Source organism: Thermothielavioides terrestris, chromosome 1 (assembly GCF_000226115.1).
Source record: "Thermothielavioides terrestris NRRL 8126 chromosome 1, complete sequence".
Taxonomy (NCBI): Eukaryota; Fungi; Ascomycota; class Sordariomycetes; order Sordariales; family Chaetomiaceae; genus Thermothielavioides; species Thermothielavioides terrestris.
The window spans coordinates 4,340,445-4,404,698 of NC_016457.1; the positions used below are offsets into that span (position 1 = coordinate 4,340,445).

At 49.4% G+C, this 64,254-nt stretch overlaps 11 protein-coding genes across 11 annotated transcripts; 5 read left to right on the top strand and 6 right to left on the bottom strand.

Moving 5' to 3' along the window:
* Positions 1 to 236: 236 nt before the first annotated feature.
* On the bottom strand, positions 237 to 4,454 carry THITE_2108391 (uncharacterized protein). The gene is made up of 4 exons (XM_003649604.1): positions 4,250 to 4,454; positions 1,662 to 4,182; positions 634 to 1,570; positions 237 to 516 (listed from the first exon to the last, which is right to left on the bottom strand). The coding sequence occupies exons 2-4, from the start codon at positions 3,304 to 3,306 to the stop codon at positions 405 to 407; spliced, it is 2,694 nt and encodes an 897-aa protein (XP_003649652.1). The 5' UTR covers positions 3,307 to 4,182; positions 4,250 to 4,454; the 3' UTR covers positions 237 to 404.
* Positions 4,455 to 5,017: 563 nt separating this feature from the next.
* THITE_2108394 (uncharacterized protein) lies at positions 5,018 to 6,049 on the top strand. The gene is made up of 4 exons (XM_003649605.1): positions 5,018 to 5,232; positions 5,295 to 5,308; positions 5,382 to 5,407; positions 5,484 to 6,049. The coding sequence occupies exons 1-4, from the start codon at positions 5,224 to 5,226 to the stop codon at positions 5,774 to 5,776; spliced, it is 342 nt and encodes a 113-aa protein (XP_003649653.1). The 5' UTR covers positions 5,018 to 5,223; the 3' UTR covers positions 5,777 to 6,049.
* Positions 6,050 to 6,156: 107 nt separating this feature from the next.
* THITE_2108397 (uncharacterized protein) lies at positions 6,157 to 8,416 on the top strand. Its single transcript, XM_003649606.1, has 2 exons — positions 6,157 to 6,463; positions 6,540 to 8,416. Exons 1-2 carry the CDS (start codon positions 6,311 to 6,313, stop codon positions 8,241 to 8,243), a joined length of 1,857 nt encoding a protein of 618 aa, XP_003649654.1. The 5' UTR covers positions 6,157 to 6,310; the 3' UTR covers positions 8,244 to 8,416.
* Positions 8,417 to 9,594: 1,178 nt separating this feature from the next.
* On the bottom strand, positions 9,595 to 12,552 carry THITE_2108401 (uncharacterized protein). Its single transcript, XM_003649607.1, has 6 exons — positions 12,308 to 12,552; positions 11,879 to 12,238; positions 10,842 to 11,798; positions 10,488 to 10,786; positions 9,836 to 10,425; positions 9,595 to 9,770 (listed from the first exon to the last, which is right to left on the bottom strand). The coding sequence occupies exons 1-5, from the start codon at positions 12,329 to 12,331 to the stop codon at positions 10,044 to 10,046; spliced, it is 2,022 nt and encodes a 673-aa protein (XP_003649655.1). The 5' UTR covers positions 12,332 to 12,552; the 3' UTR covers positions 9,595 to 9,770; positions 9,836 to 10,043.
* A 1,508-nt stretch (positions 12,553 to 14,060) lies between these two features.
* On the top strand, positions 14,061 to 17,309 carry THITE_2108406 (uncharacterized protein). The gene is made up of 4 exons (XM_003649608.1): positions 14,061 to 14,215; positions 14,344 to 14,692; positions 14,759 to 15,101; positions 15,178 to 17,309. Exons 2-4 carry the CDS (start codon positions 14,534 to 14,536, stop codon positions 17,040 to 17,042), a joined length of 2,367 nt encoding a protein of 788 aa, XP_003649656.1. The 5' UTR covers positions 14,061 to 14,215; positions 14,344 to 14,533; the 3' UTR covers positions 17,043 to 17,309.
* THITE_2108409 (uncharacterized protein) lies at positions 17,309 to 20,751 on the bottom strand. Its single transcript, XM_003649609.1, has one exon. The coding sequence runs from the start codon at positions 19,772 to 19,774 to the stop codon at positions 17,576 to 17,578; it is 2,199 nt and encodes a 732-aa protein (XP_003649657.1). The 5' UTR covers positions 19,775 to 20,751; the 3' UTR covers positions 17,309 to 17,575.
* A 340-nt stretch (positions 20,752 to 21,091) lies between these two features.
* THITE_2010664 (uncharacterized protein) lies at positions 21,092 to 21,628 on the bottom strand (the record flags this gene model as incomplete). Its single annotated transcript, XM_003649610.1, has 1 exon — positions 21,092 to 21,628. A coding segment is annotated over one exon (537 nt), but the record flags the coding sequence as incomplete, so codon positions are not given.
* Positions 21,629 to 22,002: 374 nt separating this feature from the next.
* On the bottom strand, positions 22,003 to 23,422 carry THITE_2108411 (uncharacterized protein). Its single transcript, XM_003649611.1, has 2 exons — positions 22,748 to 23,422; positions 22,003 to 22,683 (listed from the first exon to the last, which is right to left on the bottom strand). Exons 1-2 carry the CDS (start codon positions 23,293 to 23,295, stop codon positions 22,212 to 22,214), a joined length of 1,020 nt encoding a protein of 339 aa, XP_003649659.1. The 5' UTR covers positions 23,296 to 23,422; the 3' UTR covers positions 22,003 to 22,211.
* Positions 23,423 to 25,905: 2,483 nt separating this feature from the next.
* Positions 25,906 to 27,691, bottom strand: THITE_2108414 (uncharacterized protein). The gene is made up of 3 exons (XM_003649612.1): positions 27,620 to 27,691; positions 27,318 to 27,561; positions 25,906 to 27,124 (listed from the first exon to the last, which is right to left on the bottom strand). Exons 2-3 carry the CDS (start codon positions 27,502 to 27,504, stop codon positions 25,974 to 25,976), a joined length of 1,338 nt encoding a protein of 445 aa, XP_003649660.1. The 5' UTR covers positions 27,505 to 27,561; positions 27,620 to 27,691; the 3' UTR covers positions 25,906 to 25,973.
* Positions 27,692 to 39,741: 12,050 nt separating this feature from the next.
* THITE_2041727 (uncharacterized protein) lies at positions 39,742 to 39,993 on the top strand (the record flags this gene model as incomplete). The annotated part of the gene is made up of 1 exon (XM_003649613.1): positions 39,742 to 39,993. A coding segment is annotated over one exon (252 nt), but the record flags the coding sequence as incomplete, so codon positions are not given.
* A 7,856-nt stretch (positions 39,994 to 47,849) lies between these two features.
* THITE_2108419 (uncharacterized protein) lies at positions 47,850 to 48,729 on the top strand. Its single transcript, XM_003649614.1, has 3 exons — positions 47,850 to 48,178; positions 48,226 to 48,301; positions 48,356 to 48,729. Exons 1-3 carry the CDS (start codon positions 48,087 to 48,089, stop codon positions 48,683 to 48,685), a joined length of 498 nt encoding a protein of 165 aa, XP_003649662.1. The 5' UTR covers positions 47,850 to 48,086; the 3' UTR covers positions 48,686 to 48,729.
* Positions 48,730 to 64,254: the final 15,525 nt, after the last annotated feature.

Below are 64,254 nucleotides of genomic sequence, written 5' to 3' on the forward strand. Positions count from 1 at the left end.
TAACCATGACATCATGCCATTGGATGAGCAGAAGAAACTCGGCAGTGCCCCATCCAAAACAGCTGCCATCCAAGAACACAGAGCAAGCAAGTCAGCCACTCAAGCACCCGCCCGCTCCGCTCTCCTAGGTCAATTCAAGCAAGCCGCTAGCTAGTGGCAAGCCAAGCTAAGCCAAGCCAAACCGAGTTCAACAGTCCTCTATGTTCCCTTCCCAGGACCCGCCCAACTCCTCGGGGTATGCATCTGTTCCGTCTCTACTGCTGCGATCATCGCTCGCGAGGACACCGAAAAACCACCCATTAGCGGTGTCCCAGATCTATCTGCCCTTCTCTACCCAACGCAATGCAGCAGCGGCTAGCATTGTTGTGCTGTTGCTCCGTTCCGTCTCGCTCGGCCAAAGCCATTCATTCCCTGTGCCGGCTGGGGCTCCTGTGATCTCGCCTGGCTGTCCGCTCGCTCAGCAGCCGTTGCGCCGTCGTCTTGTCATAGCCAATTACCCTGGTCAAGTAGAAGAGTCTGTGGAAAACGGAATGTGTCAGCAACCCAACCCACCCATATGTGTCTGTCTCATCCCACTCCCCCAGAATAGAGATGGTAGCGAGTACGGAGATGATGAGAAAGAGCAAAACTTACTTGGCCGCCTCGGCCTCTCTCGCCCGCACGTCCTCCCACCGCTGCTGGCACTTCATCCAGGCGACCGCCCTCTTCTTGGGGTCGATCCGCTTGACCTGGAAGCGGAACCGGCCGCTGACGGGCCGGTGGTCCGACACGCGCACCTCGTGCCGGCGGTAGTCGAGCTGCTCGATGCGGCCGCGCCCGCAGCCGCACCGGTACAGCAGCCGGTCGCACCAGGCCGGGCTGCGGCGCTTCTCGCTCGTGTCGTAGTTGTCCGTGCCGACGTCGTACTTGTACGTCGGCGCGAACGCGATCGGCAGCTCCTCGAACGCGCGCAGCCGGAAGGTCGGGTTGCGCCGCCGCGCCACCAGCAGCTGGTCGCGCTCGAGCAGCTTGGCGAGGTTGCCCGCCTTGACCGCCGCCACCACCGTGTCGCGGCTCATGGTGTCGATGCGGTAGTTGAGGTCGCCGTTGAGCAGGCAGAGCTCGTGGTCCAGCACCATGGAGCCGTCGCCGCCGCCGACGAAGCTGTCGATGCGCGCCGCCGCGTCGCGCTCCGCCGGCAGCAGCGACGCCTCAAGGATCGCCGCGATGTCGCTGTGCCGCTGGCTCGCCGCCGACTGGCCCGCCGCGAGGTGGCAGTTGACGAAGCACAGCGACGTGTCGTCCACCATGAAGCGCACCACGATGGCGCCCTTGTTGCCGTGCAGCCCGCCCATGCCGCGCTTGACCTCGGCGCTGCTGAGTTTGCTGATGCGCTCCCGGAGGTCCGCCTTGACGAAGATGCACGTGAAGAGCCCGACGAGCGGCGCCGTGTGGAGGATGTGATAGAGGCCGCCGCTCGACATGTAGTCGTCTAGGCTCTGCACGAGAAAGTTGCGCCAGTCGCGGTACTGGTGGCTCATCCTCTCCTGATCTGAGCCCTCCTTCTTCTTCTTCTGCTTGAGGAAGCGCTCTGCAACGGGCGTTAGGCTATGCTTAGAAAAGACTTACTTAAAAAGGGGCGAATAAGGAAAAGAAAAGGAAAACGCGAAAGGAACACTCACTTGCTGTCGCCGTCTTGTCTTCCAGGTCGACGAGCTCTTGGAACCCAAAGACGATGATGTCGGGCGAGCCACTACTCTGCAGCAGATCCTGAATAAAAACCGCGTCGGATTCCGAGTAGCGCAGGCTATGGGGCGTCGAGGCGCCCGCGTTCCACGTCAGGACCAGCGCCTTGATCTCCTCAAAGCTGCAGTACTCGCCGTCCTTGGCCTTCATCTCATTCTCGAGCCAATCCTCCTGCAAGAGCCCGTCCCAGGTGCGCAGCATGCTATCCGCGCCCAGCGACACCACTTGGCACCGGTCGAGCCTGTAAAAGCTGGACGGGTCGGCAATCAGCTTCACGACGGGGTTCTTATGGGCTTGCCAGTCCTTCTTGAGAATCCACGGCGTCTGCGACATGTCGAACACCGACATCTTGCCCGTGTTGAAACCAGCCCACATGTACCCACCCACCCCGGCCAGCGAGTTGATCTTGTATTGGCTGACGTTCATCACCCCAAGGCACGAGTAGTCCTTTCTGGAGTAGATGCTCACTTTCCCGTCGCTGTGCCCGAAAAAGACCCTGTCGGGTTCTGACGCGAGCGTGGTCCCCGACGTGACCTCGCCGGCGCAGTCCTGGATCAGCGGCCGTATCAGCACTTGAAACTGCGTCCGCCCGTCCAGCGTCGGCAGGAAGACGCGTATTTCCTTGCCCGTCGCGTGCCAGAGTTCGTCGCCCACAACCATCGAGAACACATGCCCCTTCGGCACCCGAAACGACTGCGTGGGACCCTGCGACAGGCTCGGGACGCCCTTCTCGTCGGGACCCCAAACGTGCAGGGTCCCACTCTCGTCCAGCGTCCACAGCTCGTTGAAGTGTCTGTAGATCTTGATTATCTCGTGCCGGCCATGGGCGTTTGGCTTGCTATCCGTGATGCTCTGCGACTGGATGTCGGCCTCTAATAGCTCGCCGTTGTTGTTCCCGATCCAGACCCGCTTGCCTTCTTCGTCGACGTTCTCCCCGGGCCGGAACATCACCGCGGTGCCTTTCATGCCCTCGCCCATGGCCAGGCTCATCAACAGCTCGCCATCCTGCACACTCCAGGCTCTTGTGTAGCTGCCCGTTGTGCAGACCAGCGCACCACAGACGTCGAAGACGCGGCTGTCGTAGCTTGTAGCAATCTCGTGCACCCCTTTGGCCAGGTATGGCTTGCTCCGGTTCGTCCTCGAGGCATCTGGGTAGGCTGTGGTGAGGGGCGCGGAGGCGTCGGCCTTGGCGGAACTCCCCGGCTGCTCGTCAGGGACCCGCGGCGGCTCGATGGGGGTAGCCGGCCCGGCCGGCGCACGAAAGTCGCTAGCAGCTCCTCTCGACAGCCGGTCCACGCGCACCGTCACGGATCTGCCATTGAGTCTTGGAATCGTCGGCGGCGCATGTGTCGTGGGCGTCGACGCGACCCGCTTCTGCGAGGCTGGCCCGGCGACGCCAATTTCGTGGGGATGGTTCGTGTTGAGTGGTGGTCGGGGAGGGCGTGGCGGCGGCGCTAGAGCCGCGTGCACGGCGCGAGACGATTCTATCATACTAGGCGGTCGCGCAGGCAGCGCTGGTGGCTGTTCCTCAGTGGGTTGCGGCGTGAGGGGTCCACCACCATTGACGCCCTCCCTCCCCATTCTTCTGGCCGCCACTGATGGGTGCAGAGGCGGGGGTTCAAAGGATTCGCCAGCTGTTTGAAGTTTGGGACGCTGTACCCTCTCCGGATGCGCCTTGGGTCGTGTGGGCAGAGCAGGTGGCGTGTCGTCCTCGGCAGTACCGCTACTACTCGGCGGACTGTGGAAGGGCGAAACCTTGTCGCCGGCGCGGTTCTGCGCATCGACGGATGGGCTTGGTTGCGCAAAGAGGGAAAAGCGCGCTGCGCCTATCAGAGGCTTTTCCGCACGATTCACAGGCGGGGGGACCGGCCTGCTAGGCTCCCTAGCGACCTCTCTGTCCCGCCTCAACTCTGCGGACCGCCTAGGCGGTGGAGGAGATGGGGGTTGCGAGGGCGCAAGGCGAGGAGACCTTCTGGGTTCGAGGACCGGTGTGCGAGGGCGGCTGGGAATCTTGAATTGCTTCGTTGCGGTGGCCGGTGACGACGGTTTGGGCAATGAATCTGTGTGTACGAAGGCGGGCCGGTCGCCGGTAGGCATGCCCAGGCCCCGCTTCGGCGGTGAATGAGGTGGCTCGACTGTAAGCGACGGGGGTTGTGAGAGACGTGGGCTGGTGGGCGGGGGGACGGGGCGTGTAGGTGAGGTAGAGAGCGAGGTATGAGCCGCGGGAGGGCCAACGTTGGAGACGTTCAACCTGTCCTTGGGTCGTGTGGGCGGGATCGGGGGTGGTTCGCGTGCCGCCGAGGGGCTCACATCTCGCTCGCGCAAGCGCCCGGGTTTCGGCGCCGGCACCGGGGCCGACACCGGGGATGCGGTCCGGGAAGAGGCGCCGGAGTGTGGATGCGCATCGGGGGACTTGTTCAAGTTCTCGAACTTCGCCAGCAGCGAGGACACCGGTCTCTGGGAACAGCAGCAAAGCGTTAGCATCGCCCATGCTTAGCAGGAGTCGCGCAGGGCAACAACGCACGATGGAGGAGCCGTCGGGGCCGTCGTCCACTGGTGGGTCCATGGCAGCGGCGTTGGCGTTTAGACGCTCGAGAAACACGGTTGTGGACTGGGAGACCACCCATCAACACGGCACGCCCGTTAACTAACCCTCGGCCAGGGGAGCTCCGTCGGTCATGAGAGGTCGCGCATCCGGAAGCAGGTCCAGACGGGGCGCTGCCTCTGCCACGGGGAAAGGGAAATGAGCGTTGGTGATACACGCGTCGCAGGGGTGCGCATTGGCGGCCAGCGGGGCAACGAGGCAGCGAGGAATGGAAGTTAAGTCCAGAGGAGGAATCCTCTGCAACACGACCCCATCGCTCGCTCTTGTGGAGTTTTCGGGTTGTCTGTTCTAAGACAGTTGGGCCCCTGTCTGCGGTGGGTGATTTCGGCGTTTGTTCTTGAGATGCACGTTGGCGGCCCGCGCACTGGAGACGTCTGATGTTGCCAGTTAACTAACGTAACGTACCTTACCGGGGGAGATTGGTAATACTTCTTTCGTAATGCGAGGTGCTGGAGGCCCACCAGCCAAGCCAGCAAAGTGGACGGGAATGATGGGCATGTACGGATGATTCCGTAATCCCTATGGAATTCTCCCGTGCGTATTGCGAATTCGTCCTGATTGTATGATGGAAGGTGTGTAAGGTAACTTCCATGCCCATGCATGTATGTACAGTATACTTCCGCACTACTTCCTGACCTAACTTCGGGTCCGCACACGTGCTGGGCAGCCTGCGATGACGGATCCGTCCGGCCCCTGGCTTGGCCTTGTCCATTCAGAGGCGCGGCTCTTATCGATTGCATCACACCACGCTAAGTTCGTGCTAGCGAGGAATATCGTTTGAAGAGAATGTCCTCGCCTTACCCGCTGCGAAGACGATTCTTCACTACAAGCTGAGCTCAAGCGAGAACGCATAAAGAAACCTACCGGGCCTGAGTTAGATCTGACAAGAAACCATGAATACTGTAAGTACTCGTGTTGTCACTTTGGCACCCGACCCTTCTTTTTACTGACTTCTGCTCTGTAGATCCGGTCTTTTTGGTGAGCAGCAAACGACGTCGATGCGATGCACGACCGATGGTCCGAGACTAATGGGGTGCACCGAATAACTTAGGCTGGGCTGGGGCTCCTTGTGTGTCGGTATGGCACCACTGCGCTTGTAGGTATTTTGATTTGGAGGGGATGGGCCGCTAACGGATGTCTCGCGCACCTCCAGCCGGCGGCGTGGCATACTACTTCGCGAAGCAGAGCATCACGGCCGATCGCCAGTCGCGGCTCGAAGAGCAGCGCAGGAAGAAGGCCATGATCGATTCGCTCGAGTACTCCCAGAACTTAGCGAACGGCGGGCCGCCGAGGACAGACACAGCAGGGTCACCGAGCCAGGAATCCAGCAGCGACCCGGCTCCAACGAGACACGCCCCCACTACGGAGGGGCAGAGGGTGCTGGAAAAGAGCAAGTACGAGAGCAGCACTCCGTTCCGCAGTCCGAAAGGAGACCGGTTTTCTTGAGGCTGCTGCTTCTGGGATTGTATGATAGTTACGGATGTGGGAAAGATGGCTGGGCTTTCAAGCTAGGATACTGGAACACGGAGCACCATGTTTGCAGACACTCTCACCTCGAGCAGTTTGGGAAAACGTTGCTTTTCTTGATGATCAGGTCCATGACAGCGCAATCTGTGCTATCAAACATGCAATCGCCAAGATAGGTAAGGTTAGACATTTCGTGAAGCTGGGAACGGCTCAAACTACCCCAGTAACTCAGTGCAATTCATGAACCAAAACACACCTGAAATTACGATATGTACGGAGTACGGATTAATACATACCTTACCTACATTGGGTACACTGCTAACCGCATACGCTATCCAGCCTGTGGGCCTAACGTTACACAGGGCGTGCAGGGCTGCTGTGTAACCAGCCCTCCAGCGTCGACAGTAACGTTATCGAGTTAGCGGTGTTCTCCGTCGTCAACGCAAGCTTGAAGCAGCTGCGCGTTCTCATCGCGACAACACCAGCCGCAGGGCTGTCACTTTCGACATCTCCATGGCGTTGCCGGCAGAGCTGATTGTCGCCAAGACGACGCTGTCGGGCGCTCTCTTCCGCGCAGACCCGCGGCCGTGCTCGCGCGACGACATCGAATCGCTCCTCGCCCTCCTCGACTTGACCATCGCCGAGTGCTCGCCCCCCAACGTCCAGGTTTGCTAACACGCTTCATCTGTGCCGCTTTGATTGTGCCCGTTGAGTGGAACCCATCGGCTAAGCCGCCCGCCAGAGATGCAAGCAATGGGCTCTCAGCAACCTGGTTTCCTCGTCCGCGCGCGTTGCCCCGTTCTGCAAGTACCTGGTCGCCCTCGCCGGCTCATTTGGAGGTGAGAAGGATGCGGCTGCTGCACCTGCCGCCCTCGGCTCAAAGCGGTCTCGCATCCCGTCGGCGAAGCGTCGGCGTCTTCATGTCCTCTACATCCTGAGCGACATCCTCTACCACGTCAAGCACCGCAACCGCGACGATGCCTTCGCCCAGAAGGTGGAACCGTTCCTTCCCCCTCTGGTCAGGAGTGCGGCATCTTTTCACAGCTGCCCGAAGCACATCCGGAAGCTCCACGATCTGGTCGGGCTCTGGGAAGAAAACGGGTATTTCTCGCCTAGCCTCACGCAGCAGCTGCATACCGCGATCGACGAGGGCCCGTCGTCCGGGGCGGAGGCCCGCAACGGCGACGAGGTTGATAACTCGACCAACTCGATCGCCCAAGCCGCAAAAAACGCCCCGTGGGTCATGCCAGCAATGCACGGCGACCCTTCGACGCCTTGGTACGATCTGCCCGCCGGCAACTGGCTCCCGGTGCTCGAGCCGAACTCAACCCGGCCGATGAACCCCTCGATGATCAAGCCTCTGGTGCTATCTCGTGGCCCGGCCGACAAGACACTGGTGGAGGCGGTCAAAAGCCTGCTCAGCGACGTTGACAGGCTCTATTCCAAAGAAGCGAACTTTGATGAGCCGTCTCCGAACATTGGCCGGCTGGGCGAACGCGTCGAGATCGACGAGATTACCGGCGAGATCATCGGCGGCGATACTTACTACGGCTGGTCCCGGGCATTTTGCGAAAAGATGAAACGTCGGAGACGAGAGCGCAGTGGCCGCAGTGATCGCAGCGGGGACGAAGGGAGTCGCGGCAGAGCTCGGTTGTCGCGATCTGACAGCCGGTCCGAGAGCCGATCGCGCAGTTGGCGGCGGGCTCGCAGCGGGACCTCGAGTCGGAGCCCGAGCCGCCCCTCTTACAAGCGCCGGCGACTCTCAGCCTCCCCACGGGATGACAGGCGTCGTCGAAGTCGGAGCCGGACCCCGATCAACCGTAGCAGGAGCCGAAGCTACCGGGCATCACGGAGCCGGTCACGTTCTCCGCCACGACGGCCGTCGAGGTCCAGGTCTCGTGGCCGAGGATATCGACGGTCAGGCGACGATCAAGGCGACAAGTACCAAACGAGGAGTCCAAGCTACTCTCCCGCCCGGTCCAGAAGCCGATCATGGGATCGATCTCGATCTCCACCTTCTCGCTCCGTCGGGGTTCCGCAGCCGCCAGGAAACGGATTCAGACCCCCTCCACCTGGAAACTGGAATCAACAACAGCCGCCCCAGCCACCACCTTCGATGCCGTATCCGGTACCCCCACCAGCAATCCCTCCCCAACCCGGGTTCGGCTTCGGCTTCCCGGTGCCCCCACCACCGCCCCCCAATTATCAGGGTCCGTGGCCCCCCGTCCCTCCGCCCTTGCCGCCGCCACCAGCAGCCGGCACGCACCCGCTGAACTTCATCGCCCCTGGAGGGCACGCGGTCCCGCCACCTCAATTTTCAGGCGCATGGCCCCCGCCTCCACCGCCGCCTGCACCGGCGGACCCCCGGAGCGAGTTCCATCAGCAGGGAGGACGCGGAGGTGGGGGGTATCAGGCTGGCGGCTACGGCCGAGGTGGCTGGCGGTAGCAGCATTGAAAGAACGCACCGCACGAGCGGAGGTTGCTCGCTGGGGACGGGAAGGACGGCGCATAACGCCAATTCTGCAGCTATCCCGTCAAAGCTGGGATGTTCTGCAGCGTTGTCTGTGTAGTTGATGTAACTGCGTGAGGTGCGCTAGCTAGCCAGCGCCTGGACACCTCAGCTTTGGGTTCCTCTCACAGAGAGGTTCTTCGCCGCAATCTAGAGCGCATTTGAACCGGCTAGGTGTGTTCCAAGTGGCCGCTATCATCGGGAATATGAAGGTTTGATTCCCGGAGCGTCAGGGTTTTGGAACCCACCTCACCTCACTTCCAAGAATCAAGAGCAGAACACTCAAGAAGCGCAAGCGGCATTGCAAGGAGTATTCCGTCGTCTATCATCATTCCAAGACGTAAACCCACACGTGTAAAACGGACGTCCACCAGCGACAAAGCAATCACAGGCACCCCTCCAATTCCCTAAAGCCATCCCCTCCCACTGTTTTGCCCCCTCATGGGTCCGCCCGGAGCCGCGCGACCAACCAACCGCCGCACCAACATCCCACGTCCTAAATCCCATATCTCCTCTCTCCAATGTAAAATAGCCACCCAAGTAAAGCGTGGACAACAAGGTGCCGGGAGGTTAGGTAGGTAGAGTAGGAAGGGCCAGCTAAAACGGACGACAGTAAGAGCCCACACACACCACAGACGACACACAGGGTTAAGTTACGTGTAAACGGGTTACGAGAAAACACAAGAGGTTAGTTAAACACCGTGTTCATTTGTTTTGCCTAGATCCCCGACTATCCCGCTATAGGTAGAGAAGACAGAGAGAGAGAGAGAGCCTGACATGATGGGTGGACAGGCTTTCATTGATTGATTCTTCGGGGCGGGGCGGGATCGAAGTCTGACAGAGTCTTGAGTCTGAGAGGCTGAACAACGACACAACATGGAAGATTTGTTGACGGGGCACGACATGACATGACAAAACACAAGGTAAGACCCAAGAACAAGAGAGATAAAGGGGTGCAGATGACGAAAAGAGACCAAAGGGAAAGAGGAGAAAAGAAAGGTCAAGTTTTGGTGAAGAGGCAATAGAAGCTAATAGCGTAAGGTAGAAGGAGTACCGGGCGTTGGTAGTGGTGGTGGAAGTAGAATAGAAGAAAAGGAAAAGAACTGCTAGAGAAAGGGAAGAAGAGAAGTCTAGCCAGGCGGTCGGGTGCTGCTTTGCTGCCTCCGCTCGACCGCTCGGCTTGGCGTCAGCGCCACCAATCCTTCATACCAGTGCCAGTCCGGTCCAGTCCAGGCCAGTCCAGTGTACCTTCATCGCCTTATTTTTGTTTTTCCACCGCCATGCCTTACTTTCCTCCGCTTCGACCGTCGACCGCTTGAATTCCACACAGTCCACCCAGTCCCTGCCCTGTACTATCTCCAACACCAAGCACACACAAGAAGGCAGATAACCATGCCCAGGCACCTGATTAACGGGCCGGTTACGGGCGCCGATGAGCTCGACCAAAGCGCGGTTAAGGAACCCCTGTTGGCGAGAGATGACCAGTAAGAATCTGTGTTGCCAAAAAGCTTTCCTTGGCTGGAGCGTACGCCGCTTGCCTCTTCCAACGCCCAATTCCGGGGAACCCCAACAGGTTTGACATGGGCGAGTAAACCAACAATGGCAGTGCAGCGAGGGTCAGTCTGTCGCGATCCCGGCGAATAAGACTGCAGGCTGCGACGGCTCTGAAGTGGGCCGCGCAGCATGACGATAAGGACTGAAGCAAGACAACCCACCAGGCTGGGCGCCGGGAAGGGATCACCGCTGACTCCGAGCCGATCCCACCGAGTTCTGTCTGTCGTGCATGCCGGGGCGGCGATCTCTCCTCTCGCCGTCTTGAAGCTTAAGCGAGTCCAACCTCTTTTGGCTGTCCTCGGTGCCATCCACCACCTCGTCAACGCGCGGGAGTGAGGGCGCAGCCATGCGTGGTGGGGGTGCCCCAGCATCGGCGGCATTCCCATTGGCAGCCTTCCTCCGGTTGGCTTGCTCCTGAATGGCAGCCCATTTCCTCTGGCGGAGGGCTTCCCGCGCGGGCGCGCTGTTCTGCTGCTCCGTGTACTCGTGTGAGCAGTCGTCGAAAAGCTGGGGGTTGATCTCCATGAACAGCTTCATTGCGTTGTACACCATGCCGTGGATTGTCCTGCAGAAATAGTAGTCAGCCATACGAGTTCACGTTCGGTCCAAGTGCAGTCGATCACCAACCTGTTCCAGTGGCCCTTGGAGTTCTCGTAGAGCGGTGCAAACATGATGGGAAGGATGATTTCGACATTGTCGCTAACCAGGTTGCAGAAATACTCGTTGTTCCAGAAGTAGAGGGCTCGTTCGGCGACCTGGAAGTGTGGGCTCGCAACTGACTTGGCGAGCTGGTGGAACAGAGGTTCTTGGACCTTAGCAAATTCAGCCGGGTCCATAACCTCGAAGATGTCTTCGACCTCATTGAGGAACATAACCTCCTTGGTGCTATTGACCTTGGGCCAATACCGCAGGAGACCCAGCACGACCTGCCTCGCATGTCAGACACGTCCGTCACAACAACAAGCCAAGGTTTTGACGTACCTCCTCCGTCAGCGAGGCATCCTTCTCGAGGAATTGCACAATGCAATAGGCCAGTTGAGGATGGTACATGCTCAGGCTCTTCACCTTGTGCAGAGGGAGTAGCACTCTTGTCAGGAAGAGCTTGTGCTCCTCCTTGAGCGGGAGAGCAAACCCGTTGATGATGGAACCCAGAATCTCCAACAGCTCGGCAATGCCGTTGAAGCGCTCGGTCTCGTAGGTGAACTGGAAGAAGACGTTGTTGATCGAGCGGCGGATGAAGGATCTGAGATTGAGGAACTTCCCATATATGCGATGCAGAGTAGTCTTGAGGAAATCCCGTTCCCGTGGATCCTCGGAATCGAACAGCTCGAGGAGCTGGAGCACAAAACTGTGATCGATGTAGGCTTTCGCGATGTTGGTGTTGAAGTCCTGGCTCTCGATGAACCGAAGGAAGAACTCATAGACAACCTGGATGTGCGGCCAGGCGACTTCCAAGACGGGCTCGTCTTCTTCCGGGTCGAAAGCCTCGCCTTGGGGGTTCACGGGGGGCGGGATTGGGCGGAACAGGTTCTTCGCAAACATTCCCACGACAACCGGGTACATGGGTTCGGTGATGACCTGCCGGTTGTTGGCGACGTAGTCCAGGAGCTCGTGCAGGGCCAGTCGCTTGATTTCCTTAGACTTCATATCGGCACTGGCGTCGTTGAAGTCGAATATGACGTTGCACTGTTCGATCTTCTTCATGAAGAGATCCTCCCGGCGTCCAGGGGGAACCTCGTGGAACCCGGGGAGCTTTTCCAGCTCGCGATGGGCAGAGATGTCGAACCGGGACGAATGCTGCCGTCGCGGCGTCTTGGGGCCCTCAAGGACATCCTTGGGAGTTTGATGCAACCGGTCGTACATCAGGGACTTCTGCCCGGCCTTTGGCGGGGCCAGATCGTGGGGCATGGTTTCGGCGGCGCCCGGCGGCGGTACATGCTGGTGTAAGCGCGCAGCGTCAGTCACAGTCCGCCTGCAAATATGGCTGACTCTATCTGGTAGCAAAGCCGGGCTCTTACCGGAGCACTCGGGCTGATTATGACAGTCGGAGGGAGAGGGCCGTGCCTCGCGGGCGTACTCCCACCGTTGGCACCCTGGGGTTGTCCAGCTATGCCAGCGCTGTATCTGTCTGGTACACCGGGATTCACACCCGCGTTTCCGTGCTGGCTTTGGGCAGCCAGCATGGAGTGATCACCATGGGCTGCGCTGTTTGGAGGCAGCGGCTTATTGCGAATGTCGTTCAGGGTCGAGGTAGAGGACGACGGGGTCAAGACGGGTGACTGGGTCGAATCCTTCGAGGGAGCATTCGGCGACGCTGTTCCGTCCTTCGAATCCTTATTCTTCTTGGAGGATTTGCTCGAGTCCTTGCCCCTCGAGAGCTGCGCAATGGACAAGGTGATGATTAGCGGTATGCTCCCAACCTGGCAGTGGGGCCCAGCGCGACTTACGACTCTGGCGCCGAAACGCTTCATCCTTGAAGACAACAGCTTCTCTTCTGTGGGGCGGCTAGAGGCGCCCAGCTCAACCCTTCTGTGAACCGAAGCACGCTGTGACGGGAGGTGAATTCGGTTGACTGGGAAAGGCAGGGGGTCAAAACAGAGGTTCAAGTAGGGCGCTCATGCGGTGCGATCCGGTTTCGCGAATCGGTTGTTGCTGACGGGCTGGGACTGGCACAGGTATCGACATGCGCCGGGCGAGGGAGTTGGCCGGTGTGGAACTACGCCGGGATGCGGACAGTGTCGGCGGAAATAGATGATCGCTGTGCAATGTATTCGAGGCGCGGGCTTGCCGATGTAGGCAGTGGTCAGGGCGGCGCAGCCGGGAGACCGAGTGACAAACGAATTGGCACCGTTGGGATACTCGAGCTGCCTAGGAGCAGGCTGGTCGTCGTCGTAATTCTTAGGTTCGATCGCTGCTACCGCTGGTGCCAGGCGAACGCGCGGTGAGTTGCTCTGTTGTTGCTGCAGCTCCAATGCCGGGCGGTTGCAAGATGGAGACGCTGCCCGTTCGAGCTGACGTTCGGGTCCACGGTGCTGTGGTCCGTGTTTTTGCGGGGTCCCGCTGCTTGGGTGCTGGGCCTTGGGTCCCAAACAGGGTTGGGGCAAATGCGAACAGGCCACGGGTGCTCGGGAATGGCGGGGGACAGTGTGAATGAAGGCGCGAAGTGCGGGTATTCCGTAGAGTCGAGAACACCTTTTGATTCCCGGATCTCAAAAGTGCAGACGCCTATACGTCTGTACACCGTTTTGCGAAACGACACTGACGCTGGGGTAACTCGTGGCGGGCTTGCAGGCGAGCGAAACTGACAGTAGCCCAGTAGGTAGCTCAGCTTGACAGCGGGAGGGAGAGTTGGGGAATGGGGCTCGGGGGAGCCAGCCGCGCTGGAGATTGGAGGGTGGTGCTTAACGCTCGGTGCTCGCACTGGGTGTGTGGGAACCTGGAAGCTCAACCAACGAGGGGCTGATGCTGCTGATTGTTTTGCGAACAGTACCACCACGAAGAACAGTGGAAAAATGGAGGGAAAAAAAGGGAAATGATCCTGTTGCCTCACGGGGTGTTCAGCGGGAACCGCGCATGTCCAGGTGTGGCTCGGAGCTCAACTTGGTAAGTTTACGCAGGTGCAGGTGCGAGATAGGGTTGTTAGCTACCTCGGTACCTAGGAGGCCAGTTAACGTGCACGTCAGTTATGGTATTGTTAGTTAGCAAGCCGAGCGACGGGGGAGTGTGGCATGCCGAGATCTCATGGTCAATGCTCCCGCACCGTTTCACAGTGCTGGCACCAATCCGAAACGGCGCACGCCCAATGTAAAAAAGGAAGCACAAAGATGCCTCCCAAACAGCGCAATTGTGCAAGTATTCCGTAGAACCCAGGTCATGGCCACTCAACTTACTTCGACTGTAAAATCAACCCTAGAGTGAGATTAAGTGAAACACAGACGGAATGGGATACTAGGCAGGTACGTTTCTGAAAGCCAAATCGACCCTTATTTCATTCAGAGGTACTGTGAGAGCGTGTTAATGGGAGGACCTACCAGGTATGAGACTGGAGCTATCAAATAGTATGCTGTTTCTAATATGGTATAATTGGCTCGCATTTTGTCGGTTGTCTCTCTTAGTCGCTGAGCTTACTTCATGACTCGGCGACGACAACTGACAACAACGACGACGAGTTCTGTTCCTGGTCGACAGGTTACAACCTGGAAGTGACGTAAAATACCGCCTCCCCTGGCACCCCGTGGTCATTTTTAAACTCCGGTTCAGACCCCCACTTTCCATCAACCCGATTCAAGACTGTCGATGCACTGACTCGCTCACCCGTGTCCCCTGTCAAAGAGGGATAGGTACCTACATACAGAGTACGTCTGCCGTCATTCATAGACCACCAAGGCGAAAAAGAAATTGGCTACGGCGTGCGGATTACATACCTAGCTTGCATTGCACAGAGACAGCTGGTTTCTTCCGCACCTGCTTACAGCGCTTGTAGAAATTTCTGCGACTCCATGGTGGAACTCGAAGTGATTGCTCCTTGACTCTCTGGTTCGCTTTTGGATTGCGCTGTGTACACAGTAAAACAGAGAGCTACAGCTACCTACATCAGCATGAGAACAGAGAGGGGTTGAGAACGACGGTCAAGCAACAAGTACATCGGCATCGGAGATTTTAAGCACTTCACCATGGCCTCTTCTTCCGGCCATCAACAGGATGACGACGGCGACGCCGCGCCGACATACACCATTCCTCGCCGGCGACTCGGCGCTCTGGAGCACCCCATGATCATCAAGAATCTCGACAAGGGAATCAAGACATTTGGGCAGAACAATGCATTCCAAGCCGTGCGTTGAATCTGCCTCGAGCAAGAAGAAAACTGAACAAAACATCGGGCCGCTGACTGCCATCAGATCCTCGACTCCGCCAGCCCCCAGATCTCAGTGCCCCTGTATTTGCGCTACGACAACCCAACAGCAAGGCCGCTGACATCACACAACGCGCTGACACACAACGTCGTCTTGAAAGTCACGGTTCCCAAGCGCACTGGGAGGAAGCGCAAGCGGGGCACCAATGGCCCTTGGGAAGGGGAGGTCGACGGGCCTGCGAGTGGGCAACAATCAGTGGCATGCCCCGAGGTCCTCTCGCGCGACCGGCTCGACACCCCTCGCGTCGTCAGGCGCAAGCTCCAGGACAATGTAGGGAAGTACACCATTGAGCCGGTTGGTGTCATCAACAACACACATCGCTACCGCAGTAAGCAACTCCTCCTTCCTTCCTATCTCTGCTCTCTCGCTCCATCCTCCACAGCGTTGCGCTAATCGCCGTTCAGGCTTTGCCGACTTCCAATACGCACTAGGAGAGTCCAAGTTTATGAAGAAATTCGTCGAGAATGTTCTTCTGGGCGATGTTGCCAAACTCAAACGCTTCTCCCTGGAGCCCGGCATCGAATCGGGGACCAACGTCGACCTCATCCCGCCGCCGTACTTCACGCCCATCAGCCTGCCGTTCGGCTACAACTATTCCCAAAACCCCCACACCAAGGAGGTCAGCCCTGGCCGGTCTGATGCTTCCGGCACTGTCTCCGAAGACCAGGAATACGAGCGCGTAGTCAACGTCACCTCGCGCAGCCCCGCCGCTGGCTACTTCATTGCCCACGACGAGTACCCAGTCCCGTCAGGGCCCAGCCGTCAACCCGACATGTCGGACCCGCAGGTGGCCGCCATCATCACCGAGATGCGCCTCGCCATGGAGGAGCGGCCCATCTGGACGCGCCGCAGCATGTGGAACCGGCTGAGCACCAAGTTCGCCGAGCTCCCCAAGAACGGCGGCCTGGTGCGCCACTGCCTGCAGTACGCCGGCTACCAGTTCAAGGGCGGGCCGTGGCGCGACGCGCTCGTCAAGTACGGCCTCGACCCCCGCACCGACCCCAAGTACCGCATCTACCAGACCTTGATCTTCAAGCTGCACAAGACCCGCATAGGGTCGGTCGGGCGCTCGTGGCAGGCCATGCGGCGCAAGGACACCGGCGTGGCGAACTTCGGCAAGGCCTGGAAGAACCCCGGCGGCGGTGAGGAAGAGGCCGTGCTGAACACACACGTCTTCAACGGCGAGTCGTTCAGCACCGACGGCAAGGTCTGGCAGGTGTGCGACATCACGGACCCGCTGCTGGCCAGGCTGTTCGCCGAGGCCGAGGTGCGGCCCGAGTGCGACGTCGAGGTCAGCGGCTTCTACCACCGCGTGCTGTGGTCGGTGGCCAAGGCCATCATGAAGTGCAAGATGGTGGCGATCCGCTTCGGCCGCACGCTGAGCGACGACGACTTCGGCGCCGCGCTCGAGCTGGTCAGGGGCGCGCCGCACGACGGCGGCGACGGCCCCGCCCCCGGCGCCGGGAACAGCATCGGCATCAGCCTGCCGGACCTGCAGCTGACGGCGGCCGAGTACGACGAGCTGCGCGGCGGCAAGAGCCGGCCCCGGCCGGGCGTCAAGTCGCGGCAGGATGCGGGCGACGGCACGGGGCGGCGCAGGCGCAGGCACTACCGCATCCGCGTCCCGCTCAAGGAGGCCGAGGAGCGCGAGGCCGTCAAGATGGTCAAGCTGCTTGCGCAGAATGCGCAGGACAAGAGAAGCGCGGAGGCGGAAACCGCCGCGGGAGAAGCAGCGTTGCGCAGGGATGTGGGGGGCACAGGGGAAAGGGTCACGTCTGCGACGGCAAGAGAGGAAGAAGGGGCAGTGGAGGAAGTGGAGGAGGAGGAAGAAGAAGAAGAAAATGAGCGTGAGCGCAGGGATGGCGGCGCGTTCCAAGAGATTCTGGAGGATATGGAAGAGGAGGGTAGCGAGGACGAGGAGGAAGAGGATGACGAGGGAGAGGAGGACGAGATGGAGGCGGTCGAAGCGGACGCCGCACGACCCGGCAGGAGGAGGCCGTCGTTCCAAGACCGGGAGTCTGCAGACGAGGCGCTCCGGGAAGAGGAGGAGTATGAGGAGGGCGGGTATTCGGATGAGTATGACGAGGAGGACACGGAGGATGAGGACGAAGACGAAGGTGAAGAAGGATATGGCCGTGGCGATGACGATGAAGAGGACTACGGCGAGGAGGAAGAGTACTATGACGAGGAAGGCGAGGGGTTTCAGCAGAGCTGGGAGGACGAGGATGGGTACGACGGGGGGCAGCGTATCAATAGGTATTATGGATAGATTTACGAGCGGTTTGTGGCATTTCGAAAGGAAGCAACCTGTTAGCGGAGAACGGGGCAAAGTCTAGCGCCGTTGGCCAAGGAGCATCAACGCCGTTGCGGGAGACCAATATAAGTTGGCATTCCACATTACGCTGTGTCGTCCATCTAGCATACATTTGCACTCATGATCGTACCCGAGCTAAGCTTTCCCTCCCCGTTGTGTTTCGCGCCCAGCCCAAAAGACACATCCATTTGGTATCATACCAGCTTACCTATCGCGCCCCGCCATCCAGGCAACTCCTACCGGTGGACCAGAGAAACAAGAGGAACAAAGAAACAAGAAAAATGCAACGCCCAATCTGCGCCCTTACCATCCTCGATTATCCCCCTTCCCTGCCCTTCCCAGCCCAGCCCAGCGCCCATCCCATACCTTCCCTCCCGAGCGAACCGAACCGAACACACTATTCCTCACTCTCCCCTGAAACCAACCAACCAAGCAACCCATCCATTCCCCCAACCAACCAACCCATCCATCCATTCCCTCACCTCACGTCACTGAACATCCAACACCCGCCCGCCCCGCGCCTTCTGCGCCAGCATCCCCGCCACCCACCCGTCGACCTCGGCGAGCGCCCGGCGCGGCGCCTTCTTGCGCTTCAGCAGGAAACCCTGCAGCTCGGCCGGCGAGAACTGGCCGGGGGGGATCTTGGCGGCGAACTGCGCCGCGATGCGGGCGAGGTCGTCATCCGCTGCTTCTGCTGCTGCTTCTGCGGCGGCGGCGGTTCTGGCGGGATCGGCGGTGTGGTTGTTGGTGCGGCCCGGTTTGTTGTGGTGGTCCTTGTTGTGGTTTTCGAGAGCCGGGCTGGCGAGGTTCAGTGGGGTGGGGAGTTTCTTGGGGGTGGAGTTTTGCGTTGAGGTGGTGGTTGAAGTGGTTGTGGTTGTGGTTGTGGTTGTGGTTGTGGTTGTGGTTGTGGTTGTTGGGGCGCAGGGCGGGGAGGGGGAAAACGAGTCCTCGCTGTCGTCGTCGACTTCGACTTCGGTGGCGCCCGACACGTCGGTCATGTTGCCGTCTTTGTCGGACGTGAAGGAGAACGGGGTGGAGGGCGGGTCTGAGAAGGGGGTGAGCGGGGAGAGGCCGTGATCGTCAGCGACCACGGTGGCGGACGGCCTGCTGCTGCTGCTGCTGCTGCTCTTGCTGCTGCTGCTGTTGCTGTCGGGCTCGTACATGCGCATGAAGAGCTCCCGGGCCTGCTCCTGCGTCGCGTTGGTGAAGGCCACCTGCAGGTCGACGCGGCCCGGGCGGATCAGCGCTTCGTCGAGCGTCTCGGGCTTGTTGGTCGTCATGATGAGCACGCGGCCCTCGTGCGAGGCGACGCCGTCGATGGCGTTGAGGAGGCCGGACAGCGAGATGCCCTTCTTTTCGGTCGAGTCGCCGCCGCCGTGACGCTTTAGTTCGCGAGCCAGGTCCGACACGTTCCAGTCGCGGTCCCTTTTGCTCTTCTTCTTGGTCTTCCCGTCCTTGTCGTCAGTCCTGTTCTCGCTGCGCTCCTCTGAGCCCTTGCCGTCTTCATAGGAGGTGGGTTCCTCGTTGCGCTTGAGCCCCGCGGTGTCGATGTCCTCGAGCAGCACCACGCAGCGCCGGGGCAGAGAAGTAAACAGGGCCAGCAGATCCTCCTCGGTCAGGGTGGGGTCCAGTAGCGAAATGACGTAGATGTCGAGGCCAAAGACTCCGGCGAGCGCAAACGACAGTGATGTTTTGCCCGTGCCTGGCGGGCCGTGAAAGAGATAGCCTCGCCGGAGAGGAATGCCTCGGTTCGCGTACCAGCGAGGCGTAGCCGGGTGGAGGTACTCGTTCATGTCGGAGAGGATGCGCATCTTCTGTTCATCGTCGAGAACCACGGTCTTCATGGGCCGAACAGGCCGGTCAGCGACCTGCTGCCACGAGTGCCGATGGCCGTAACGGCGCACTGCCTGGCTCGACGGGCGCCTGACGATCGTCTTGGCCTGGTGGTCGAGGTAGTACTGCTCCTTGGCGTGCTGCAGCAGCTGCTTGATGGGCTCGGGAGAGCGGCCGAAGCACGAGAGGACGAGGACCTCCTTGTCCTTGAACGGGAGCATGCCCTGGGACCCGCCGTCGGGGTCGAACAGCGACTCCTGCTTCCTCTGCAGCCTGAAGTAGCGCCCTCGGAACCAGAAGCTGTGCTTGCCCATGGCCGGAATGAAGCGAGGGGCGGCCTTGGCCTCCTGGTGGGAGAAGTTGAGGTAGATGCCGGCGCCGTCGGGCGAAACGCGGGTCGTCATGAGATCGGACTCGTCTTCCTCCTCCCAGGCGCCCTTGGATGCCGTCTCGGCGGTGAGAGAGCGCGAGTTGGCTATGCACGGCTGCGACGCGAGCCACTTCATCATGTGGTTGTAAATGTCGTCGGTGCCGCTCACTTCGACGTTGGCCATGAAGTACTGCCGAGCCAGGGCGTGAAAGCTCGCGTACAGCTGTCCCCAGAGCTTGCTCGCCGCCCAGACCAAGCCGACCAAGGTGAGGACGTAGGTCGGATCGAGGCCGAGGTGGCTGCCGACCAAGTTGTAGATGAGAACGAACAGCCTCATCAAAGGATTGAACTGGAACCCGAGAAGAGGCGAGATGGTATCCAAGATGCCGTCGGGAAGGCCGTTCTCGGCAGACCGGTTGCCGCCGTGGGTGGAATTGCCCATGAAGGTCGGCAGGGCACCGCGGATGATGTCGTTGAGATCCATGGCGGTGGGGGGAAAGCAGGAGGAGTGACCGGCAAGGAAGAAACGGATGGCGACTAGGGCGGAAAGGCAAGGCTTCATATAGGAAGGCCTTCACACCCAGCGGCCTTGCAAGTTATCGAGGGTCGGAAGGATGGTGTGGAAAACAAGGGATCCAAAAGCGGCTCATAGTACACCGTCACTCAAGCAAGGTCGAGAAACCACCACCGGAAAGATGCAGCGCAGACGGGTGAAACCTCTCTTTGAACAACCATATACTTTGTTCCTCCCTCTTCCTTCTTGGGTGCATACGAGACGCCGTTAGGCGCCCGGATTTCGGGCCTGCGCGTATATTAAGTGCCTCGATGGGCAGTGAATCATTGTTGATCGGGCAGGCGGAGCAGGTCCCGGCCCATCGCGCCAAAGCCGTGTGAGTCCTTCCCTGCGCGGCCAGCATCACTCGTCGCTGGCAAGATCCGCCAAGATTCCCCCAAGGCGGCCAAACAAACACCGACACGCTCCTCAACCTGCGCGTCAACAAGCGCGCGGCCTGAGAGGTGTACCCGACGTACTCTTCGCTGCCATACACGAGGACTCGGCGTTGGGACTGATGGGGGTGGCGACGGTCGGGGAGACGGGTCTGGAGTTCGACCTGGTTCTGGAAAAGCGACATGTGGCTTGCACCTATGCGATAATGCAGTGAGTAGTAGATGACTGGTTGGCCGGCCTTAAGGCCGCCATGTGGACATCAGAAGCGACGGGCGAGGTTTTCAGGGCCACTACGGTCTCGCACCGCTGCAGCAGCGTAGAATGACATCCAATGATTCAGTCCCGAGCGGCAAATAGGTAGTCTGTCGCTGTTCTGCAGTCTGCAAACATCTTGTAGTCTGCCGTTCCGTACTCTGTTGGCCAGCGGCTGCCACCGAGGTGGCGTGAGGTAGAAGTGGGCTGGGACGGGTTACAAACAAAAAGATTCGAGCCTTAGGGGCGGTGTTAGTTGAGTCAGAGAACTTGTTACCTACCTGGTACCGTAGGCAGCACTCCCCAAGTCATTCAGGTGCCGCACGGATCGGCAGCTGTGGGGGTTACTGTGGCTGGGCATTGGCGGGGGAGGAGATGCCATTGCTGTGATCACCTGCCGAGCGAGGCAGGGGTCCCTGAGGGGACAAGACAGACTCATTTTCAGCTTGCCAACCGCCAAAACCCGCCTGGATCCAGATATCCCTACATAAGCTTTGGCCTCCTCCCTCCGTGCGCCAGCCAGTACTGCTCAGCCGCAAACTTGGCGTCACTCCTGGCATTCGCCTCGGGATCATCCGTCTCCGCCATGATGTACGAGCTGTCAAAGTCAATCACCATGATCCTATCCTTTTCTCTAACCAACCGAAAGTTATCCAGCTTGCTGTCGTCGTGAGTGACGCCCAGGTTCGTCAACGCGCGCAGTGCCTCCAGCAGCATCGCCTCGACATGTTCCGTGTCCAGCCCGCCCGCGGCATCTTCATATAGGCCGATTCCTCCGATGTCGGAGAGAACAAGGGCGCGTGGTCCCGTGTCGTCGGTGGCGGGGCATGAGGCTTCGCCGTAGCAAACTGGAACGACTGTCCCTTGCACAGGGGCCAGCCGCTGGTAAATAGCCTTTTCATTTTCGAACTCGTCCTCCCAGCCTGCCTTTTGTCGCTTGAGAATTATATTTGTAGGAAGAAACCACTCAGGCCAGCGGGTTTGAAGAAGGTTCCGCAGCGGCGGGGGAAGGAGACGCAACGGCCAGAGGAGGGCGTCGAGCCAGCTTGGCACGACACGGAGATGGACCACGTTTGGATGGTGGCCGCATATTTCGCCCGTTGCTGTCACCCATCGCGTTCCGAGACGAAATCTCTGCCTCGGTTGTGAGCAACACACAGGATCGTGTGGAGTGTGAGTTGGGGACACGGACCATGGTAACCTCCCCGAGTTCCTCTGTGGGCGGGGACTCCAAATTGCTTTCATTGTCTAGCCCGTCTCGAGGGGAGCTGCGAGGTTCGTTTGCGCTTGTCTCATCCTCCATTTCGCATGATTTACACTCCGGTTTAAAGCTGTTTCGATGGCTGTCGATGCAAGGGAGGCTAAAGGGCCTGGGATGGATGGATGCAGCAGAAAAAAACAAAAAAACACAGCTCAGCACGAGGTCCGCGTAGGCGCGCGCCAAGAAGCCGTCCAATTAGAATTTTGCATGCCAGGCGACTAGACGCTGTCCGGGCACATCAGCTTCCTGGACAGCCGGCTGACATCAGAAGAGACCTGGCGACCCTCGTGGGCTCAATGTGAGAAACAATTAACACAAAATGCAGAGCGATGAGTGTGACATAGGTATCCAGCGACTTAAACCCGAATGCCCCCGCCCACGATGCCCAGAACCGCCCCCGACCCACCCCCTGTCCAACCACGCCACGACGCAAGCAAAGAAAGCCGCCGTAACCGCCCACTAAGCTTCAGGAAACCCCCACATTGGTTCCGTGTCCCGCACTAGCGCTCCGTTCAGGTCAAGCAAATAGTCTCCGTTGTAGCACCAGTAGAACGAACCATCCTCAACATTCAGCTCACGGTAGAAGGCGTGCTCATCGGTATTCTGCGGGTGAGTGTAGGTCAAGACGCCGTGCTCGTCCTGAAAGATTGGGATTCCGGAAAACCACTCTCGCGAATGAGGAGCAAATCCGTTGACGGGTGTTCTGCCCCCGCTCAGACCCTGGCATCTGCGAAAGCCCTGGGCGAGGAAGCGATAGAAGGCGTAGCGCAGCGTGCAACCCTCGGCGGTGTTGATGCGTGGGATCACCCAACAATCCACCTCGCAATCCTGCCTCTTGAGATCTTCCTTTGTGGCGGCCCGAAACTGGAGGAGGAGAAGGTATTGCCCGTCGAAGCAAAACACATGAGGACAGGAGTACTTGACTGCATAACTACCAAACTGTCAGCTTCAGCCTGAACGTCGCTGACTCTTTTGCAGGGTACCTCGGCACGAACCCACGAAGCTCCCGAGACAGGTTGACTTGGGTGCCAGCTGTGCCAATGTTCCCAGCTAGCCACGCTTTGGACCTGATGATGTTCCTCTTCCACTCGCCGATGACAAGAGGGCGCTTCTGCAGGTGCGAATCGGCGAGGGCGTAGATCATGTCGACGTTTTCCTTTATGCTCTTGGTTGTGCTGGCAGGCTTGGACTGGCATGTCTGCAGCACGGCGGGCCGGTCATTCCACGCCGGAAGGACAATGTTGGATACCTCGGTGTGGAACCAAACACCGCAATCCTCCTCGGTCTCAAGGCGCCAGCGCCGTTCGTTAGGCGGAAACGCATGTTTGGCCACGCGAAAATCGTCGTCGGCCAGTGGTGGAGCCATCGCATCAAAGTTGGCATATACCGTCTCACCATCAGCCCCGAGGGTAGTATGACCAATGAGTCTTGTGATTGGATGGAATTCCTTGGCCCATTTCTTGTCCGTGTTTGTGGTCAGCCCCGTGTACTGAACCGGGTTCGTCGAGTGTTGGCGGAGAAGCTGGCTGACGGGGACAGCCATGCTGGGGAGGTTGAGATCAATGGAGCCTAAGGAGGTGGTCAAGCCTGAGGTGGCCAGAAGTGAATAGAACAGGTCGAGAGGTGCCAGGGTGCCTGCTGGCTGAATTGTGACGGATGGTGTGAAGCTGAGGTGATCTCACGATCTTCGAGTAGCTTGAAGTGAAAGAGCAGCGGGGTCAGCTTATTTAGCAAAGAAGTTGAAGCGTGCCTTGCTGGAACCTTGAAATCAAAGAGGCGCGCGGATATTGATGCGGGTATGATCCAGACCTGGACTGTTGGTTGTCGACTCACCTTGGTCGAGGTTAGCCGCTCGGGTTGGGCCTGGAAGCTGCGGCCATGTGCATGCGCAGGAGGACTCGAAGAAGATTACCAACATGCATCTAGCCAGTAGCCATGGACAACACACGGCCTTCCATGGGGTGCAGTGTTTCAAGCCATTGCGCTTTTTGGGAATCACTTGACGTTAAACCGTTGGCTTGGTTCGAGGTGAAGCTCAGTCACAAACGAGCCCGGAAGTCAACTTCGAAACGAGACTCACATCAGGGCTATCCCGAATGGACACCACCGCAGATTACATAAATACCATATCCTACATTTAGATGCATTTCCTCCCAACCATGCTTCTCCCTCCTGGTTGTCGTCCTCGCCCGACCCTGCCACCCCACGCTCTCTGGGCCATGGGGCCGGCCGGCTGCCCTCGAACTGCCTCCTCACCACAGTAGGGGCAGTGAACACAACGTAACCAGAACAGTCGGCATACATAGTATCTTGTGTGTGCACACCTCACGCGTCAGGTATCTTCGGCAAGGAAAGGATATGCAAGCCGAGAAATAGAGGCTAGCCAATGTGGAGGAAGATCGAGGGCCAGGATGGGAGAGATAAGGAGGATAGAACCTATTGGCAATGAGAAAGGCCAGCGTTCAATGCAACTAGGTACCTACACCCCCCTACATGCATACTAGGTACCTTATAGCGCATGCTCTGCTTATGCCTTGCTCGTACTCCGTCACTTCAACGTATACACCGGGCCCTTCCTTCTAGGAGCCCCGCTCCTGACAATCAGCGCGCCGACGCCCTAGTCTGTTCCTTGATTTAAAAAAATCCCGGTGGAGGCGTAAGTAAGCGTGTTGGTCCAAGCAGGCGGCGACCTTTTCAGCCCCATCCCACCTTCCTGATGCCGTGCGAATGCTGAGTTACAGCATCTCAACAGGGCTATTCTCTCGCGGGGCCGACCTTAGCCGCCGTCCCCAGCGGTCAGAATATGGCCTGCCCAGAGAGCCCGGAATCAACACACTCTCATATGCATCCCGGTGGGCGTCAAGACATAAGACCCAGCCCATCAGCCGAGATAGATTAGGCGAGCTACACGCGGCTGCTTTCGCGGAGCGCATCCCTCCAAGGATGACGCAGTCCACACATGACAACACGCGAGTCACCACCACGATGACCACCAACAACCCAGCTGACCAACTACCTACCTGCCTACACGTGGAGGTACGTGAGTATGGAATAGTGCCACTGGCTTCGGCCTGCACTTGTGTACACACTACCAATTTGCGGAGTAATTATCGCAGCGCTACATGAGCCGCTTCCGGGCGCACCACAACATCTTCGTCATTCAGCCGAGAGGGGCGAACAAGAACACAACAACAGTGCGGAGCCTCAAAGCAACCATCCAAAGCCTCGTCGGCCACACAACAACATTCCCCGTAGACTCTCGCATCCTATTGGGCAGTTTTCTCTTCACGGGAATGGTTCTTTCACGATGCTCGACCCAACAGGAGTTGAGAGCGAGGTCACCCCTCACGGTGCACGCAAGGTTGACTGGGCCCAGAGCCAGAATGGGAGACAGTGCCCGCATCCGGATCCGGTATCTCGTTCCAAACGTAATGCAGCGGGATCCATGTAGATTCCGCACGTATATATGCATGAGCATGCACATCATATGCATATGCACAGAGATGCTTGCTTGCAGACAGGCAGATTGCAGTGTCGCGAACATCCCCGGAGGGGAAGGGGCAGATCAACCCACGATCTTCCCCGTGTCTCCGGTGAACAACCCCGTGGCCGGCGGCTCGGCCTGGGCCAGCTCGGCCAGCTCGGCTGCGCCATTAACACCTCCATCGCCCCCAACAACAACAACAACATCCCCCGCATTCCCGTCCCCATTTTCAAGCCCTTCTCTCACAGCGGCAGCCTTATTTTGGCCCCCAGTCGCCCCCGCCTTTTTCTCGTTTTTCTCGCCCGCCGGCAAAGGCGACGGCAAGGGCGACGTCGACGTCGCCGGCGAAACCGGCCTGCTGGCCCCGCGGCTGGGCACGCGGCTGCCCTCGCCGCGGAGGTCGTTGTCGAGCCACAGGTGGGCGCCGGCCTCCTTGAGCAGGCGGGCGGCCTCGGCGTTGCCCATCTTCTCGGCGAGGTACAGCGGCGTGTTGTTGGCGCGGTTGCGCGCGTGCACGCTGGCCCCGCGCGTGAGCAGCTCGCGCAGCACGAGCGGCTCCGGCCCCACCGCCGCCAGGTGCACCGCCGTGTTGCCCGCGTAGTCGGCCCGCTTGAGCAGCTGGTGGTTCACCTCGTCGCCCTCCAGGATCTCGCGCACCGTGCGCAGCTCGCCGTTGCGGATCGCGTAGCCGAGCGCCGTGAAGGCCGTTTCTGCCACGATTGCGCAACGCGGACGGGTTAGCGGAGGTGGAAGGATGGAAAGCGAGAAGGGGGAAGGGTGGGGAGCAAGAGAGAGAGAGTGAGAGGGTGTTTGGGAAGGGAGAAGCAAAAAGCTTGAGTCAGTAACATACCGGCCGCGGTGAGCCTGCCGACGGCGGAGTCGATGGTGCCCGCCGGGTGGGAGAAGGACGGCAGCGTCATCTCGGTCATCTCCCCGCGCAGCGAGTGCGCCATCCTGGCCGTGATGTCGGCGTACGTCAGCCCCGGCAGCGCCAGCAGGTAGGACAGCTTCGTCAGCGCCGCCTCGGTCGTCAGGTCGTGGCCAAACACGACGCCCGCCCGCCCGAGCGCCGTGCCGGACGCGTACAGCGGCGAGACGAAGCCGTTGGTGCACTGGCTGACGTTGACAATGACGATGCCGCGCTCGACGGCCTGGCGGAACACCTTGGTCAGGCTGCCGTCGACGCCGCCGGGCGCGTTGCCCATGCCGAACGTCTCGAGGATCAGCCCGCGCAGGTTCGGCACCCGCAGCACGGAATCCACCATCTCGGGCTTGATGCCCGGGAAGATGCGCAGGCAGGCCACGTGCGCCGTGTCGAGGTACTTGGTCACCTGGAACTCGGCGATGCGCGTGGGGCGGCGCACCAGCGACCAGTTGACGTCGACGCCGAGCGACGTCACCTTGGCCAGCGGCTCGCAGTTGGGGCTGTCGAACGCCTCGAACGCCGAGGCGGACACCTTGGTCGTCCGGTTGCCGCGGAAGAGCGTGTGGTGGAAGAAGAGGCACACTTCGGGGATGACGAAGGTGCCCGCGATGATGAGCGAGCCGAGCAGGTTGTCGACCGCGTCCGACTGCAGCGCGAAGATGGAGGCCTGCGAGCCGGTGAGCACGACCGGCTTGCCGAGGTCGGACATCATGAAGGAGAGCGCCGAGGCGGTGTAGGCGAGCGAGTCGGTGCCGTGGAGGACCACAAAGCCGTCAAAGTAGTGGTAGTTCTCCTTGATGGTCATGGCGATCTCGGTCCAGCCTAGGGACGAGATCGAGCTAGAGTCGAGGAGCGGTTGGAATTCGAGGATGCCATAGCGGATGTGCCGCGAGTAGGTGCTGGGAGGCGTCCGCAGGCTGTCGAGCGCCAGCTTGACGCCGTTCTTATACGCGTGGATTTTCACTGTGCACGGTTAGCAGGTGCAAGGTTTGGGTGCAGGTATTCTGCGACCAGCGTGCGGTTGTCCATCCAAGACGAGGCAGAGGCACGCCGTGCGTGGAACCATCATCTAATCTGGCCTGCAGACCAAAGCCCTTCTCCCTCCACATCTGCTTCTTCTACCTCGGTTTCCCATGAAAGCGGTCCTGGTGCGTACCTGGAGGGGAGTTGTCGTTGAACGACGGACGAGGGGCCATGGCATTCTCGAGGAAGCCCGCCATGGGGACCAGCCCATCAACCGAATCCCGCATGCAGATTGTGCCGCCCGTCATGATGATGAGTACCCGGGACTCCGGGTAGAGCGATCCGGGGCCTTTCCCCTCCGTGACCATCGGTCCCCTCATCTTGCTGGAACTCTGGGTTTCTCGACCGCCACAGCTGTTTCCAAAATGCGACGAAAACTGCGTCTGGTAAGGCTGAGCCTGGTATGTATAAGTGATAAGGGTGCTCCAGAGGTACCTAGGTACGCAATGAAATGGGTCGCTGGATACTGCTAAAATTCTTGGTCAATCTCGAACAATGATTTCCTCAGTCCCTGTCACCGATGAGGAAGGCCGGCAGGTCCCGGGATGTTCCTCTCTTCGTCCCAAGTTTCCCATAAACAACCAGAAAAAGCAGTCCAAGCCGGCCTTGCAGCACCGATGACAGCATGAAAACAAGCTAACAGGCCGAGGGCTTGCAGTCACGCGCTCCCAGACCTCCGAAGCTGTTAGCTAAGAAGAACGGGCAATTGCGGATCTTCCAACTCGGACGGCGCAGCGAGGAACAAGGATCCTGGAGACAAGCCGGTGGCAGCCGCAGGGTCCTCGAAAATTCCATTGCAGGCCCTACAGTGAGCCACCGATTTCGGGGGTTTCCCGCCTTCGGACCAGGCAATGCAACAGTGCATTTGCTCGAAGGGGTGCTTGAAGATGATACGAAGAGATAAGACGGCATCGTCGGCAGTTTGGGGCAACCAACGGCGGCGGCAAGCGCACGGGTGAGCAATTGATAAAACATCCGCTGTGCATGCCGAGGTCTCTGCAGCGGAGGGCCATTTGCGGGCCTGATAACGGAAGGGAACTGCCTTGTGGCGGAAATGGCGGTGGAGGATTGCGTCGCTGAACTTTCGGATCAATCAATGCTGAGTGCTTCCGACGAAGGTCAGCGGAGATTGACGCAGGAGTTCAGTAGGTAGCTAAGGTTCAAGACCAATTTGGATTTTCCGGGCTGAGCTGGGCAAAGGCTGGCTTTATATACCGAGCGTGTGCTGTTTATGTCGTGGGTTGCCGTGGGGGCTCACAGCGACTCACGCCGCTCCCTCCACGCCTGGATTCCTATCTGGGCATCGAAATTGAACAGGGTTTTATATAACCTGTACCAAATGGCATCCATTCCCTGTTCACTCGCAATCCAATGAGGTTCCCACGCGGTGTGCCCTCCAGGGCTCTCAACCAACTTGGCAACCAAGTTGATTCGACATCTTTCACGACGCAGAGTTCAGAAGGCATCTTTGCGGTAGAAAAGGGGGGAGAACCCCCCCTTAAACCTAACAGTAGCGTAAGGATTGGGCAGTGAAAAGTTTAGGAAGCCGAGCTCAACAACGTTTAAATGCGGGGTTTTGGGTTCTTAATGGGCGCGGATGTCCAGGATGTTCCGCTGCCTCTGTTCTTCTGGCTCGGGGAAGCTTCAATCACAATGCCTTTCGAATGCGTTCTGTTACACAGAGGAAGCGAGGAAGGAGGCTTCGCTTCATTTACTGCACTTTGTCCTCCAGAGTTGACTTATCGTTGCAGCGATTGGATGCCACAGCTGTGCCGTCTTTTGGCGATAGCTTCCGTGTCTTGGCGGTAGAGTTGGACCCCAGGCTTTCCCCGTTTAGCTAAGGTAGTGTACATATGTCCCCTCACAGTGTCGATCCTGAATTGATATGGAATGGTGATATCGATATCTAGGTACTGACTTCGTTGTCGGCTTGCGGTATATGTAGGATCATCAACGGCCGCTTGACGTATCTCGAAAACGTACCCGAGGGCGGAAGGAAAAGTGGGTATTTTCGTAGCCCTCTAGGAGAGAGGGGCATAAAATTGCCGGACACCTACCCAAAAACCGGACACCTCCCCACCCAATTTTGTATGTGATCACGTCCTGGCACAAGGTATTGCAATTCGCAACCGCATCAATTCGACTACCCTACAAATGCGTAGGATAGCTTAAAAAGCTTAAAAACGTAATAAAATTCGATCTAGATCAAATTGAAATATGCTTATATAATACAAGGCTGGCTTACGTGCTCTAACTGTACGCCTCGACTGCTCCCTTGACTACGCGCCCCTAACTACCACCTACTTACTGTAAGGCAGCTAAACCTATAGATACTAGCTCGCTATTGCTATCTAGGCGTATCTATATATATAGCAAACTATTACGATCCTCCCCGGCTATAGATTCTTAGTATTGAGCTTCCTACGCTATGTACTTCCTCGCCTTGTATACCTACCACTTTATAACGATCTTATTGATCCTATTATAGGCTAGTTCGCGAGCGCCTTCGGCGTTGTAAGTGCTTCTATATAGTAGAGGCGACTTGGTATTATCGTTGGCATTATCGTCGCTATTATTATCGCCATTATCGTCGTTAGATTATATCTAGGAGAGGCCGTTATCTTCATCGGTAAGTAGCTCCCATTTATCGCCTACCTAGATATAGCTCTACGTTAGCTATAGCTCTAGCACTGGGAAATCGTATAGCAGTCGCTCTAGCCTATAGGTATCTAGTTCTTTGCCTATTATATCGATAAAGAAGAAGGGCTTAGATAGAGGATCCTCGCTATACTATATATTAAAGATTGAACAGTCGTTAAGATTAAAAGGTATAATGTCGTTGGTCTAGCTAATCTTTTTAAAGAATTCTTCGAAGGTTGCTATCTATAGATAACTATTGCCTATAACCTTATTGCTTAGTATCCTTTTCCACTCTATCTACTCCTTCTTAAGCTCCTTTTCCCTAGTGTATATAATGTTCTTTACTACCTTACGAGATTTCTTAGTAATAGCCTCTATATATCTCTGATTATAAGTAGCTTATATACAACGGATATCTTCGACGGATACACTAGTAATAATAGCGCTAAATAGCTAGACTAAACGGCCCTTAGCTCGCTTTACAACGTACAATGCTAGCCGTTGTTTCTTATTAGCTACAAATATAGCAAAGTACTCCTATATAAACTAACCTTCTTTGATGTAGAGAAGTGCTATAGATGCGTAGAATAATAAGATGTCGATTGATAATGGTGGTGGATCGAAGATCCGGGTGGCGGTGCGCTAAGAAATATATGCCTATAGAGTAGAACACGTATATGCACCCCGCCTGCCCGATCGGGCCTAGCGTTGTAAACTCTGCAACGTAGGGTGCGGGGCACCCTTATCTAATCTACGTATATAGATATATAGGTCATATGACCCCCCTATTCCTCCTGCCCTATATCAAGTCTGGGCCTATAGGAAAAAACGGCAATGCCCTTATTGCCTTGCTTATCTAGATCCTCTATATTATCAAATACCCTTCAATCGAGCGCTACAACGTAAGGCTAGAAGCGTAGTGCCGGATTGATCTAGATAGCGGTCAACTGACTTCTTCTATATCTGGTTGTTATCCGTAGGAATAGGGTTCTTACGAGGCCAGCTACGCTTATAGGCCGGTCGAGATGCCTGATTAGGTGTAGAAGGCTTATCACGAAAGACTAGGCGATCTAGATAATTGTCTTTGTAAGCTTAGTATTCGTCGATTAGGCGCTATATATAGTGTAGCTTATATATAGTCTTCTAAACGCTCTCTTTTTAGCTATAGCTAGTCTATTTGATTAGATATTTAAGGCCTTTATATATAACCTTGTAGTTAAGGATTATATTAACTTCGTATTTATTGTCTAATTCGTTATTATTAGAAGAGCAGTCTAATTAAGAGTCGACGATTGGGCTAGGAGGCGGTATATTATAGCTGAAAGGATCGTCTTCCTAAGGAGCTAGGCGAAGGTGAGCGATAGAGATAACTAGGTAGATACCTATATTAGCTAGGAGATCTAATTTATACGCTAGATAGCCGACGTAGCGCTTGATTAGAAAAGGTCTAGCGCGCTATTGCAAGTACTTTTAGGACAAGTTGCCTAGGAGATAGTAACTGTGGTATAGGTGTAAATAAACCTTGTCGCCTATGTTAAACTTAATGTTATAGTGTTTACTATTGTAATAGCGTTTAGTATATACTATTGCAAAGTCTATATTCAATTGAGCATCTTAGTATAGAGTATCTTATAAAGCTAGGATAGTAGCTAGCTTAGTAGCGGCCTAGTTAGTAAGAGCTTCCAACGGTCTAGGAAGCTTAAAGCTAAAGAGCTACTTATAAAGCGAGGATTTAACGGCTTTAGTATAAGTGTTATTGAGGTACTATTGTAGAGGTATAATAATATCTAGCCAATTGCCTTTAGAGTGTTCGAATATATAGAAGTAGATTATAATTTCTATAGTCTAGTTTTTATACTTCGAAAGGCCGTCCGCTTATAGGTAGTAGGATATTGTTATTAGCAACTTAGTGCCTAGGGCCTTCTAAACGCCTTGCTAAAGGTTAGAAGTAAACTTATAATTATAGTCAGAGATAATCGTAGTAGATACGCCCTAGTCGCTAAGAAGCAGTTAGCGAATTAGTATATACCTCTATTCCTAAGCCGAATAGCTGGAATTGCCTAGAATAAGGAGGGTACGTTTTGATAACTTATAAGACACTATAAGCAAGCTGTCGAAGTGCTTATAGTTTGGGAGCTACTAGGGCAAACCGGTAGCTAGGAGCTTCGGAAGGCCTAGAATGAAATCAATAGCGATAATGTATATTGGTAAGGTATTAGATAGTCGAATTAGTTAATAGTTACCTAGATTAAGGCGACGATCCGTTGTATTGACTTAGTACTTCGGGTATAATTTGATATATTTCTTAACGTTATAGGTTTTATAGGCTATCGATATACCTTGTAAGTCGTATAATATCCGTTTAGTGCTAAAGTGGTACTTTTTATTGTAGGTAGCTTCTAAGATAGTTTAAATTATTTTATAAGGTATATAGAGCGAGTATAATCTATTAGGTCGAATGTTATAGAGAAGGCTATCTATAAGGATAAATAGGAGGCTAGGCTAAGAGAAAACCTTACTATTGTCCTTAGTGGCTAATTCGACATTAAGATCTTTGATAATAGCAGTATACTTAGCGTTATAAGAGTATATAGCTACGAAACGAGCTTAGAGGTCGTTATTTAATTTCGCTTCTACGAAGGCGAACTAAATGTTGTCGAGGACTATGCCGTCGTCGATAGAACTGTTCTTATAGTTTAGGTCGTCCTATAGAGCCTTTAGACGGCTAAGCGTATTAGATATAAGATTTAGGTGGCCTAGAAGGTGATAAATCTCTAAGTTATATTATAAGAGATAAATAGAGGCGTTGATAAGCCTATAATTAGCTCGCTTAGTGAACGATATATCTAAAATAGTCTAGTTGACAATGCCTTTTATAGAGGCGTAATCTATAAGGACAACGATAGGCTTATACGACGAATAGATTATAGTATATAGCTTCTTAACTACTTAAATAAGGTAGGCGACTTCCTATTTAGAAAGTCTATACTAGAGTTCCTCCTTGGTAAGGCACTAGCTTAGGAATATAATAGGCTAAACTTAAGTCGATAGGATAATAGTTCTAGGCTTCTATTTGTAGCTATCGGCGAGGTAGAACGCTATAATGCTAAAGCTACGCTCTAAACACCTATCGATCTATAGGAAGAGGGTCTTATTAGGATTAAAGTAGACTAAAATAGTTGGGTCTAGCTTATAGATAGTATTTTGAATAGCTTCGAAGGAGGCTTTCTCGATTGGCGTAGGTTCGAAGGAAGTCTTAGTATAATAGGTGGTACGTTTACTAGGGTTACTATATTGTACTTAGCTAGTAGCTTAGCCTTTCGTAAGCAGTACGGTCTTATAGTTTTAGAGAGGCTCGATAAGCTATATATAGTATAGGATTAGATAGTATAGAAATCTTAATATACCGATATACTGCTCTAAAGCCTTTAGATTGTTTAGAAAGGCGAGGTTCTAAAAGACGGCTATACAGTGCTTAGTATTAGTTAATCCGAATCTATCGACGTAGAAACCGAGAAGCTCTATACTAGGGTACACGATATAAGATTTAGCTAATACGATAGAGATGTTCTTCTTCTCGAATAGACTGAAGATGGTCTTTAAGTGCTTAGCGTATTCTTTAGTTATATTGCTAAAGATGATAATGTTGTCGATAAATACTTAGGCGAAAGAGGCGTAAAGGCAAAGCAACTGATCTATAAAGCGCTAGATATATATAGGAGTGTTGCAATAGCCTATAAGGTATACTTTCGGCTATTCTAATCTATAAGGGCTAATTAGAGTAAAGCGATTATAGTATAGAGGATAGATATTAAATTGGTAGAAGAAGGATATAGTATCGATCATAGTAATGAACTTCTTACTTTATAAATATACAATGATGTCCAATTAGAGTAGTAGAGGGTAGTTGTTAGGTACTATAACCTTGTTGAAAGTGTATAAATCGATAACTATATAGCCCTTGATCTTACTACGAAAGATATACTAAACGACAAATACTAGGTATATAAAAGGAGTAGCCTTCGTAGCCTATTTGAAGCGCTTTTGCTAGTATAGTTCGTCGAAGGTGGTATTAAGAACTTTATAATCGCGTATACTCAGAGGGTATTAGCAGGTATAGATCTTCTAATACTACTAGCCTTCTATAAGAGGTACTTATATTATATCTTCTTCGTTTTAGACAATCTAGCCCTTATCCTTCTATAAGCGGGGATAACGTTTAACGATATCGATAAATCGCTATACTAGCTTACGATCTTAGGCATATATATATATACCCTCTAAAGTGAGTATCTCTAGTAAGTTGGTAGGTATCTTGAAGCCTAGAGTCGAATGCTTCTCTAGTACTACCGGCTTACGGTTATCTATAGGCAATTTAAGGCTAGGATTGTACCTATTGATATAACTATTAGCCTTTAGTATAGGAGGTATATTATACTTATTAATAGAATCTAGGTGTATAGGCTTAGGGCTTGGATTATACCTATTGGTATAGCCTTCAATGCTAGGATCCTAGATCGATTAGTGTACTATAGGCTAGGCTAGCTAGCCTAGTAGGTACACCAATTAGTATAATATAGGTCTAGATTTGGATAAAGTTATTAGCTAATATACTACGTTGCTATAAGGCGTCGAGGACTCTGGTGGATCTCGAGAAGATGCTAGAGATTAAGACGAAATATCGCTTATAAGTTGCACTAAGTCTCCTAGAATAGCGTGAACTAGGCTATATATATCGAAGGTAGCTAATATACTAGGGTTGGTATACTGAATAGCGGTTTAAACTAAACTAGAGCTTATAGCGATAGACAATATAGCGGTTAAAGCGGTCGCTATAGTCAATACTATAAAGGCTATCTCCTAGGAATAGGCGATATAACTACTATCGTTAATATCCTTAATTCGGCCAATAGGGTAGCGCTTCGAAATAGTGAGAACTCCCTTAGTTAGGTTCTTAAGAGCTACTACCTTAGAGGTCTTAGTATTAACAACGGCGTTTAATGTAGTAGAATAGTAAGCGTTGAACATTATAGACTGACCTATCGGGAGAGGTTTATATTCTATAGCGATAAACGCTTCTTATTTAGGCTATAAGGTAACGACATATATAGTTTTAACCTTATATATATAGAGAAACGTCTAGGTATATATAGCGAATGGTATATCGAATCCTCCTAGGATACTACGTAGGCTAGCGATCTTTGTACTATAATCGATAGAGACTTAATATAGATCTAGGAAGTCGGCTCCTAATAGAAGGTTGGCGAATAGCTTATCTACTACCTAGGTAGACTAAGTAAACTTGAGGAAAGCTAGGCTAGTAGCGGTGACGCCTAATGTCACACACAACTATAGCAAGGGCACCTATAACTATACCGCGGTCAAGGGTAACGAGCGTTCCTTTAAAAAAGGGAACCTCGTCCGCAACCCCTTCGTAGAATAGTAGACTACATCAATATACTTTTATAATATATACTAGTGTTTAAAAGTACCGCCTTATTAGCTAATGAGGCTAAGAGGCATTGATCTTTCTTACCTTTATACATTTACCGCTAAATAGTTATCGAGCACTATCTACGTATAACAAGTAGTGCCTACTAACGATTTGAACCTATTCGCTTTCTATCAAGGGGAGCTAAATTCGGATCGGGAGACATTACGAGTTACGCCTAGTAAGTTGTATAGAGCAACGCCTAAGGCAGATAATACTCCTTTATAAGGGAGTAAGCTTTAGAGTATATAATCTATAATAAACTAGTTTACGACCTAGCTACTATTATTCTAGTACTAAGCACTTATAAGGAGTTAAAAGCTAGATAGATTTAAGCCTTATAAATGCCAACGTCTATAGGGATATATAGTAGACATTTAAGTTTATTAAGGACTTCGAGGTCACCTATAACGTCTAGTAGATAACCGCTATCAATCCTTAAAAACTCTAATACCTAGAAGCCGTAGTATCACTTAAAGAGGTATTAAAAGGAGATGTCTATACCTAACGGTATATCGAAATACTATACGTCGTAGAGTATCCTCCTTCTTAGATACTCGACAATTATATTCCTTACGCCTACTTTATAACCATTAGGTATAAAGTCTAAGTAGCCGTTAATAAAAACCTTATTTTAGACCCTAGGATCGAAGACGCTACCTCGGAGACTAAGGACTTAACCTAAGAAACGCTAGAGACTTTAGTACTAGAGAGTTAAGGACCGCTAAAGACCTCGAAGCCTTAGGGGACTAATGATTAGCAACTAGGACCAACTATACTGTTAGAAACATCGGTAAGAACTGGACGTAATCCAACTAAGAACTAGCTAGCAACTCTACTAAGCCTAACCTTCTAAAAGCAACTAGAAACCTAAGATATATCAACTATTCCTCAATAAGGACGTGAAACCTATATTATCAATAGCTATAATCTTGGTAGACACTACTAAGGACTACGAAGAGGATCGTAGAATCTACTACCTTAGAACTAACAACCTAAAGAGGAAGACCTATTATCTCTAATAGCTTAGCTAATTAGTGCTTTCGACTAAGTTCTTTAGCTATCGCTATAGATACCTAGCTAACTATCCTAGTACCTATCTAAGCTTTCTAGACTAGGTATAGTTATTTAGAACCTTAGAACGGAATATATAGACAATTTAGTCGATTTTAATATCTCTTTACTATTCTAAGAGATACTAAGTCTACTATATAGATAAGTAGCTAGACCTTTTGGACAAGGAGCTAGACCCTCTAGACAAGTAGCTAGAGCTATAGATATCTAAGCTACTTTCGCTATATAGGACTTTCTTACCTAGATGGCTAGAATAATAGAGAACCTAAACGTTATAATCGAAAGGGTGAATAGAGCTATAGATATAGAAGACCATTAGCCTAAAACTAAGGATAGAAGTACTATATCTTTACAATTATCTATATCTACATTGAAATAGAAGATTTAGGACACTAGTCTCTTCTAGCTAAATATAGAGAATAAGGCTAAGGAACCCTAGGACCTATAGTACAATAAATAGTAGCTATACTATAGGGATATCAACCTTTAGGTTAAGTAGGTGGATTAGGTTATTAGATACTACCTAGTAAGAGAAGAGACCCTATATATAAAGATATAGACCCTACTTCAAGGATTAGCGTTATAATAGTATAAGTAGTAGCTCTCTATTATAGAAAAGGTAGCATTGACTATATCTATAAAAGCGTAGACCAAACATTTGAAAAAGGAGTTTAGTATTAAGAGATATAAAGTAGAGAAATAGCTAAATAAAAACTAATATACTATAAAGGACAACTACAAAGATAAGCTAGTCTAGAAATTCGCTATAGAATACTTCAAATATATATATATTTAGAGAGATACTACTAAAGAGCAACGTCTAATATACCTATACAACTACCTCTATCTAGAACTTCGCTAGCTATACTTTAAACTAGATATAATTATAGAAATAGATATATTCCTTAGTATTCTCGACATCAAAGTATATATTGTTAGAGACAAGCTTCGCTAGGACGTCGCTAAGGGCTATATCATTGGCTATAGTCCTATTGCCAACAATATAAATATAGAGTACGACGACGAAGGACAAGAAGACGACTAGAAGGATAGTAGAGCCTTCTAGATAGGAAGAGGCAAAAGAGGATATTACGATCCTTAGAGAAGAAATAGGGATAAACCCTAGCGACTTAGAAACAATTAACGTAGAGATAGTAACTAAGTACAACTATTTAGTAACTGAAACTTCTATAGTATAACTAGACGTAGAAGAGGATACTAACTATTCAACGATTATAGAAGAGGACTTAGACTATTTAACGGCTAGAGAAAAGGCGACAACGGCAACTAGGGAAGACCACTTCGACTTTAACGACTCTAATGGATTTGGATATATATATATAAAAAGTAGTTCGAAAATAGTACCTTCTTATACTATAGTAAGATTATAGTGATAAAAGACGACGAAGACGCTAACCTTTATTGTAAAATACTAGAGAAGACTAGGTATATTCTTATCGACGAATATAATACTAAAGCCAAGGATAAGAAATTGGAAGACGAGGAAGCTAATAGTTTTTACTATTTGTATTATACCTTTCGCTAGCCTAGACTAAGCTAGAACAAACTACTATAACAACTCTTATAGATTTAGCAATGTACTACCTATAGTAGAGTCTTTGCAATACGTTGTAAGCTTTTTAAATATATAGCCGACAATGGCGACAAAGATAAGTATAAATCTATATAACTCTAAATAGACCGTTAGTACAACCTTAGTAACAACGAAGACGAGTTTAATAGTAAGGATATAAACTTTATATTAACCGAAGAATAGATTGTAGAAATATAGCTATATATACCGCTACTAAAAGCATTGGACAAGCAAGCTATATACTTTATAATCAATATTAGTGCGAACCTAGGCGAGCTAAGTACCGAGGTTTACTTTGATATAGATAGTAATACTAACCTCGTCGACAAGAAGTTCATCTCTAAGTAGGCTAAGAACCTATATTGGATTGACGTAAAGCCGTACTTTGTTAAAGGCGTTGAAGCCTATACCAAAGTTAAGAAGTAAGTCGAGTTTGACTTCTATATCCAAGGAATCGTCTATAATACTAATATAGATAGTCACTTTACTATAATAGCCAACGTCATTAAAGATTTAAAAGCGAAACTATTGATTAGAACTAACTTTATACTCTATAATAGAGTAAAGATTGACCTTAATATATCTACCTATTACTTCTAGTCTATCTATAATATAAAGATAAGAGTATATATAGAATGGAAAAGAATAATCTAGAAGGTGAAAGTTGTAAACACTATAACGGTTATACCTATAACGGAATATCTAATTAAGATTATATTCAAATATATAGACACTAATGACGATAATCTAAGTAGCTAGAAATATAAGCTCTACTTCGCTTTATACGTCGAGGGTATACTAGACGCCGTTGTAGACGTGAAAAGTATATACTAGGCTATCGTAAGGAACAACACTGCTCGCTTAATCACTATTGTCGAAGGACAGTGTATTAGACACCTTTTTTAGTATAGCCTAAAGGAGGACATCTAGACAATAATATAGAACCTTATATAGTAGACCTAGGATAATGTTATAGACGATAAATATATATAGATAACGACGACTATACAATAGGAGCCTAGCGGTAAGGAACTAATGACGGGGACACTAATAGAGGATAAGTATAAGCCACCTACTAAGTAGGAGTTCTATATACTATCCTATAGCATTAAGAAACTAGACGACATCCTATATATCAAGTTAGTAGTAAAGGTAAATGTCTATAGTAGAGACAAACGGTATATAGAAGAGATAAAGGCACTATTAGACAAGTATAACGTTTTCTATAACTATAGCATTGTCCCTATACTAAAGGATTAGAAGATAAGAATTCCGCTTATCGATAGATAGTAGAATCAGCTTAAGCCTATTTAGGTTTACCTACTAAGCGCTAAAGACTAAACGATCGTCGACAAAGAATATAATAAACTATATATATAAAGAAAGATAGACTTTATAGACTAGCCGACCTCTATCGTTTACCTAGTCTTCGTAGTCTACTATATAGTTACTAGAAAAACGAAAGGTAGAGCTATAGTAGACCTCTAGCCCTTAAATACATTGGTAGTACTAGATATATACCCATTGCCTAACTAAGACGATATTATAAATATAATAATAGGCAATACGATCTTTATAGTATTCGACGCTTCTAGATTCTTCTTCTAGCTTCTAGTCGTAGAAGAATACTATAACTATATAGTAGTCATTAGTCCTAGAGGTTTAGAACGCTTAAACGTTGTACTAATAGGATTTAAAAACTTACTAGCTTTTATATAGCGCTTTATAGACTATTTGTTCTATAAGTATAAGTACTTTGTATATACCTATATCAACGATATCATTATCGCTAGTAAGAATATAGAAGAGTACCTTAAATATGTTGAGACAGTTCTTAATATCCTTGACAAGGTATATATTCACATTTCAATAGAAAAATTCTTCGTAATCTACCCGTCAGTGAGACTACTTAGCTATATGGTCAATAGCGAAGAAGTGGCTAAGACGGACGATAGGATCGCTATATTTAAGAAACTCAAGTTCCCTAATATCCTTAAGATCTTAGAGTAGTACTTTAGTATAGCTAGATAGCTATATAAGGGCATCCTATAGTATATAGCGAAAGCGTAGCCTCTATAGGACTATAAAACTAAGCTCCTTACCTAAAGGAGAGTAAGTAAAGACCTTCCTATCGCTAAGTCGAAGAACGCTAGGAAAGTATTCACTTTAAACGTTAAATTCGAGTCTATACTAGTAGAACTAAAGTCCTTTAAGTTATTATAGAAACACCTATATAAGTAGTACTTTCTATATTATCACTGTTCTAATAAGCCGCTATTTATTAAGCTCGATATAAATAGCAAAGGATATAGAGCAATCGTCTTTCAACTCTATAGCAAATAGGATAGTACTAGTATCCTTAGCTAAGATATCCTAAACAACGAGATCTAGCCTATTATATTCTTATCCCACCTAACTTCTAATATAGAAAGGAAGTATAGAAGTATAGAAGTAGAAGTCGCTACTATTATATAGGCAGTTAGAAAGCTTCGAAAAATAGTATAGTTAAACCAATACCCTATAAACATCCTAATAGACTATATAGCAACCAAAGGCATTGTAAAATATATATCTCTCGCTATTATAGACCTTGTAAAGGCTAACCTAAAGCTCGCCAACGCTATAAACTAGCTATCCTAGTTCGACCTTAACATTTTTTATATACTAGGAAAGCTCAACGTTGTACTAAACGCCTTATTACGCCTATCGACCTTCGAAGAGGATGCCCCTAATGAAACTTAAAACGCTACTAATAAACTAGAGGACATTTGGTCTACTACCTAGATCGACATTAAGGAATACTATACTATAGACACTAGTACCTTCGAACTAGTTATTAATAACAAGTTTAAAGTTAAGCTGACTATAGTTTACTTTAACGACCGCTAATATAATAAGATTATTAGGAGTCTCTACAATATAGAAGAATAAGCTAAGAAGATCGCTAAGTAGAGGGAACGTAAAGAGTAAAAAGGAGAGCTACGAAGAAAGTAGTACCAAAAGCTATAGCTTAGACCCTACGAACTAAAGGACGATCTCCTCTACTACGTCGACTATAAAGGAGCAAGGAAGCTTTATATCCCTAGTAGCTATATCAAGGACATTCTTACTATTATATATAACAATATTTACTACTTTAGTATAGACAATATAATAGCGAACCTCTTAGCATTTGCATTTAACCGAAAGCGTTAGATAGTATATAAATACGTTTAGCACTGCCCTATATATAGAGAGAACTAGACCTTAAAAGAACCGAAGCTTAGAAACCTTTAGCTAATTCGGATATCGCTATAGCCTTTTTATACTATTACTATAGATTTTATCGTCGGTTTACCTACTATACCCTCTAAAGGGATACTATAGTCAATAAAAAAGTATTTAATCCTCAACGCTATATATACTATTACCTATAAGTTCAATAAAAAGAAGCTTCTTATAGTTAGAAACAACAAAATGTTAGTAGAGAAATAGGCTATTATAATCCTTAGAGCGCTAATATATATAGATTAGGGACTCCTAATATAAATCATTAGCGACTAAGACACTAAGTTCACCTCTAACTTATAGAAGGAAATCTTTCGTATTCTAAGCGTTAGCCTCCTTTTCTTAATAGCCTATTATCCCTAGATAGATAGTCAGTTAAAAAGGATAAACTAGACGATAGAAATCGCTATTTATATAGAAGCTATAGAAAAACTAGGAACGCTATAGCCTCTACTTCTCCTTATATTATAGTATAATCTTAACAATATACTTATAGTCATTATTAGAAGATTAGTAAACAAATTAGTATATAGCTTTAAACTACACTCTATTCTAGATATACTTCACTGTAAGAAGGGCACTATTGCCTTCGCTAAAGCTATTAGTGTTCTTAGATAATAGTATTAGAAGAAAGTAGTAGAATAGATCGATTATATAAGCGCTATTACAAAGATATATTACAACAATAAGTATATACCTACCGAGTTTAAAGTAGGAGACACTATTTATCTACAACTATATAACGGATACTATCTCCTAGGAAAGCTTAAACGAAAGTGGTCGCTATAGTAGGCAAGACTGTTTAAGATTGTCTATAAAATCGACAAGAACGTCTACGAGCTTAACTTTCTAGCTAATTAGAAAGTCTATCCTATAGTTTCAGTTTCCTAGTTATAGAAATCGGATTAGGGGAAAGACCCCTTTGGCTATAACGTAGAGCTCCCTAGCCCTATAATCGTTAATAAAGATAAACATTAGGAAATCGAGAGAATTGTACAACGATATATTATTTAGAGGAACTAAAGACCTAAGGTCGAGTATCTAGTATAATAGAAAGGATTTATTGCTAAGGACGACTAGTAGATCCTATATATCTAGCTTATTGACAGTGCTAAGGAACTTGTCGAGGAGTATAAAAAGGTGTACCTTATTAACTAGAAGAAGGAACATTATAATAAGGGTATTGCTATTAAAGAATAGAAGGAAGTAAAGGAGATTCCTTAATCCTAGAACCGAGTTGTCGTCGAGCTACTATAAAGGAAGGATAGCGACTACTAATAGTTATACTATTATTGACTTTCCCTTTCCTTCTTTTCTATTTCCCTCTCTTCCTTTTGTTTATTTACATTTTCCTTATTAGAATATATTCGCTTTAGTATATTTGTTACCGCTATACTACTACTAGACGTATAAACGCTGTCCTCTATCTTATAGATCTCTTAGTTTTTCCTTTTTTTACCCTTTACTTAGATATTACCAACGCTTTTAGTTATAAAACTGTAATTATTTAGTTCGTTAAGCACTTTGCTTATCCTAGTTTTCCTATATATAGATTTACTACTGACCTTGACCTATAAATAGTTAGAGAAAGCTATCCTATTGCTATAAAGGTATAGAGCTTTGAGCCTTAAGGGTATAATGTTCTATTCTCTAGCTACTACTAGATAGTAATACTGTTCATTAGCTATAGGCATTACGCTATTGTTTTTATTTACTTCTAGAATAGCCTAACGTAGACTACTATAATTTCCTTTCTCTTTATATATTAACTTCAATATATCTATCTTTCCTAACAATTCTTTATTATAGTTATTCGTATTTACTATATAATCGATCGTTAGACCTTCTTATCACTAAGCTATATATATTTATACGAGCTACTATTAGTTAATATATACTTACGCTATATTCGTAAATTGAGATAATCCGCTATATATTTTCGCAATACCTATATCAACGATAGAGGCGACTATATAGTCGATTCTCTTAGCTTACTAACGTTATTGAGTAGCGAAACATTTAAATATAATTGTATCAATATTATAGAAGGAGATACCCAACTAGCCTTTGTCGCTTATAAGATGCCTCTCTATACGAGAAAAACGCCTACTAAAGGCTATACTACTAATACCTAAAAGAGAGAGAGTGCTCGACTCGTAGCTAAGTAAATAGGAGGAGCAAAGAAAATCGATAATATACTTAGTGTTCCCTTGTACGCCCTAGGAGCTTCTATATCCTACTAGGCTATTATTAAAGACGTCGCTATTAGAACTATTTACAACAATGAAATAATAGCTATTAAAGAAGCCGATATAGCTAAAGCAATCTAAAACAGCTTAGAGACCGCTTATAAAGAGCGATAGTAGAATGTTACTATAGACCTTATCGTAGTATCTAACAATAAATAGGAAGTCTATAAGGACTACAACGAAGTACTAGACAACGACACTATATAAAAGCGCTTAGAAACTCTCTTAACTTATAAGTATATAAAAGGGGAGTAGCCTCTACAATATACGCTAGGGATTAAGTATCTAGAAATTAGCAACGTCTCCTCTACTAACGTATAACGCTAGGAAGTCTAGTAAGCTCTATACATCGTGTTAAAAGACGAGGCTACTACAACTAACGACGACTTAGACGTCTCCAACGACGATAGTACTAATTATACTAATGATAAGGAGGATATAGCGACTAAGCTATACTATATCCTAGAGCTTTAGGAAACCTATATATCGTATAGGTACTCTTAGTACCTAACTAGAGCTATAAACAAGTATATCGCTATTATAAGCAAAGTATTTACTTATATATATATAGATTTTAGTTACAATAACAAATATATAGCTAAGTGAGAAGAGCAGCGAAGTGGGGCCATGCAGGATGCAGAGGCATGTGTATTGAGAGAGGTGCTCCTCTCAAGCTGGGTGGGAGGAGCGCCGAGGTCTATATACATGTGTGGGCAGAGCTGACATGTGCCCCCTGAGCGCAGGGAGCCTGGCAGATAGAGTCACGTGTGCACTAGCACGCGACACACCCCCCAGACAGACTCTCAGGAGGCTGTCTGTGGAACACGCATGCTGGGCACTGACTCTGGAGCTCGCACTGCCAGGCGCATTGAACTGTGGCCTCCGGTATTGATCCCACCATTGCGCGCAGCCGCCGCCATTGTGCAAGTTGTCCGCGCGCCATTGTGTACGCGTTGTGGCGCGTGCGTTGGCGAATTGCGTGCTGCGCTGAATGCGGTCAGACCCAGGGGCGCCAAAGTTGACATTCAGGGGCGCTGTCGTTGGCATTGTTGCGAGCGCCATTGATCGCATTGTGCGCAGTTCCCAATTGCGCAGCGCGTTTTAGTAAACAAATTAGTATATAGCTTTAAACTACACTCTATTCTAGATATACTTCACTGTAAGAAGGGCACTATTGCCTTCGCTAAAGCTATTAGTGTTCTTAGATAATAGTATTAGAAGAAAGTAGTAGAATAGATCGATTATATAAGCGCTATTACAAAGATATATTACAACAATAAGTATATACCTACCGAGTTTAAAGTAGGAGACACTATTTATCTACAACTATATAACGGATACTATCTCCTAGGAAAGCTTAAACGAAAGTGGTCGCTATAGTAGGCAAGACTGTTTAAGATTGTCTATAAAATCGACAAGAACGTCTACGAGCTTAACTTTCTAGCTAATTAGAAAGTCTATCCTATAGTTTCAGTTTCCTAGTTATAGAAATCGGATTAGGGGAAAGACCCCTTTGGCTATAACGTAGAGCTCCCTAGCCCTATAATCGTTAATAAAGATAAACATTAGGAAATCGAGAGAATTGTACAACGATATATTATTTAGAGGAACTAAAGACCTAAGGTCGAGTATCTAGTATAATAGAAAGGATTTATTGCTAAGGACGACTAGTAGATCCTATATATCTAGCTTATTGACAGTGCTAAGGAACTTGTCGAGGAGTATAAAAAGGTGTACCTTATTAACTAGAAGAAGGAACATTATAATAAGGGTATTGCTATTAAAGAATAGAAGGAAGTAAAGGAGATTCCTTAATCCTAGAACCGAGTTGTCGTCGAGCTACTATAAAGGAAGGATAGCGACTACTAATAGTTATACTATTATTGACTTTCCCTTTCCTTCTTTTCTATTTCCCTCTCTTCCTTTTGTTTATTTACATTTTCCTTATTAGAATATATTCGCTTTAGTATATTTGTTACCGCTATACTACTACTAGACGTATAAACGCTGTCCTCTATCTTATAGATCTCTTAGTTTTTCCTTTTTTTACCCTTTACTTAGATATTACCAACGCTTTTAGTTATAAAACTGTAATTATTTAGTTCGTTAAGCACTTTGCTTATCCTAGTTTTCCTATATATAGATTTACTACTGACCTTGACCTATAAATAGTTAGAGAAAGCTATCCTATTGCTATAAAGGTATAGAGCTTTGAGCCTTAAGGGTATAATGTTCTATTCTCTAGCTACTACTAGATAGTAATACTGTTCATTAGCTATAGGCATTACGCTATTGTTTTTATTTACTTCTAGAATAGCCTAACGTAGACTACTATAATTTCCTTTCTCTTTATATATTAACTTCAATATATCTATCTTTCCTAACAATTCTTTATTATAGTTATTCGTATTTACTATATAATCGATCGTTAGACCTTCTTATCACTAAGCTATATATATTTATACGAGCTACTATTAGTTAATATATACTTACGCTATATTCGTAAATTGAGATAATCCGCTATATATTTTCGCAATACCTATATCAACGATAGAGGCGACTATATAGTCGATTCTCTTAGCTTACTAACGTTATTGAGTAGCGAAACATTTAAATATAATTGTATCAATATTATAGAAGGAGATACCCAACTAGCCTTTGTCGCTTATAAGATGCCTCTCTATACGAGAAAAACGCCTACTAAAGGCTATACTACTAATACCTAAAAGAGAGAGAGTGCTCGACTCGTAGCTAAGTAAATAGGAGGAGCAAAGAAAATCGATAATATACTTAGTGTTCCCTTGTACGCCCTAGGAGCTTCTATATCCTACTAGGCTATTATTAAAGACGTCGCTATTAGAACTATTTACAACAATGAAATAATAGCTATTAAAGAAGCCGATATAGCTAAAGCAATCTAAAACAGCTTAGAGACCGCTTATAAAGAGCGATAGTAGAATGTTACTATAGACCTTATCGTAGTATCTAACAATAAATAGGAAGTCTATAAGGACTACAACGAAGTACTAGACAACGACACTATATAAAAGCGCTTAGAAACTCTCTTAACTTATAAGTATATAAAAGGGGAGTAGCCTCTACAATATACGCTAGGGATTAAGTATCTAGAAATTAGCAACGTCTCCTCTACTAACGTATAACGCTAGGAAGTCTAGTAAGCTCTATACATCGTGTTAAAAGACGAGGCTACTACAACTAACGACGACTTAGACGTCTCCAACGACGATAGTACTAATTATACTAATGATAAGGAGGATATAGCGACTAAGCTATACTATATCCTAGAGCTTTAGGAAACCTATATATCGTATAGGTACTCTTAGTACCTAACTAGAGCTATAAACAAGTATATCGCTATTATAAGCAAAGTATTTACTTATATATATATAGATTTTAGTTACAATAACAAATATATAGCTAAGTGAGAAGAGCAGCGAAGTGGGGCCATGCAGGATGCAGAGGCATGTGTATTGAGAGAGGTGCTCCTCTCAAGCTGGGTGGGAGGAGCGCCGAGGTCTATATACATGTGTGGGCAGAGCTGACATGTGCCCCCTGAGCGCAGGGAGCCTGGCAGATAGAGTCACGTGTGCACTAGCACGCGACACACCCCCCAGACAGACTCTCAGGAGGCTGTCTGTGGAACACGCATGCTGGGCACTGACTCTGGAGCTCGCACTGCCAGGCGCATTGAACTGTGGCCTCCGGTATTGATCCCACCATTGCGCGCAGCCGCCGCCATTGTGCAAGTTGTCCGCGCGCCATTGTGTACGCGTTGTGGCGCGTGCGTTGGCGAATTGCGTGCTGCGCTGAATGCGGTCAGACCCAGGGGCGCCAAAGTTGACATTCAGGGGCGCTGTCGTTGGCATTGTTGCGAGCGCCATTGATCGCATTGTGCGCAGTTCCCAATTGCGCAGCGCGTTCCATCCCCATCCTCCATTCAGGCGCGTATCTTGAATCGTGCCGCCTCGATTGTGGGTGCAGGTTGCGCAATTGAGCATTGCGATCATTCGCATGTGTGCCATTGTGGCCTTTGTTGCCCAACGTCTTGAATGCACGCCCACCATTGCTACCCATTGTTGCATTCGCGCCATGCAGACAATACCGCAGTGCCGCAGGCCGGTCGATGGCTGCACTCCTGGAAGTATTTAATCATGGTGAGTGCGCCTCAAACCATCTCCCGAACTCTTCCTCTGCAGACCGCGAGCAACAGCAGCAGCATCAGCAACAACAACAACATCAACAACAACAACCATGCCGTCCTCTGCTCGCCTCGCCGCTCTCGAGAAGGCCCGCGCCGCCAAGGCGGCCAAGAACAAGCCTCCCCCGCTCCCGGCCACCCCCACCAAGGCTGGCGCTGGCGCCAGCAAGAAGTGAGCACACCACAATCTGCCCGACTGGCGCGGCGCGTACATCCGCGTCTCTGACACTTGCAGCAGGACCCCCGCCACGCCGAAGACCCCCTCCAAGCGTGCGGCGCCCCCCTCCTCCTCCTCCTCCTCTTCGGAGGATGAGGAGGAGGAGGGCGCCCTGAGAGAGCAGCCCTGCCTGGGTTGCCTGAAGTCCGCCATGCGCGGCAAGAGCTCTGGGGAGTGCCGGGAGGCCCCCGGCAAAGCGGCCCGGTGCGCGCGCTGTGCGCGCGGCAAGAAGTGTCGCTCCATGTAAGTCTGTCAGCACAGTTGCAAGGCGCACGGTACTGATGAATCAGCCCCGCGAGTGTGCTCCCCGCCGCCAAGCACTTCCTGGCCCTGATGCAGGGGCGCCAGGAGCCCAAGGCCAATCTCGTGAGTACAAATGAAAAGACAAAGGAAAAGAGCTAGTCTGACTGTGTGTGGTAGGACCAGAAGACGCTGCGCGCCACCCTGCGCGCCCTCCTCGCCATGGAGGGCGAGGACGCCGACGCCGAGGATGACGACGACGATGACGACGAGCGCGCGCCCGCGCCCGCCAAGGGCAAGGGCAAGGGCAAGGCAAAGGCGGCCGCGCCCACCAAGAAGTCCAAGAAGGCCAAGAAGGCCAAGAAGGAGGAGAGCGAGGAGGAGGACGAGGATGAGGACGAGAGCGAGGAGGAGGCTGCTCCGGGCTTTGACCCGGAGGCGCTGGCGCGTGGTGTGGCGGCGGCGGTGCTGGCCGCCATGACTCCCAAGAAGAAGAAGGGTGGCAAGTAGTTCCGCGTTGTTGTTTGTTGTTTCGCGGGTGCGGGCACCCCCCAGTCTGTTTTGCGCCGGCGTGCGCTCCTGTGTTTAGTTTGTTTTTTACTCAAGCCTTGCGTTCCTGTCCCCCTGATCGTCTCCCTGCACCATATGACGCACATCCTGCAGGTTGAGGAGCTCCCTGAAGTGCTCGAACTTCTGGCGAGTCAACACCTTCGTAAGCCCATCTGCAGGCATCTCAGCAGTTGGCAAGTACGCGACCTCGAAAGATCCCTTCGCGTGTTCCTGACGCAGCCACATGTTGTGGATGTCAACATGACGCAGGCGAGTGCTGATGCGTTCGTTCTCTCCCACCACGAGCCGGATGGTCTGCGTGTTGTCACAGAACACAGTCCAAGGCACACCCAGCTCAAGTTGCAGGTCGCTGAGGAAACGCTTGAACGCCATTGTCTCCCGCGCTGCGGTGGACAGAGCGAGGAGCTCCGCCTCCGTAGACGAGGTGGTGACTGTATCTTGGCGCGCAGCCTTCCAATGAACGAGCCCACCGAACAGAGAGATGAGATAGCCTTGTGACGACCTGCGCGTATCAGGATCATCCGCATGCGACGCGTCCCCTGCGATGAGCAAGATTTGCGTGGGAGCAGCATCCTGCGGCACACCCCCGAACTGAATAGCGAGGAAGCGCGTGCCAAACAGGTAGGAGATTGCATGCTTTGCAGCATCAATGTGTGTCCCCGAGGGGTTCGTCAGGAAGTGCGAGAGCAACGATGCCGGGAACGCGACCTCCGCGCGCAGTACGACCGCGGCGTAGAGTAGCGATCCAACAAGCTCCTGGAACAGCCTGATCTGCGCTCGAGTGGCAGTGCCAGTGAACTTGCGGAGTTCCATTACAGGGAGAGGGATGCTTGGAAAGGTGATTTGATCCGCGAGACCGAAGCGCTTCGCAATCTTCTCGATGTACTGGTCAAGGCAGAGCCAGATCTTGCGTTGCGCGCGGTCGCGGATCACCCTGATGCCCAGGAACCAAGCCACGTCCCCCTTTTCGTGCACTTCGTACTTCGCTTTCAGAGCGTCGATGATCCTCTGAGCTGTCTCCGCGTGGTCTCTGTGGTAGAAGACTAGGTAGTCGTCCACGTAGAACAGCACGAGCACGCGCCGTTGGCGATCGAAGAACAAGCATGGCTCCTCAGGCGAAGCTGTGAGGCCGAGCTTCCGAAGTGTGCCGGAGAACTCTCGGTACCAGAGCAACGGAGACTCTCGCAAGCCGTACAGAGCTCTCTGCAGTTCCACAAGAAATCCAGGCTCTTCGAACCCCTCAGGCATCTCGCAAACAACACCCTCAGGCAGGTCCGCATTCAAGAACGCCTGCGCTACGTCGAACTGCTTGACCTCAAGATCAAACTGCGCGGCGATAGCCATCATTGTGCGGAACGAGCGCGCTGCGAGTGTGGCTGCATAAGTGCTTTGCAGAGTAGTGAGCTCCTGAAGGTCGCCTCGAACGCAGATGCGAGACTTGCACTTCTCGAGGTTGCCATTCTGATCGAACTTGTAGACGAAAACCCACTTCAGAGGGAGTGGTCTTCCTTTGAAGGTCTCGCGCCGAATCTTGCGCCATGTCTTCCTGTTGACGAGATTGCGAATCTCTTCCTCAGCCGCTTTGATGAACTCGGGCCCTTGAGGGTGGTTGGCGAGATCCCTCCAGCGCTTAGGAAGCTTGGCGAGGTCGTCAAAATGCACCCGGGGCCTGCTTGGCGTTGCCCCAGGACGCGCGTCACGATGTTGGCGGACTGCCGCCGCGAAAACCGCATGCAATGTGCGGTGCTGGATGCTGTCGCCCTCCTGCAGAGCGATTACAGGGTCATCCAAAAATGTGTGGCTGAACGAATGCCACGCGTGCTGATCTGGTACGTCGATGCTCTCCTCATGGTACATGGGGGCTGCGAAGCACACCAGACCGCCGCTTCCGCCTGCACCGCCGCCGGGAGACTGTCTACGGATCCGTCTTGAGTAACGAGTTGGTGGTCCGTATACCTTGCGCACGTACTTGCGCTTCTCCCTCGCTGGCGTGGCTGCGGGTGTTCCAGAATCAGGCTGAGAACCATGGTTTGAGGCGTCTTCCCAGTCGTCTGGAGCCTCTGGCTGATCGCCAGGGCGGTCGACCTCCTCTTCACTGCTAGGAGTATCGACTGCGGCAGCACTTGCCGTCGTGCTGCCCTGGCTGGCACTCCTAGTTGTGCCGCCAGCGACGCTGCTACTGGCGTCTCCGATAACTGCATCAGGGGCCTCCGATGATGCAGTTCCCACCGGTCTGCTGTCACTGCTAGCACCGTGATCAGCAGGGGGGCCGCTCCCTCCAAAACCGTCCGGGCGTTCCTGGCGCGGCTCCGGTGTTGGTTCTGGAGTGTAAAGACCACCAGTGGGCTCCTCACCCGAACTCTGGCCGCGATGCTCGAGTACTTCCGCACCCCCCAGACAGGATGGAGAGTGGGGAGGAGCCTGCCCTTCCGGTTCCCGTTCAGTCACACCCCCCAGATGTCCTGGAGAGCCGGGAACCGTCACTGGGTCTTCATGGGCATCTGTAACTCCGAACGGCACTGCCTCGGCGTCCCGAGGCTCTATGGGGAGTTCGATGAGCTCAACAACCTTTCTGGCGACTGCCACCGATTGAGCATCAAGCTGCTCCTCTCCCTCCCGGTAGAACGTGCGTTCGTCAAAGGTCACGTTGCGCGTTGTGATGACCTTCCTGAGTTTCGGTACCCAGATGCGGTAAATGTTGGACGCCCTGTATCCAACAAGATACCCGATGTGCGCTCTGGGCTTGACCTTCCCAGCACGCCTCTCAATCCCCTTTTCGCGTTCCTTCGTCAGCGGGTACGCTCGGCAGCCGTACGCATAAACGCCGCCCCAGTTAGGGCGCAGGTCGGCAGTCAGGGAATGCACGAGACCGGGCTGATACCAGCGAAACCAGTGTCTGAACCAAGAGTCGAGCACCTCGTTCGGTGAGCGGTAGTTGCGAGCGCGACTTGGGCTTATGCCGTGCAAGTACGCAGCTGCAACCGTCGACTCTGGCCACAGGTTCTGAGGAAGTCCGGCGCCCGTGAGCATTGCAAGGCTCTTTGTGATAAGTTCTTTGCCTGCGCGTTCTGAACCGCCGTTGGGCTCCTTGGTATCCGAAGGCGTAACCTCCAAGTCGATGCCCTGCTCCTGCGCCCAGAGCTCGTACGCTGTGTATCCCTTGATGCCAATGACACTGGTGTCGCCATCCTGCCTGATCTTGCAGATGGGCAGCCCGAATTGGCGTTTCACCCAGCGTTCGAAGCGGACGAGCTCATCGTACACACTGTCGTGCGTCTTGCGTATGAGTGGAGTCGCGAAAAGCTTCCCACTGTACTCGTCCTTGATGACCAGCAGCCAGTTCGAGCCGTCAAGTGCCCTCGGAAAGTCGAACAGGTCCCAAGAGACCCTCCAAAATGGGCGTGGTGACGGCTTCGATGGTGGGCGGCGCGAAATAACCTGTTCCGCGTATGCCTGCGCGCATACCTCGCATTCCAGTCTGCGAGGCCCGCGAATCCGCACACCTCTGGCGTTCAAGACGAGATGTTCCAGCGCCTCTGAACTCAGATGACCAGATCTGATGTGCCAGAGAGCAGCTGGGTCTTCTCTCTCTGGGAGCGGGTCCTTGGAGGGCCTGCTCCTCCCAAAGTTCTTCACAACTGCAGCGCTCAAAGTCACAAGTCCGGCAAAGCTTCTGGGGAGCACCCGAAGGGCATCAGAGTAGGAGGAAAGAGCATTGTATTGCAAGAAGGTCAGGTTGAACTTCTCGACCAGCTGCCTGAGTACAATACTCTTCTCCAAAGTTCCCCAACGCAGCGTGCAATCCAGACCGCAGTACCAAGCGCCCTGCGCTCGAAGGCGTCTCTCAGAGACAATGTTGACGTGAAAGCCCTCGACGACAGCAACGTTGTCTATGACAAGGTCCTCAGTGTTCGGGCCGCGCGCGCCGTTCAAAACGTTCTTGATGATCCATTTGCCGCGGCCAGAGATTGGGAAGGATGTGGTGCCTGCCTCAACAGTCTCACCGCTCGTCTTGACGAACGTGCCAGGGACAAGGAGAGCCCTGTCATTGACGAGATTGACCGCTCCACAGTTGTCAAACAGAATGCACTTGCTGAGCGGGTGTGGGCCAAACTCGAGAGATGCGAACACGCCACGCGCTCCTTCGAGCTCGCTTGCGATCGCTGGGTCGATGACAGCGTGCACCTGGAGCGCTCCCGGAAATGAAGGACCCGCGCCACTATTGGAACTAGTGGTCTTGGCGTTTGACGATGCGTTCTGGATCTTCCAACCGAGCTTCTGGAGCTCCACTCGAAGGTCGTTCCAGCGCTCCTTGGCGAATCGTTGGCGCACTGCATTCACCGCGTCGTTTGGGAGCGTCACGCCGTTCAGGGATTCCCCTGTCAGAGCGTACCGAAGTTGCCGACATTCCGAGGGAAACCACCAGTGGCGAAAAGTCTTCGGCTTGCACGGGCAGTCGCGGTTCTTCTTGCGCTTCTGACTGCCCTTCTGACCGTTCTGCGCTCCTGGAAGCACGGGGTAGGCTCCAGGCTTCGGGTGGACCACCGCTTCAGCCTGGAGGATCGCCTCGAGTGAGAGAGCCAAGTCGAGAAGGGTTGGTCCTTTGCCGCCGAGCTTCTCAGTCACACTGATATCCTTCAGCATGCGAGTCGCCCACTCTGGATCCAAGCGTCTCTGCACAGTCTTGAGGAATGTGGTGACGGCTGTTGCGTCGGTGACTGCGGCGATGTTGGCCGCCCTTGCGCGGTGGAGGACCGACATGTACTCGAGAATCCAGGTCCTGGGTTCGACGCCGCTCTGGCTGCCTCTGGCAAGGACAGTTGCGTACTCCTCGGCAAGCGCAGTGAAAGTAGCGCTGTTGGAGGGTGCGATAATCTTGCGCAGCGTCTGTATAAACCCGCGTGTGCCGGTGACGTTCTCGGCCTCCATGATGTCGTGTGCGGTGTGTGCGTAGCGGTCGCTGACAGACACGTTGATCATCTCGCGGAGCTTGTTGACGGCACGGAACGCCGCAGTGTCGATGGCGGACTTCGAGAACGCCTCGCACAGCTTGAGGAATTCACGGCGGATCTCCTCCTCAGTAGGATTGGTTGACTGAGGTTCCTCGCCACGGGTGGTGGGATCGGCTGCCTTCCAGGCTTGCAGTGCAGTGTGCCACGCCTGAAGATGGCGGTCCTGGACCGCCTGACGTGCCGCACCCTGGGTGGGCTGCACAGGAAGGCCGAGCATCTCAGCCTCGGTGGCGAGCTCGGTGTCTGGGTCGATGATGTGCCAGACACGCAGGTTGTTGGCCTCTTGGCGAACAGCAGAGATCCATCTTGGCCAGTCCTTGGGGCTGTCGAGGGTTGGAAGCGCTGCAACAGCAACGGTGACGGTTTTCTCAGTTTCGAGTGTCATCTTGAAGCAAACTGAGGTGTGCTGCGTTGTTCAGACTGAACGATGGGGGTGATGTGAACTTGTGGGAGTTGTTGACGATCGAGAAAACTGGAAGTGGTTGTTGGAGAAAAGAAGAAGGATGGCCCCAACTGGGCTACACCGCTGTTATGAGTGTTGTGCGCGAACCGGGCTCATAACTGAGAAGAGCAGCGAAGTGGGGCCATGCAGGATGCAGAGGCATGTGTATTGAGAGAGGTGCTCCTCTCAAGCTGGGTGGGAGGAGCGCCGAGGTCTATATACATGTGTGGGCAGAGCTGACATGTGCCCCCTGAGCGCAGGGAGCCTGGCAGATAGAGTCACGTGTGCACTAGCACGCGACACTAAGCTAACGATATAATTCGCTAGGTTCCACTATACAATCCTAAAGAAGGATTTCGATAATAAGCCTACTAGCTTCGTATATAACCTATATATTTAGAGAATCAAAGGTACAATCAAGAGAGCCCTTAAAGAGTTCTAAAAGATAGATATAGTTATAACAAGCTATATACTAACTACGATAGAAATCTTTACGTTATATTACATCTCGCCTAAGGGCGAAGGCAACCCTTCTATAAACACGATGTTAGTAGAGCTTAGACTAGCCTATTACAACAACGTCTAAGCTATAGATATAACAAGTAGTGCTAGCTATACGGTCACTGCGAACAATAATGCTATCAAATCTCTATAAACGGATATAAAAGCGGTATAAGCGCTAACTAAGGATCTGCTCTAATTTGCTTAGAAGTACCGAATCTATATCAAGGAAGTCGAAAAAATTATAGTAGAATTAGTAAAGTTCATTAGTATATCAAAAGCAAATAGTAAAGCTAGTAACCTAGATCCTAGTAGTCTTACTTTCTAAGGCGACTTTAATAATATATACTATCATTAGATAGTAAAGATTAACGACCTATAGCTAGTGTATAATAAGACTATAATAGATCTCTATTATAAGAACAACGCCCTTCTAGAGAAGATCGACCTCGCTACCTAAACAACAGTGAACCTATACGATAGTATTTATATAGGACTAGTATAGTGTATATAGGACGTTGAGCACCGCCTAGCGGCTATCGAGACCTAAGCTACTACAACAGACTTACCTACTATAAAGGCAACCATTATAAAACAAGCTAGAATATCCATTTAGACTACTAGCCACTATAAAGCAGTACCTAAGATCGCTTATACTACAACTACGACTATAGCGTATACCGTTAAAGCTATATAGTTGCCTATATAGAAGACGCTAAATAAGACACCTATAGCCAAAGCTATGCTATCGGTCGCACTAGCAACGTTGACTAAGACGCTATAGAGTTAGTGTAACGACAATATCTAATTGACGTCGAAAGCTAAAACTATCGAGGTTATAGGCAATAAACGCTAAAGAAAAGTAACAATCGATGATAAGGCGTAGAAGACGCTAACGTGTCCTCCTAAGAAAGTTAAAAAGACATTCGTATCCGCTAAACGCAAAGTAGCTGCAAAGACGTCGAAAGTAGCTAAAGACGACCTATACACTAGCGATAGTACCGTCGACCTAGACAAATAGAACAAATAAATAGGCAAATTGCAACGAAGGACCTTGCTATAGACTAGAATAACAAATATAGAAATCCTATATAGGGTATAATATAGATTAGTTTTCTTCCTTTCTATATACTCCTTTATCCTATATTGAGTTCTATAATAATGGCGAGGACGCCATCTTTTTCTTCTTATCTTCGAGCACTTATTACATACAACTATAGCAAAGGCACCTATAATTGTACTGCGGTCAAGGGTAACGAGCGTTCCCTTAAAAAAGGGAACCTCGCCTACAACCCCTTTGTAGAACAGTAGACTACATCAATATACTTTTGTAACATATACTAGTGTTTAGGAGTGCCGCCTTATTAGCTAACGAGGCTAAGAGGCATTGATCTTTCTTACCCTTATACGTTTACCGCTAGATGGTCACCGAGCACTATCTGTGTATAACACCTAATAGGTAAATAACGAAGGTCGTCTACTAGGTAGGCGAGGTCTTTCTAATATTATAAATTCAGCTATTGCAGCGTTTAATCGAATGCTCGAAGGTATTTAGGAAGGTCTTGTCGATAATCGAATGGCTAGCGCCTAGATCGAGGTAAACTTTTAGGTCCTTATAGTCGAGCTAAGTATAGGCCTTGACGTATAAGTATATATAGGCGCTATATAGGCTATCGATATCTAGGTTAGCTACTTTAGAGGCCTTCTAGACTTCTAGGTTAGTAGCGAAGTTCACTATAAGGCTAGAGCCTTTGGCGAGTAGAATGTCGTCCTTAGAGATGTCGTCGATAACTACGGTTGTCTATTCTAAGTATTTAATAGAGCTAGAAGTAGTTGCTAAATAGACCTTTAAGTGTTTAAAGAGCTAGTTCCGAGAATTAAATAAAGTATCGCAATATCTATAGGTTTAATAGCCTAGATTAGCCTAATTAGCTCGATAGTGGCGAACGCTCTTAGGAACAATTGTCTTGCTATAGGCGTAGATATATATATTAGTAGTAGAAACTATATTAAATGTCTAATAGCATTTGTAATAGGTCAACTTTAAATCGTAAGCTATATAGGTGATATCCGACTTGTCGGTGCTATTGGAAATAGATGACTTATAATCGGCCTTAGCTTCGTCGTTGGCTTCCAAATTGGATAACGTCTTCGAATCAGCGTTGTCGATAAGGTACACTTAGTCTTAGGCTCGATCGTTATACTTAGAATCGTAGTTATCTAGGCGGTGTTTACCACCTTAATCGCGATCTTAGTTATAGTGGTTATCGTCGTAGTTCTAGCGGTCGTCGCTATAGCGATCGGCGTATCTAGAGAGCTTCTTATTAAACTTAGTATTGCCGGAAGTAGTAGACTTACTAGTAAGCGAAGACTTCTTCAACTTTAGGAACTTGTTACGAACTATAGTAATAAGCGTAGGCTATACTTCTATAATCTTATATATATAGTGTACTAGAGTATACTTCGTCTTAGGCTATAGAAGAAAAGATATAATAGTCGAATCTAAATGGTTGTAGATAGTACCTATAGCGTTGTACTAGTTTAAATTATTATAATTGATCTAGCCTACTATATATATAAAATGCAACTTCTTCTAAAAGAAGTTCATTAGGGCATCGGGGTTTTCTACAATATACCTAATAGTTAACCGTCCTTAGTTAAACTTATCAATGGCCATTTAGCGATCTATTGCAAAACGCTTTACTAATTAATTAAAGACTATATTTAGGCTAGTTTAACGCTACTATAAGTACTCTTAAATAGTGACTTCGCTATTCTACTAGAGTAGGGCTTAGCTAGTAAGAACTATAGGTAGGAGGTATAGGATTTACTAAGCTATATCGTAGCTAGTGTCGGGGTCCTCTAGAAAAGTTGATAAACGCTAGATAAAGCAATAGATATTAGTAAAAATCACGTTCTTACTATCTATAACGATGCCTATATTGTTAGAGTCTTTATAACTAGGGTTGAAAGTGCCGATATTATTACGTTTAATTTTAAAGGTAGAGATAGATTAGCTACCTCTAGTACTAGCAGTATTATAGGAATGCTTCTAGTAACTATAGTTCGGAGGAGGTAGGAAAGGTAGATAGTTGTTTAGGCGGTTACTTAGATAGCGTTTATCGTCGTTGTCGTCTAGGTCACTTAAGTCGTTTAGATTATAGCCGTTAGCGCTAGGGGGCTATCTAAGAAGCGATATAGCCTAGCGTTGGTTATCCTAAGACGGCTCGCCTTAGTAAAGGTCGCTTTAAAGCGACTTGGCCTAAGGTAGGTCGCTATAAGGCGATATAGCCTAGCGTTAATCGTCTAAACACGAATTGTTGGGGTACGTAATATAGGCTAGACGCACTAGCAATGTGCCTATAGCTAGGTTGTAGGCTATACTGATATCGACGCCTTTTAGAGGGATAGAAAAGGCGGTCTATATATAAGGTCGAGTAGGCTAGACTAGGGGAGGCGTATAGAGGCTCTCTATTAGAGAGGCTACCGTTGCTATTGAGCGGCGGCTCTAAATAGAAGGGGCGTATAGCTATAGCTTCGTAGTCGATATAGGAGTAGCTAGCAAAGGCTCCTTAGCTAGTATAGGATTAGCTGATTAGTCCTTAGTGGCTAGCTAGGCAATAGTATTATCGATCTTACTTAGCCGATTATCAATATATTATATATATTAAGCGAAGAGCTTATCTTAGTATTGAACTTGTTAGATAATTTCTCTAATTTAGGTAATAGCTACTTTAAGTTGATTTATAAGCCTTAGTAAGTCTTTAAAATAGTTGTAAAAGCTCGTTAACCTATCGAGTATAGGTTGAATCTTAGTAACATTAGCTCAAAGTTGATTGACTATAACGATAGTATCCTTAAGTAGAGTAGTGTATTTGTCGACGGTCTAGTCGAGCTACTTGACGAAAGGTCGATTGGTATCGACCTTAATATACTCTAGGAGGTTTAGAATGTCTTTAGCTTCCTTAAGGTCGTTCTAGGCGTCTTCGAAGAATAGCTTATCGCCTAGTTGTATATCGTTGTAATCATCTTAGCTAATGTCGCGATAAGTAGGATCCTTTGGAACTGGCGGCTCTAGAGCTAGAGGAATAAATCCTTTATATAGGGTGTATATCGTCTCTTCGATCTTCTTAGATAGGGCGGCATTGTACTTAGAGAGTTGCTTAGCTAGCGAGGAGGCGTAAAAATAAGTGTTGTAGCTATAATCGGCTATTTTAACTATCGCCTTAGTTCAAATCAGGGAAGTTGGGTCGAATAGGCGTATTATTAACGTATTAATAGTTAACGAAGGCCTAATAAAAGGTTCGTCGTTGGGCTAGAGAAAAGGGTGTTCTAATCGCTATTGGCTATCGCCGCTACACAAGAAGAACTAGATAGTTGATCAGCTACTACTATCGACAACTAGGATCGCCGCTATATAGACTAATCGATCGATAGCTGAAGATCGCAATCGCTATCGATAGAACTACTATACGATCGAGGCTCTTCGACTAAACCGTCATTCGAAGTGGATTAGGTACCTTCAACGCTATCGACCTCGTCAAGTCGCTACGCGAAGAAAGCGGGGGTTCAACTGGCTACTGCTATTGGCAAAGCCGCTATGTAGACTAGTCGATTGATGACGAAAAGGAAGAAAATGATTAGGTCAATGATCTTATAGTCGTAGCTACCACTTGATATAGAGAAGTGCTATAAATACATAGAATAATAAGATGTCGATTGATAATGGTAGTAGATCAAAGATCTAGGCGGCGATGCGCTAAGAAATATATGCCTATAGGGCAGAACACGTATATGTACCCCGCCTGCCCGATTGGGCCTAGCGTTGCAAACTCTACAACGTGGGGCGCAGGGCACCCTTATCTAATCTACGTACACAGACATATGGGTTATATGACCCCCCTGTTCCTCCTGCCCTATATCATTCTTACATTATAGTAGCGATATCTTTAATATAACAACGCGTTAGGGAGCTAAATATATCGTTATACTTAGTTTAGAGGCGTTCAACGCCTTTAGTAGCCAACTCCTAGCGATCCTACTTTAGAAGCAACAAAGGATATACTATACTATTGGCCTAGAGGTCGGCATCTTCGAGTAGGGCAATATAGATAATACGGTTTAATAGCTATATCCCTAACTTTGTAAAGCCAGAGATAATCCTATTCTTTATAAAGCCTATATAAACGATTTGCTAGTTATATATTAGAACTAGTAATAGGTCTAGCTCTAAGCAAGGCAACTAACCTAGAGGTTCTTAACGAACTATATACATATAAAGGTTAGCTCGCCCTAGCGAACCACCTAGCGAAGGTACATTTAATATACCCTCTTAATATATTGGAATACGCCTATATCCATTAGCTACGTCTTATACAATAAATATAGTGGTAAAAAGACGATAATAATGTCGTATATAAGGTAGTATTTATAGATATCCAACGTATAGTGCCCTAAGAAGCTATCTATTACTAATAGACGGTAGATACAATCCTTAGGGTATATGTTATTCCGCTTAGATTCAACTATATCGTTAGAGCTCTAGAAGTTGTATACGCTATAGCTAAACCACTCTTCGAACATAAGCTTATACGCCTAAACGATAGGATAGTACTAGAAGGAGTACCTATTAAAGTATTAGATCTAGTTGGCTATAATATCATAGTTATTAAACGCTGTTTCCAAAGCGTTAAAGTATATATTACTATTAAAGCTATCAATATTCTAGTTCTTGTTTAGCTAATGCTTAAAGATACTATATATAGGGATAGCGTTGCCAACAGCATTAGTATAGCTAATCAGGGTTATCGACTCCCTATTATAGAAGTCAGGGAGCTCTAGCTAAGAAAATAGTATAGTAAGCAGATAGTAGACTCTTAGTATTAAGGAATAACCCTTAACCTTCCTATTCTTCTTCGTCTTAATAGCTAGGATCTAGAACTTCCTGTTTAATATCGCTAAGCGACAGCCCATCTCGTCGACGTTCCAACAACTAGCTACTATAATGTTGTATCTCTTAATAGTATCTTCGTAGTAGTCGAAGAACTCGTTTAGCATATCGATCTATTGCTAAGTAGATAGTCGTACAGCCTCCACTAGCTTGCTACTCGTTGTAAAGTATATAAGATAATCGAATGTAACGTACTGGCCTTATAGCGTCTGCAGATAAGCGTACAATGTTCTATTCAACTACCTTAAGGAAAGGAAAAGGAGAAGTACAGGCTACGGTCCTCGTACATAGAGTTTTCAGGGGCTCGCGGAGTAGGTTCGGGCCAACGTTATTCTAGGCACGAGGCGGGCCCGCCACAGGTCCGCCCTAGGGCCGCTACGGATCCTAGGCGTAGCCCCCACATACCTAGCCTAGGTATAGCCTGGTCCGTAACATACCCCCCCCGCCTTGCTAAACGGTCGAGATGGGGTATATACGACGTTGTATCGAGCATTGGTATAGTCGGGTTCGGGGTAGTTGCCTACTAAGGTCTTGCTATTTATAGCCGTCCTACTACCTAGGCTTAAGTTGTTTATTTATATCGCCTTAGCAAGCCGCTAATTAGCCCCCTCCTCTCTTTATACATTTATATAGAGCAACTACGCTATATTAGGTATACCTACTGATTATATACGATTCGACCCTGCTTATCGCTATTAAAAGCCCCTCTTTTTATATAATCCAACTTCTTTACGTTTCCTTCCTATACTCAATGTATATATCCCCCTCCCCTTTCGCGATCTAGTTTCTTCCCTCTTTATACGCCAACAACGTCCCTCTATTCTACCTTGTATACGTTCCCCTCCTCCTATATTCTCTCCATATATCTGTCTATATCCTCGAGCACACTATTTATTTCTACCTTAGCTCTAGCCAAAGTCTTTTCGTCCCTCGCCCCAATAGCAATATAGTTTCTAAAACTTGCCTATTGCGTTTATATATAGGATCGCTAAAATGTTAGTCGCTGCTACTACTCTTAGAGGTAGAGGCGTAGGCCATTATCCTAACGACGATAATAACGAAGACTACAATGTAAATGCCTCTAGGATAATCCCGTTGTAGACCCAAGTCGCTTACTAACTACGATGTTATAGAACTGAAATAATCGCTAGAAGAATGATAAGCTATCGATTAGTAGGTTCGTTATTAAAGGAGACTCCGACAACAAGGAAAACGAACTACTCTTCGATAAAGGAGAGTTCTATATATAGTATATCGCTTACCTCCTTAGTAGCACTAAGGTCGAATATACCCCTAGCTATAGCAAATCCTATAAGGAATATTGTAAAGCCTATACAATATATAAGTAGGACTCTACGTTATAGGCAATAAACCTTTGCCTTTGGTCTAGTCTAAAGAAAATTCTTAAAGTATACAATATAGGCTAGGCTATCGAGACCTTCGCCTAGAAGAAGATAAGCTTATAGCTTGCCTACTATATAGTCTTTAAACGTAAATTCTAGAAGCTAGCTTAGTCTTTCTAAACTACTTTTAACAATATATAGGCGTACTATATTCCTATTTAGCCGATACTATTTCCCTTATCTACTACCAAGTGGACCCTGACTTATATCGTCCTTTAGACTTTAGTTACCTCCTCTACTATACTAAGCCGCTATAGGGCCCTAGTGCTCTACAATCTACCTACTTCCTCCCTAAACGCCTCTACTTAGCTAGCTACCTACTTAACTTATTACCTAATAAGTAATAAAGAAGCCTACTAGTATAAAATACGCTACTTAGTCGACGCTATTACAACTATTATTAATATTAACAATCGTCTTGTCGATTATATTTTAAATTCGCTATAGTCTAGCCCCTCTCTATAGGGCGGCTATAGTTCAACTCCTACTAGGCGCAACATTACCCTAGTCCCCTTCGCCCTATATCCTTAACACTACTCGTCTTTATCTACTAAAGACCTTATATATATCCGCTATAAATGTATTAATCCTCCTCCCTAAACCCTTAGTAGGTCTAATAAGCAGCTAATTATAGAGGTGCTCTCGTCGCTAGATAAAGGTGCTATATATTCGCCTATTAGCGACCTAGTACTATCTAGAGACGAAGAGGCTATAGAGTAGGGCTAGAGACAGCCCTATCTCCTATCGCGACCCCATCCCTATTTCATTCTACGCTTCGACCCTCTATCGAACCAACCTACCGACTAGAGTAATTACAATAATTTTAATATCCGCCCTCGTCCTACCTTAGAGATCTTAGAGTAGATTATATATCGGCTATCGACCCTACCTCCTATTAGCTTACACCTAGGTATCCTATAATACTATAGGGTTGACGCCAAGGTAAGGCTAGAGGACTATCTACATTTAAGGAAGTAGACTTAATTGACGTATCGAGATCTCTCTACGCTTATATTTCTTTTATTATCTTTTCGTAATAAAGCTATAGCCAGACGTATTAGAATAACTATACGCCTAGTAGTACTACCGAGCTATATTCGTTTTATTATTGTCGTTTCTTATAGAGTAGTCTATATATAAATATTGCGTTTTCCTTTCCTCCTCTAGTTCAACGCTAGCCTATCGTTATATTATACGTCTCCCTATTCCCGTTTAAACTTATTGAGTATAGCAGTATCTAAGAAGTTCTCTAAAGGCTCCTATATTAGTTTATTATAACCTACCTACTTAACGTATATATCGTAGTTGTTTCCTTTCCCCTTAGCGTTCTAAGCTTTAAAGATCGCCTCTACCCTATACTCCTACTAAAGAACACCCTCCTCCGATATAACCTATATAAGGTTTAGCTACTTATTTATAACTTTCTATAAAGGGAGTAGATTAGAGGCTACTTACTCAACTAGATCGATATAGAAGGTCGAGTATAGACCACTTAGTATATCGAGCATCATCGTCAAAGGGGTAGGTACTATAACCACCTTATACTTAGTATTTAGCTAATTAAGTTTCTTACTAGGGCGATTCGTCTTTATATTATATAGAGAAAGCTATACCTTGTCCTCTACTTTGAACCTCTTAGCTAAGTAGTAGGAGCGGTTTATATTCGTCTATTACTACTACTATATATATATAATAGCTACTTAGGTCTACTCTATTCCCTTCTTTAAATAGTAGAAGAACCTAGTAGTATAACTCTCCGAGGTCGCTATAGGCGTCGTTGAGATTGTAATAAGTTATATAGAGCTTATATTAAACCTATAGAGAAGGTAGTTCAAGCTTACCCTAGTTATAGACGAGTCCCTATTATTAAATATAAACTAATAGGCTAGGAGGTATTTAGGCTAGTCGTACTATACAAAGAAGACGAAGATCTAGAGGATAGCCTATACCTCTTAGTTGACCTATTCTATTCCCCTATCCGTCTAGGGATAGTAAGAAGTCGATAGGAGCTACTCTACCCCTATCGCCTTATATAGCGTAGTCTAGAACCTACTTAACTAGTTCGACCTATAGTCGGTTATAATTTAAGTTAAGAACCTATAGAAGCGCTACTATACATTATAGAACTAGAGGGTATACTCTTCCACTCCTATCAAGTATATCGCTTTAAGCTATATATACTTAGAGAGGCGGTCGGTAAT

Bases quoted from the DNA above. Each gene is read 5' to 3' on its own strand.
- THITE_2108406 (XM_003649608.1), top strand. From the start codon at position 14,534: ATGGCCTCTTCTTCCGGCCATCAACAGGATGACGACGGCGACGCCGCG. The intron at 14,693-14,758 runs GTGCGTTGAATC...GACTGCCATCAG, and splicing joins AGAACAATGCATTCCAAGCC to ATCCTCGACTCCGCCAGCCC. The intron at 15,102-15,177 runs GTAAGCAACTCC...ATCGCCGTTCAG, and splicing joins CAACACACATCGCTACCGCA to GCTTTGCCGACTTCCAATAC.
- THITE_2108391 (XM_003649604.1), bottom strand. From the start codon at position 3,306: ATGGGGAGGGAGGGCGTCAATGGTGGTGGACCCCTCACGCCGCAACCC. The intron at 1,571-1,661 runs GTGAGTGTTCCT...CGCCCGTTGCAG, and splicing joins AGACAAGACGGCGACAGCAA to AGCGCTTCCTCAAGCAGAAG. The intron at 517-633 runs GTAAGTTTTGCT...CGTTTTCCACAG, and splicing joins AGAGAGGCCGAGGCGGCCAA to ACTCTTCTACTTGACCAGGG.
- THITE_2108411 (XM_003649611.1), bottom strand. From the start codon at position 23,295: ATGGCTGTCCCCGTCAGCCAGCTTCTCCGCCAACACTCGACGAACCCG. The intron at 22,684-22,747 runs GTTCGTGCCGAG...ACAGTTTGGTAG, and splicing joins CTGTCTCGGGAGCTTCGTGG to TTATGCAGTCAAGTACTCCT.
- THITE_2108401 (XM_003649607.1), bottom strand. From the start codon at position 12,331: ATGAAGCGTTTCGGCGCCAGAGTC. The intron at 10,787-10,841 runs GTACGTCAAAAC...CATGCGAGGCAG, and splicing joins ATGCCTCGCTGACGGAGGAG to GTCGTGCTGGGTCTCCTGCG. The intron at 10,426-10,487 runs GTTGGTGATCGA...CTATTTCTGCAG, and splicing joins TCCAAGGGCCACTGGAACAG to GACAATCCACGGCATGGTGT.
- THITE_2108394 (XM_003649605.1), top strand. The intron at 5,408-5,483 runs GTATGGCACCAC...GCGCACCTCCAG, and splicing joins CTGGGGCTCCTTGTGTGTCG to CCGGCGGCGTGGCATACTAC.
- THITE_2108414 (XM_003649612.1), bottom strand. From the start codon at position 27,504: ATGAGGGGACCGATGGTCACGGAGGGGAAAGGCCCCGGATCGCTCTAC. The intron at 27,125-27,317 runs GTACGCACCAGG...AACCGTGCACAG, and splicing joins CAACGACAACTCCCCTCCAG to TGAAAATCCACGCGTATAAG.
- THITE_2108397 (XM_003649606.1), top strand. From the start codon at position 6,311: ATGGCGTTGCCGGCAGAGCTGATTGTCGCCAAGACGACGCTGTCGGGC. The intron at 6,464-6,539 runs GTTTGCTAACAC...GCCGCCCGCCAG, and splicing joins GCTCGCCCCCCAACGTCCAG to AGATGCAAGCAATGGGCTCT.
- THITE_2108409 (XM_003649609.1), bottom strand. From the start codon at position 19,774: ATGGATCTCAACGACATCATCCGCGGTGCCCTGCCGACCTTCATGGGC.
- THITE_2108419 (XM_003649614.1), top strand. From the start codon at position 48,087: ATGCGCGGCAAGAGCTCTGGGGAGTGCCGGGAGGCCCCCGGCAAAGCG. The intron at 48,179-48,225 runs GTAAGTCTGTCA...CTGATGAATCAG, and splicing joins GGCAAGAAGTGTCGCTCCAT to CCCCGCGAGTGTGCTCCCCG. The intron at 48,302-48,355 runs GTGAGTACAAAT...TGTGTGTGGTAG, and splicing joins AGGAGCCCAAGGCCAATCTC to GACCAGAAGACGCTGCGCGC.